The 70,418-nt window shown below is 47.2% G+C and overlaps 3 protein-coding genes across 3 annotated transcripts; all 3 read right to left on the reverse strand.

Moving 5' to 3' along the window:
* Window positions 1–615: 615 nt before the first annotated feature.
* On the reverse strand, window positions 616–8,758 carry KCND1 (potassium voltage-gated channel subfamily D member 1). Its single transcript, XM_032842950.1, is given in 9 exon segments — window positions 616–753; window positions 1,829–2,050; window positions 3,198–3,382; window positions 3,384–3,449; window positions 3,728–3,826; window positions 3,920–4,003; window positions 4,106–4,268; window positions 5,977–7,225; window positions 8,554–8,758. Coding segments are annotated over 8 exon segments (1,965 nt in total). The 5' UTR covers window positions 7,098–7,225; window positions 8,554–8,758; the 3' UTR covers window positions 616–728.
* A 1,945-nt stretch (window positions 8,759–10,703) lies between these two features.
* Window positions 10,704–33,548, reverse strand: GRIPAP1 (GRIP1 associated protein 1). The gene is given in 27 exon segments (XM_032843078.1): window positions 10,704–10,926; window positions 11,849–12,003; window positions 12,726–12,819; window positions 12,938–13,060; window positions 14,404–14,534; window positions 16,256–16,355; window positions 16,443–16,499; window positions 16,628–16,723; window positions 16,826–16,903; window positions 17,731–17,844; window positions 17,975–18,187; window positions 18,438–18,533; window positions 19,332–19,466; window positions 20,455–20,547; window positions 20,764–20,841; window positions 22,168–22,267; window positions 22,414–22,461; window positions 22,565–22,596; window positions 23,283–23,330; window positions 23,527–23,640; window positions 23,642–23,712; window positions 24,539–24,689; window positions 29,056–29,163; window positions 29,949–29,975; window positions 31,140–31,201; window positions 31,320–31,386; window positions 33,443–33,548. Coding segments are annotated over 27 exon segments (2,526 nt in total). The 5' UTR covers window positions 33,485–33,548; the 3' UTR covers window positions 10,704–10,833.
* Window positions 25,883–26,497, reverse strand: LOC116858326 (cytochrome c oxidase subunit 7A2, mitochondrial-like). Its single transcript, XM_032843079.1, has one exon. The coding sequence runs from the start codon at window positions 26,132–26,134 to the stop codon at window positions 25,883–25,885; it is 252 nt and encodes an 83-aa protein (XP_032698970.1). The 5' UTR covers window positions 26,135–26,497.
* Window positions 33,549–70,418: the final 36,870 nt, after the last annotated feature.

Genomic DNA, 70,418 nt, shown 5'->3' on the forward strand with positions numbered 1-70,418 from the left:
AAAGCTCAGTCACACACTAGCCAAGTGTATCCAGTAGCCCAGCAGAGACAGTGCAGGGGATGTCCACAAGGAAGGGTGAGCTGCCAAACTTGAGAGATGCTTTCTTTCTTCTTCTTCTTTTAAAATATTGAGTTCTTTTTTTTTTTTTAAGTAAGCTCTAGGTCCGATGTGGGGCTTGAACTTAGGAACCCGAGATCAAGAGCGGCATGTTCTACTGACTGAGCCAGCCAGGTGCCCCTGAGAGATGCTTTTAATTAGGAATCAGTTCAGAGCCATTGGCTGCCAGGAAGCCTGGGGTTTAAGTCTCCTCTGACCAAGTGTGTGCTGCTTTGGGTCTCAGTTTCCCCACCTGTGAGTAAGAAAGCTGGAGCAGATGAGTCCTAGGGGCATAGCTCAGGGCTTCCTGGCCTGCCTCACTGGCTGTAGATTCAGCTCTTCAAACCACCCTCTTTAATTCCTCCTAGATCCCCATCTTCCAGAACATGTCACCAACCACTGACCTCCCAGAACCTGGACCGCAACCTGCCCTTCTCCGGTTGAAAGGAATTGAAACCAGTGTACATTCCACACCCCCCAGCCTGACCCAGCCTCCAAATTCACAGAGCCAGGAGGTACTCATCCTCATCTCTCCTCTCAGGTTTTATTGACTGATGGAAACTACATCTTTGTCAGCCACCAGCTCCACGGGGACAGTGCTGGGGACAGGGAACCTGAGATGATGCCAGATTTCAGCCTGAGAGCAGACACAGAGTTCTGGAAGGTGACCCAAGAGGGAAAAGAGAGAGGAATATGTGAAAAGGCCTTGCGGGGGAGGAGGAGGAAGAGATCAACAAGTTCCTCCTGCCCCCTACAACTCTCAGAGTTTAGGAACAACCCAGGCCCCAGCCCCAACGCTTCTGGACTCCGGCCCAAGAACTTGGAATCATCTATGATCTCCAAACACAGCCCAGCTCTCACTGACTGATAGGCTCTTATCTCAGCCAGTCCAGACTCCAGCCCAACCCAAGAGGGAAGCAAACCAGGGGAGAAGGGGGCGGAGGGGTTGGAGGTGGCCCCCCTGGTTAGGGCAGATCTAAATACTGCAGCAGCCTGGGCAGAGCCTTTGCATAACATCACAGCAGCAGCTGCTATTGCTAGAGTTTGCTGGGGGCCCAGCACAGGACGGGGTTGCAGGGACCCATTTCCAGCAGCCAGGAAAGGGGAGTGGTGTTTGTGCTATCTGTGTGTATTGGGAGAGGCAGTCTGACCCCTGAGCCAAGGTGGGGGGTGGCAGGTCACTGCTGAGGCCACAGCCCAGGAAGCCTGTGGTTGCATTCCAAGCTTCAGAATCAGGGAGCTGTTGGGCTCAGTGGAGGGTGGGGAAAACTCCTAGAGGCCAGCTCCAAGGTGAAGGTTCTCTTCTCTGAACCCCCAAACCTCCACAGCCCAGCCAGAGAGAAGAGGGAACCTCATCTCTCCTTCTCAGGCCAGAGCTGAGATGTCAGGTGGGAGCCCCAGGGGCCCAACAGGAGGAGCATGCAGGAGGCCAGCTAGGGGAGAGAGGCCAGCCCCAGTGTGCTGGGGCAAGGAGGCTGGGGGGTCTGAGGAAGCCCAGCACTTCAGCAGCCCCCAGGACAAACTGTCGGGGGTGGGGAAAGTTTCCCCTTCCCTGGCTGCTTCCCCATCAGGTGAGCCGTTCCATCAAACTCCATTGCATAGTTCTCAGTGGGGGGAGGAGGGGCAGAAGGGGTCCCCAGGCCTGTCCCTCCCTGCCTCCCCAAAATATGGCTTTGGAAAGGAGTCCCCAAGAATCGAGAGGGCCCTCTGGATGGGCGGACCCACCGCTCACAGGGAAGAGATCTTGACAGTCTCCGGGAGGAGGCAAGGGGTGCCCAGGCTGGAGTTCCTGAGGGTGCTGCTGGCCCCACCGCCACCACCAGGGGAGGAAGGTTGGCTCTCATCTGGGGTGTTGGCAGGAGGGGTAGGGATACTGATGATGGCAGCCACGAAGTCCCGGCTGTCGCAGTTCAGGTCGAGGCTGTCGTGGGGCTTGGCATTGAGGCTTGAGCGGCTGTGCATAAGGGTGGGAGGTGGAAGCGTCTTAAAAGGTGCTCTTAATACTTGCTACAGCAATCGTGACATGTATTGAGTGCCTGTTGGGTCTCTGGCTCTGTTCTAAATGCTTCGCCTCCATCCCCTCATTATGGCGGTGCCCAGTGAGTGAGTGCCCTGGGGTCAGGTGGTCCTGGGTTGAAATCCCAGTCTTACCTTGGCCCCTCTAAATACCTCTTCTCTCTTTCATCTGTAGCATGGGAATAACAGAGTTGCCTACCTCGTAGGGTCCTTGCAGAGATTAAATGAGATAAGAAGTGCTATAAAGTGCTCAGCCCAGAACATAATGAGCACGCATGGAAATACCAGTATTTCTTACCTCATAGGGTCACCGTGGAGATTAAATGAGATAAAAAGTGCTACAGAGTGTTCCACATAGTGCCCAGAGCATACATACATAAGGAGCATACATACCAGAATGTTCTCCATCATGGTTGCTCCTTACGATGCCAGACCCTCATAACAATCAGTGTAAGAGTTACATGACCTGGTCCTGTTCCTTTCTGATTTGGCTTCCCACAACTCTCCCCCTCACTCACTCCACTCTACTCACAGGAGCTTCTTGGCTGTGTCTCTAACACGCAGATCCATTCTTGCCTCAGGGCCTTTGCACAGGCTGTTTGCTCCCTCCCTCATCTTCTTCTGGTGTCACCTCAGCAAAGCTTCTCCATACCCCATTCTACACCCTGTCCCCCATCCCCAGTTTATTTTTCTTCTTGGTACTTAACACACCTCATTGTGTACGTGCTTGTTTATTAACGGTCTCATCCCACTAGAATATAAATTCCAGAATGTCAAGGAGCTCTGTCTGTTTACTTTGCTGTCTGAAATGAACTCAACTTGTAAACTCCTACAGTGAACTCCAAAGTGCCTGAAAGTGTGCCTGGCATATAGTAGGTGCTCAATAAATGTTGGCTGAAAGAACCAACAAAGAACAAGTTCCAGGCAAGAGAAGCCCAAGTTCCCCACATAGAGGAGTCCGAGCTTGAGCTTGGCTTGCTGGGCCAGAAGTCAGGACATCTCAGACCGCCATCCCCTGCGCACCCCACCACCCGGTCTCAGCTCTGAGCTTCCCCCAGGGGTAGCCAGCAGGTGGGGGTGCTTACCTCTGAGGGGCAGGGCTTCTCCGCAGCCCTGCCAATGTGTCCAGCTCCTGCATGCTGCCACGACTGACTGAGGCCGTGGAGTTGGCAAGGCGAATGGCACGGCGCTTGGCCCTGCGGGGACAGCAGGAGGACAGCAGGCTGCCAGGCCCCACTGCCTGGGAGGACACGGAGGTGCTGCGGCTGGTGCGGCCCCCCCAGTGAGACAGCACCCAGAGCCTCACTGAAGGTTAGCTCATCTGTGAACTCATGGCACTGTGGGCAGAAGGGAGACACGGTCACGAGGCAGCACACGGGAACTGACCCCAGCCCTCGGCCTTTGCTGAGGCCGCTCCCTCCTTTCTGGAAGTATCTCTTGCTTCCCTTCCTCTGCCCACCCTTCAAGGCTCAGCTGTACTGGGGCCTCTTCCAGGAAGCCCTGTGGGATTTCCACAATCAGTAGTGAGCCTCCCATCCCAGGGAGAGAACTGGCTGGGCTGCGGAGGAAGGCCCCTCCTTCTGTCGCACCCCCCCACCCCGCCTTTAGGCCTCACCGTTGTCTTCTCTAGACAGTGAAGGAGGTGGTGATGTTGTTGCTCGAAAGCAGAACGGTTCCGGACACACAACGCCTGTTCCTCCCCACTGCTGCTGTCCTGGGGTGGACGGAGCAGAGGGACGAGGTCAGAACCTTCCTCCTCCCGCCACTTCTCCCCCGCCACCCAACCCCAAGGCAGGCCCCTCCCCACCTCAAGGCCTCCGTTCTGCTTGTACTGTAGGAAGGCATTGGTGGTACCACTCTTTGCCAACCGGATCCTTGCCAAGCGCACCTTCTACAGAGAAGGGAGGAGACAAAGGGTCAGGTGGGTAGACACAAGAGCAGACTGGCTTGGGGCACGGGGAGCAGGAGGTACTCTGAGGGAAGAGGCTGTTACCTGCTGTGCTCGGCGCTTGTCAGCACGCTGGTTCTGGTGGTAGATGCGGCTGAAGTTGGACACAATGACCGGCACAGGGAGCGCAATGACCAGGACACCGCTGAGGGAGCAGATGGATCCGAAAATCTTGCCAGCAATGGTGCTGGGCACCATGTCTCCATAGCTGGGGGCAGGGGAGGGAAGCCGAGGTTAAGAAGAGTGCCCACACACCCCTCAGTCTCCCACACCATCCCATCCAGCCCAACACACTCTGCGACCCTGGCCGGGCACTGAAACTCTCTGAGCCTCAGTTTCCCGCTCTGCAAAATGTGGGGAAAGACCTCTCTGGCCACCAGTGGGGGTCAAGGGAGAAACTGGCCCTCGGCCCCTACCATCTGCTGCCCCCATCTGAGTTGCACACAGAGCATCTGAGTCAGCTGGAAATCTATTAATACCAAACAGAGGAGAGAAGGAGGAAGTCAGAGGCAGTAAATATAGTCTCCTGGGGAGAAAGTCCAAGCACCACAAGCCAGCTGAGGGGCTCTGAGTCCTGGGAGCAGTGCTCTGTTGGTTTTGCTTCCATCTGTCTTACCTTCTCTAGGTAGGACCCCTTCTTATTACCCCAGAAGAAGCCTTGAAACTCTCCTCCCATGAAAAAATAGGGAGAGCCTTGAAACTCCCTCCTCCCTTTTCTTCATGCCATCTCCTCTTCCCTGGGGATGGAGCAATGCCAATCTTACCCACTTGTGTCACGGGGTCGGGGTGGGGGGAACCCAAGCTTAGGGAGGTTCCACAGCTGACTTGCTCGAGATCGCCCAGCATACTTTTGTTCTGAACACGGGACCAGTGAGATCCCCTCCCCTCTGCAGTCCCAGCCTCTAGGCCTTCTCTCAGTCCTTGTCGCCCTCCCCCCCAAGGATGGCCGTTCCTTATTTCTTTGACTCATTTAAAAGTCTCTCCAACTTGGCCATTTCTGGTCTGTGATGTGTCATCTCAGACTGTGTCCTCAACTATGAGACACAGGCAGCTGTCCACCCTCTCAGGGTTGCTGTGAGGACTCATTAGGGTAAAAGGCACTCAAGAACCCGGTTCCAACCCACTCTCAGGGCTCAGTATTTGTATGTCAATCCAATTCTGAGCCTCTAACCAGAATTAATTTCTACTCCTTAGAAACCCGAAAGCCATTTCTCTGTAGCTCTGCTAAAACCCCAGCGAGCCCCCTTCACCCATTCAACAGATCCCAAGCAACTGTACACCTAATTCCAGCAATGGAAATTTAGAGAAGGAGCATGGTATGTGCCCTAAACAATGTCTTTAAGAACAACATGAATTTGGTGATTCTGTCTGATGCCTTTATCCCAACTTGTTCCCTCTCAAGGATTGACAGTAAAAAAATAATGCTGAAAATACCTCGACCTGGAGAACATCAAGGAATCACAATGTCACAGAGGTAGGACCCTATACGGCAGATGATTCTGGAGGTTTGAGAGACATGGGTCCTCAAGGTGGGAAAAAGGAGGTGGTGGAACGCCAGTACCTAGGTATCCTACACCAGAAACTTTCAGAGAACTTTCACAACCGTGAGGTCACAGAATCCCCTCTAGATGACGAAGGGATCAACATTTCTCATTTGCCACAGGGGGGAAACAGGCCTAAAGAGAACAAGGTCAACAGAAAGAGTGCAGCTAAGACAATCCTTGGAACCCAAGTCTCCTGACCTGGACAGTGAAGGCATTGTCAGACCTGCAAGGGATTTGGAGATTAGTCCAACTCCCTTTGTTTTCAGAGAAGAGCAGGCAGAAGAGCAAATCGAGAAAAAAAGAGATATTACTCTTACAGAGAAAGGTGAGTGTAACTGATCGGGCAGCTCCCAACACCGGGTCTGCACTCACCCGAGGGTGGTCATGGTGACAATGGTATACCAGAAGGCCGCAGGGATGCTAGTGAAGTTGGTCTTGTTTGTGCCCTTCTCAGCATAAAACATGACCGTGGCGAAGATGATGATAGCCATGGTAAGGGAAAAGAGGAGAAAGCCCAGCTCAGAGGCACAGCTCTTGAGTGTGTAGCCCAGAATCCGCAAGCCCTGCGAGTGCCTGGAGAACTTGAAGATGCGGAACACCCGGAATACACGCAGGGTGACAAAGGCGCCCGAGACATCCTCGTTCTTGGGCACGAAAAGCCCGATGTAGTAGGGCAGGATGGCCACCACGTCGATAAGGCTCATCACACTCCGCAGGAAGCGGCACCGGCTGGGGGCGGCGAAGAGCCGCAGGAGGTACTCGCCCGTGAATATGAGCACGCAAGCCGTGTCCATGCAGAAAAAGGCTAGGGGGAAGCGGTCGCCGCAGGGCTGCTCCCTCGGGGGCCGCCGCGTGGGGCCGCGGCACGGGATGGTCTCCACCACGTTGGCAATGACCGACACAGCGATGAAGAAGCCTGTCACGTAGTAGAAGACGAGGGCCGCCGTGCTCGTGTGCGGGTTCTCGAAGGCCCGCCAGAGCCGCTGCCGCAAGGAGCTGCCGGCAGGCAGGGCAGGGCCATCGCCCGCCTGCTCCGCCTCCTCGTCCTCCGCCAGGCGCTCGGCGTTCTCCTTCTTGCGGTCCCGGTACTCTTCGAGGCAGCAGTCGCCCACGAGCTCCGGCACCAGACCGTAGAAAGCCAGCTCTTCGTCGAAGGCCTGGATGCACTCCTGCCGCGGGCAGTGCAGGCGGCCCGTGCGGTAGAAGTTCAGCACGTGCCGGAACATGTCGGGGTCGCGATCGAAGAAGTACTCGCCCGAGTCCGCGTCATAGAAGAATTCCTTCTCCGAACTGCCTAGCAGGGTGTCTGGGTAGCGGTCCAGAGTGTTCTTCCAGGTCTCGAAGCGCCGGCCACTCACGTTCACCACCAGAACCTCATCCCCTCGAGACGCCTTCACCCCGGGCGCAGGAGGCAGGGGCTGCTGGGCCAGGGGCAACCAGCCCACCGCAGCGGCCCTCGCGAAGGGCAGCCACGTGGCCACGCCGGCCGCCATCCTGCCGCGCCCCAGGCCCACGGAGACTCGGGGCGGGGGAGGGTGGCCTTTAGGAGAGTGTGGCTGTCTCCAGGATGCTGGGGGCTTGGAGAGGCCCTGGGCCACTCGCACAAGCAAACTGGGGGTGTCTACAGAGGCCGAGAGGAACCAGGAGGAACTAGAGAGACGGGTAGGGCCTTGGGGGGCATTTAGAGGATCCAGGGGGGACTTGGGGGATGTCTTGAGGGACCAACCAAGGAGGAGCCAGGGGACATGGAAAGGAGCAGAAAAATGGCACCTGGAGGGGCCAAGAAGGAGCCTAGGGAGTGTTTAGAGCAACTGAGAGGGCTCTGGAGGGGTCAGCATGTGCCTGGGAGATGTATGGGGTGTCTAGGGGGCAAGAAACACGGGAGAGTTGCCCACACTCTCAAGAGTTCTGAGGGAAGATGGGGCTGGGACCCCTTAGTGGGTGTGGAGAAGGGGCTGGGGCATCCAGAGAGGTGGAAATGGGACCAGAGGTGTTTAAAAGAGGCTAAGAGTGTCCGGGTGCGGGGGGGGGGGGTTCTAGAGGGGCCGAGAAAACTGAGATGGGTCGTCTGCACCCTCAAGACTTCTGGGGAAAAGATTAGGGGACTGGAGCTCCCTCATGGATCCAGGAAAGGGGTTCGTGCAAGGAAGAGGTGGCTATAGAACCAGAAGGTTGTAAAGAGGCTGCGAGGTGTCTTGGGAGTGCCTAGAGCAGCCAAGAATAGCCTGAGGGGGGGTGTCTACACTCTACAGGAGTTCTGGGGAAGGCAGGCCAGGTGAGGCCCCCTAGAGGGACTGGAGAAGGGAGTAGGGCATCTGAAGGGTTAGATATGGGGCTAGGTTATTTTTCAGAGCCTGAGAGGTGTCTGGGAGGGAGGGGTATGTAGTGCTGCTGAGAAAGTCTGGTCCACCCTCTCAGGAGTGCCTGGGGGAGGAAAGGGGCCCGAGGAAGCCCCTTGGGACTCAACTGGAAGTTGGGCACAGCCCCAGAGCACCCAGAGGCTGGATAAAGACTAAGATAAGAGGAGGGGGTCCCTCCAAAATGGGCCGGAGGGCGGGGTGGGATGTTAAAGGGAGCTGGGTGTGTCTCAGGGGAGGGGGAGGTTGGCGGGCCTTGCGGAGGGGCGGGTGTGCGGATGGGGGAGGCCGGGGCGAAGCTGTGTCCCACCGTTAGGGGCTGGTCTGGGGAAACCACACCCCGAGGGGCTGGCGGTGTGTGCTGGGCAGTGGAAGCAGCGGCGGCAGAAGAGGAGAAGCAGCCACAGCCAGGCCCGGGAGAGAAGGCAGCGCAGACAGGCAGGGGGAGGGGGCTGGGTCCCTGGAAGGACGAGGTCCAGCAGAAGCCCTGGGGACTATCCCAGGATGGGCTTGGGAGTGGGGGCTGGACCAGGGAAGGACAAGGACAGCGCTGTGGGTGGCCCCCTCCCCCTCCCCAAATGGCCGTCCTCACCTGTGTCCCCGCTGCAGCAGCGGCCACAGCGTTGGGGCTGGGGGTACCAAACACCGGAGCTCCTGCCCCCCTCTGCAGAGCTGCCTGAGTTCTCCTCCTCCTCTGGCTCTCTCTCCCCGCCCCTCTGAGCTTGCCGGGAGCTACAGAGAGAGGTAGGGAGGGGCCTCGTAGCTCCCAGAGCCCCCTCCCCTAGGACAGCCTGAGAGGGACCCTGGGGAGACTCCGCCTCCTACAAAGCTGGTTGGGCCTCAGTCGCGTCATCTGGAAAATGGGGGTGGCAGGGAGCTCTGCCAGTTCTCCCCACCTCCTTCCTGGACTCCCCCCTCTTCCTGCCCAGCTCCTACCCCCTCTGCCCCCAGGGGCCCCCACCCCCACCCGTCTGAATCAGCAGCACTTAGCAGATCCGATCGATGGGGAGTCGTCCGTTAATGGCCCCAGAGCCCAGTGCCATGTGGAATGATGCAGCGCTGTGTCCCCTCCCTGCCCCCATGCTGGAGAAGGGCTGAAGAGGGTGGATGGAGGGACGGGTTGGGGGGGACATTTCTCTAGATGGCCAGGCCCCCAAAGATGTTCTGGGGGGTGGGTGCATGGTTTAGAGCCCAGCTCCGATCAAGACTGTTGTTGTGGGACTGGAGCACCATCCTGGTTTCAGACGTGAAATAGGGGGTAAGGGGGGTGTGGATGGGGGCAACCCAGGTTGGGGACAGGCATACCACGTTGTCTCCCTGGGGGTCCCCACTCTGAGGGGCAGCCTGCCTCATCCTTCCGCATTCAGCAGCCTTAGTTCACACCTCCTCCTCTAGAGGACTCTGCTCCCTGGTGGCACAGAGCACTGGGTACCGAGTGACTCGGCCCACAGATGAGTTCAAACCCCAGCTTTGCTACTGACTTGCTGTGTCCTTTAGCAAGTGCCTTGGGTTGTATCCTCGGTTGTCTGATGGAGTTACCCCAACTTGATAGTGTCATGGGGAGCATTAAATGGAGTGATGTGAGAAGGGACAGCACTGGGCACTGTGTACAGGGAAGCCTCATTTTTAATAAAGGTGTGGTGCGAGCACTAAGGGGGGACCAACTTTCCCCTTTCAACCAATCTACCCATCCGTGTAAGCCTCAGTTTGCTCACTAATCACGCTCCTGATTTGTCCGTTTCTCCATCCCTCCACCCATCCACCATGCAGCTCCCCATCCGTTCTCCCACCCACACAACCCAGTGCTCTACCCATCCCTCCATCCACTTGCTCGCTCACCCATTTGCATATTCACCCCATCCACCTATTTGCCACCCTATCCTTAAGTACCTCTGGCACCCATCCACCTGTCCATCCATAGCCCTGCCCATCACTTACCTAACTCTTCACCCTTCCTCACCCATCCATCCATTCCCCTGGCCATCCATCTGTCCACTTTCATCCCCGATCTATCCATCTACCCATTTATTCATCTGATCACCTATTTGTCCCTCTGCCCGTGTATTTCCCAACCTCCCCTGTCATTGATCCATGCAACCTTCCACTTACTTATCCACCGGTCCATCTAACCACTTACCTATCCTCTCATCAGCCCACTCTCACCCGCACCCACACCCATGCCCCCCTCACACCCACCCACATACATATCTGGTAGATATTTCTGGGTCACTCTGGTGGAGGAGCAGGCCCACGGTAACTGGGCAACAGTTGGGGGAGGGTGGGGAAGGAGAGTAGTACTGAAGCCACAGACTTCCCTCCCCATTCCAATGGTGTGACCTCCCCATCCCCGGCACATCCCTCCCGGTTGGAAAGAATGAGAGTAGACAGTCAGTGGGTGGGCCCGTCTGGCCAGATGGTATTTTGGCTGCAGCCTTTACATACACACACACACACACACACACACACACACACACACACACGTTGCTAGAACGCTAACAAGGACCGCGCCCCACCCAAACATCCCCGATCCCAAATGCAGAGTAGCCAGGCTTCCAGACATAAATTAAAAAATAAAATAAAATAAAAAAGAGTTGGTCTCTGGGGAGGGAGAGCTCATGCAGAGGTGAAGGCAAAGGCCTCTGGGAGCCAGGGCCAAGAAAGATGAGAAATCCCTGCCCCTCCCCTCAGGATCCCCACTCCCCGAGGGCTTTTGCCCTAAAACAGGGTCACTAACACCAACCATCAGGCCTCCAGCCCCTTTAATGTGCAGTCTCCCAACCTATTTGATTTTGGCCCCATTTTCCCACCAGAGCCCAAGGGCAAGTTGTCCTGGGAGGGGGGAGGGGAGGGAGCAGCTGCAGCCTGCAGGTCTTTAGCTGGCTTCTCCTGGTTCTAGGTCTGGGTCAGGCGACCCCACGCACTCCTTGCTGAGCCGCACAATCTCCTGGGAGAGAACTTCAATGTCCTAAGAAAGAAATGAGCCGTCAGGGGCCCGGGCAAAGAGCCGGGGAAGCTCCCTCAGCAAACCTGGGATGTCCTCCTTCCCACCTCATTAATCAAAGCCTATGTCTAGCCTGGCATGGGAAGGTATTTGGAGAGGCTCAGAACCCCAGCGGTGGGCTGGGCTTGGAAAAGATGTGTGTGTCAGGGGTGGTGGTGGTTGGGGGTAGGGAGCCTCCCCGGGGAGGGGGACCCAGGGATACGGATATGGGAGCAAATCACAGATCGCCCACTGGTGTGGTACAGCCGGAGGAAACCACCTTTCCCTTGCCACTGGCTTCTCTACTAAACGGTGAGCTCCTTTCTCAGAGGCAGGGGCTGGGTCTGCATCCTTTCTGACTCCCTCAGAAATGGGGGAAATATTTGGGGAGGGCAGGATGGGCAAGAAGATGTATGGGGTGATCCATGGTAGGCAAATGGGTGGGCTAAGGGACGGTTCAGAGGATGGATGGAGGACAACAGGTAGGCGTGCGGGTCACTAGGCAGGTGGGTAAAAGGTAAGACAAGGGGTGACTGATGAGTAAATGCGAGAGAGAGGGAGGTATGTCAGGAAATAGGAGGAAAGACACGGGGCAGGTGAGTAGATGGGCAAGAAGGGCGGGTTGAGGGGCGAGCTGGGTGAAGTGTGCAGGAAGAGATGAGCAGGTGGGTGCAAGGACAGAGGGGAGAGTAAAAGGCCCAAGGGAGAGTAGGTGAGCTGACCGACTAGAGGGTGGGGAGGTGAGGATGATCAGTGAATGGCGTGGGGGTGGGGTGGGGTGGGGTCTGGGCACCTGCAGATGACGGGGTGGGGGTGCGGGGTGGGGACAGGGGGATGGGACAGGGGGGCCAGCTGTGTGGCATGGGAGGCAGGCAGCTACGCGGACAGATGGGGAGGCCACACTCGCCTTGTGCAAGTGCATGTTCTTGGTGAGCTGCTCCTCCAGCATGTTCTGGAGCTTCTTGTTCATTTCCCGAAGGTTCTCGTCACCTGGCTTCACGAGGTCTCTCAGGACGCTGCCCAGCCCACTGCGGTCCGTGTGGCCTGCCGCCACAGACACATCTGCAAGGGCCCAGGCTGAGAACCCCCCCTCGGCAGAGCCAGAGGAGAGACGAAAGAGGGCAGAGAAGCAGGAAACAGAGAAGGGGGCAAAAAGTAGTGGGGAGAAGCTAAGTGAGGTAGGGGGCGGAGGCTCGGCTGTGTGAAACCTGGCCATCACTTCCTGGCTGTGCGGCCCTGAGAAATGGGGATAATAACCACCTTGGGGAGCTGGCAAGAGGCCCCTGACTGCATGTGTAGCACAGACACACAGTGCTCAGCCTGCGTCAGTCCATGTTCTGACTAAAAAGGGAAAAATGGGGCTAGGAGAAGGTGGGACAGAAAGGAGCAGAAGAAACAAAGATGGAGGGAAGGGGGGAAAAGAGGATAGAAAGTGAGAGAGGAAGAGCTAAGAATCCCTGAAGGGGTACATATGTAGATGAGAAACTTCCAGAACAGACACAGTCCAGACAGGCAGTAGGAGCAGTGAGAGAAGATGAAGGGAGATGAGAAAGAGATGGGGAGAGGAGAGAAGGGAGGGAGAGGGGACAGAAAACCACACTGGAGAAAGGAGAGTGAAGCGATGACAAAGACTCAGAAGGGAAGAGCAGTGGGTCCTGCTCTCCCCTCCAGCAGCTGTGATCTTGTCAGTACCTTTGCTGAGTTGTGAGAGGAGAGGAGACAGTGGGGAAGGAGGCGGCAGGTCAGAGACCGGATGGGGGTAAGGCTGGGGAGGAGGCACTGACCGATCCGGCTATCCATGACATAGGTCTCGATGATGGCACTCTTCCGACAAAGGTCCTCCGCCATGGAGGCACTGCTCACCTCCAGGTGCTTCACCTGCGGGCCAGCCCAGAATGTTCGCACATCATAAGGGGCCCAGCCACACATACCCCCCCGCCCACCCCAGCCTCCCCACCAAGGGTGTGCCAAGTGAGGACAGGGAGGCGGAAGGCACCTTCTCCTCCAGCATCCATTTCTCCTGCTGTGTCTCTGCCAGGCGCTGAAAGAGCTCAGCCACTTCCTCATCAGACAGCTCGGCTGGCCGCGGAGGCTGGGCCTGAGGGCTGCTGGATAAGGACTGCAGGGAAGAGGAGGGGAGAGGCCAGCCCAGGCTCAGCACTGTCGCCTGTCCCAGAGAGGATCATGGGCTGATGGGGGATTCGGGGGGGGGGGCAGTGGGAGTGGAGCACCCATGGGGACTCTGGATCTCCCTTGGTCGAAAGGGGGATAAAGGAACCACCACATCATCTCCTTATTGAGAGGATGAAGGGAGAGCCCGTAGCAAATGTGGGCTCATTTCCAGTTGACCGGAAAACTAGAGGGCAGAGGAATAAGCTCAATGATACCACTAGGAAGCCAGCAAGAGAACCCAAAAGGTGGGACACTTTCTGCGGGTCAACTGGCTGGTTTCTTCTACAGGTTGGTGTCATGAAAACAAACAAACAAACAAACAAACAAAAGAACCCAAATAACAACGGACCACACTAGACTCAAGAGACGTAAAGGACATAAAGCAACCAGATGCAACATGTGATCTGAAACTGAGCGCTGGTTTTCATAAAACCAGCAATCGCTATTTTGGGGCCAACCAGGGAAATCTGATTAAGGTCAAACTACTAGATGAGATGAACATTTACAAGATCAGGAAAATAAAAAGCAGCTGGACAAAAACAGGTTCTTTATAATCTCATTTAGGTTTAAGAAAGAGAGGGACGCCTGGGTGGCTCAGTCGGTTAAGCATCTGATTCTTGGTTTCAGCTCAGGACATGATCTCAGGGTCACGAGACTGAGCCCCGCATCGGGCTCAGAGCTCAGCATGGAGTCTCCTTGAGATTCTCTCTCTCTCCCTCTCCCTCTGCTCCTACCCCCATTTATTCGGTCTCTCTCAAAATAAATTTTTTTTTTAAAAGAGCAAGATCTAGAAGGGTGTGAACCGAGGGTTTATAGTGGTGATCTCTCGATGGTTAAGATGTAGTTGCTTTGCATTTAAAATAAAATTTTTGCTTCTGTGTGTTTTTAAAAATTTTCTACACAGCACACATACAACTTATGGAATAATAAATGATTTCCAAATAGAAGCAGCCAGCCAGGAAGCTGACACAACAGACGACAGTAACGAGTGATGATCATGAGTTGGGAAAAAGGACCTCCTACTTGGGTGAGGTACTTGCTAGGAGTGACATATTTTATGACACTGGGAAAGGTAGAATTAGCTCACAGTTGAGAGAACAGAGAGAATAAGAATAATTTGCCCATCCCACATTTGGCAATCTGAATTCGAGTTGGTGAGCTTACAGAAAAGTTGGTAAGAAAATGTGTGTGCTGGGCCCACAAAGGTAGATGGCTGCAGCGGAGGGCAAAAAGAGGGCCCCAGAATTGCGGTGGGAGAAGCTGGGCTGTCGGCTCTTCTTTGCCTCTTACCCTGGCTGGAACAGTTGAGCTTTCCTTCTCCCGCAAAATCTCCCGGTAGCTAAAGGAGGAGACGCTACTGCTGTCCCCAGTCTGGGTCCGGCTGGGCGAGTTCATCTCTGAGAGAACCAGCTCCTCGAGGCCTTGGGCAGAGAGGGAAGAGAAACCTGAGTCCCAATACCCCAGGGTCCCAGGGCAGCGACTGGCAGGAAGAGGCAGAAATAGATTTGACAGAGATGGAAAAGAGGCGAAGTAACACTCGGGCATGGGAAAGGTGGAGGCAGATAGTATGACAGGGAGAGGCAGAAATGGAAAGAGGAGCTGCCTCTCTGGGCAAACACACATGCCAGAAGAGAAAAAAAGGTGATGAGGCTAGGAGAGAGTGGGCAGTGTGGACACGTCCAGGCATAAAGGGACATCCGCACTTGGACTTGGCGTGTGCACAAAGGGGACCCACAGCTGGGGAGAGCACGGGGCAACGCCCAAACGCAGAGAGAAAACCCAACAGGCAGCGAGCCACAGCAGAGAGGCCAACAGAGATGGGGCATAAGGATACAAGTCAGCAGAGAAGAGGTGGGGGAAAGATGGAGACAGACATGTAACCATGACCCTAAATCTTCATTTCATCTAACGGACAAGGACAATGTATGGCACCACCATTGGAATCTGCTTGATTCATATATTAATCTGTAGCAAAACAGAAACTAAACCCCTCTACAAAGAGAGGTCATGGGTGCCTGAGTGGCTTAGTCAGTTACACATCTGTCTTTGGGTCAGGTCGTGATCCCAGGGTCCTGGGATCGAGCCCTGCACCGGCCTCCCTGCTAAGCTGACAGTCTGCTTCTTCCTCTACCCCTCCCCCTGCTCATGTTCTCTCTCTCAAATAAATAAATAAAATCTTAAAAAAAATAAAAAGAGGTTACTTCAGGAGACAGAATGCCTCAGGGACAGAGATTGGGTGAGAGATAGATCCATTTTTGCCATGTCACTTAAAGCAGGCCCACTGAGCTTCGGCCTCTGCTCCTGCAGCTGCTTCTACATATAAGGGATGGGGGCTGACATCCCTCCCCCCAAGGGTCTCCAGCAAGAGCCAGTGGCTGCAGGGGGGAAAGGGAGCAAGTTTTCTCTGAGCCTGTGATATGGGAGATGCACCAGAGCCCTAACCAGTGCATCCTATCTATTTATTTAAACATATTTATAGGCCATCTCCTTCTTAAAAAAAAAAAAAAGTCCAAAGCAACTCAAGGTTTCCGGTTGCATCTTCTGCCTGAAGTGGCAGAAAGAACATGGATTTAAGCCACATAGTGAGAAAGCCGCAGTGTTGCTGTCTGAATGCAAGTCTGTCTCCCTCGCTCAACCCTGGGCTCCCGGAGGACAGAGTTTTGGGGGGTTTCCTATCAAGGACCCTGGACATGAGCATGGGGGCTCAGTCCACATTTACAGAATGAGAGAATGGATACAGGAGATTTAGAGATACCAAGTGAGGTATGGGGATGTGTATGAGAGGGTTTTGGGGATCCAGACAGAGACAGAAGAGAGAGAGAGAGAGAGAGTTAAAGGGACAGAGAAGAAAAAAGCAGCAGGAGAAAAAGGAGAGAGAAAGAAAGCAGGGAGAGAAAGACAGAGACAGAGAGAAATTGCACAAAGTGGTACAGAGAGACCAAGAGGAGAGACAGAAAGAGGTAATGCAGAGAGCAAGAGAAACAGAGGAGAGACAGATAGACTGAATGACCAAGTTCAAGGTGGACAGCAAGCGCGGAAGAGCCCAGTGGAGCGAAGTGCAGCAAGTAGCCCTGGCCCTGGAGACCTCCCCTGCACCCTGCCCCCCAAGCACCCCGGCGCCCCCTGCCCTCCCGGTCCACACCAGAGCGGCTCTTGCTGTTGGTAAGGATGTCCTGCAGCCGCTCCTGCAGCTTATCGGCCCTTTTCCGCTCCAGGTGCAGCTGCCGCTTGAGGTCCTTGAGCTGTGGGGAAGAGAGAGGGGAAGAGGCAGGCTGAGGCCCAGTGGTCCCATGAGCAGGGGCCTGTGCCTGGCCATCTCCCCATCATACCGCAGCACTGCCCTTCTTCTCCAGGATCCGCTGCCCGTCCACTGTGTCCTTCACCTCCTGTGGGACGGAGAAAGCATGGCTGGTGACAGCCAGAAAGGCTGGGTGTGGTGCCTTTCCTCCCTGCCCCAGGTCTCTGTGCTGAGGCCCAGGGTGTGTCAGGGACAGTGAGGGGGGGGACCAGGGACCTGTTTCAGGTTGCTGATGGTCTTCAGGTGGCAGTCCCTCTCCTCTTGGGCCTGCTGGAGCTGATCCCGCACCCCCTGCAGCTCCTCCTCCTTGCTCTGCAAACCAGGGGGCAGCTCAGGCCTCTGCCTGGGCAGCCTCCATCCTCCCTCCAGGGCCCGCCCCCCCGAGAGAGAGGGACACTGGCGGGCCACGGGCACCTTCAGCTCGCCAGCGTGCTGCTCCCGGCACTGCTTGAGGGTTTCTTCTTGCTCCTGCTGCTGCTGCTGCAGGGATTCCTATGAGACAAGGGTCGGGTCCAGCCATGCCTCCCCCCACACCCCCGGGACGCTGGGGCCGGAGAGGGGCGTGATGGCAGGTGTCTGCAGGCAGGCAGGAGCCACTCCTTCGGGGACACCGCACGCCCTCAGGCGGGTCACACATGGGGCACGTCTAGGGCTATGCTGTCTGCGCCACGGACTGACACGCATGCCTCATTTGATTTGATTTCACAAAACACATGACACTTGCTGTGCACCAAGAATGTTGTAGGGGTTTCACGTCCATTGACTCGGTTTATATAATCTCCCCGTAACACCCACGTGGCTGGTATTATGATTGTTCCTTTTTTTTTTTTTTTTTTTTTTTTTTTTTTTTTTACTACTGATGAAGCACACAGGCCCCAGACCAGGTGAGCTGCCCATAAGGAGCAAGCGGCCCAGCCAGAATTTGAGCCCACACAAGCGGCCGCCTCCAGCCCCCGCGCTCCTCACTACTGCACGCCACTTCCCCTTGGGTATTATGAAGAGTTCTTCCCCACGACGGCAATAAAAGTCCTTGTTCACATAAAATCAGGATATTACAGTAATTTCCTAACAGAAGCAGGTTTGGAAGGAAGGGATGCCTTTTCAAATCTGCACATATGGCCTTCTGCCTCCCTGGTGGCCGTCCCCTGATCCCCTCTGGAAGGCTGCCATGGAGCCGGTGGGGCTGTGGGGTTAGCCAAGTCCAGAGCACTTCAGAAAGTTCCAGGGCCTGACCAATCCCGCTCCCCTGGTGTGGCATGGGTGTCCCCCACCCTGCACCACCCCACAAGCCCTCTGTGCCTCATCAGCCACCAACTCACCTCGGCCTCCTTCAAGCGTCGTTCAAACCAGCCCTTGGCTCCATCCATAGAATGTACCTGAGCTTGAAGTTCTTCCACAGTCTGCTGGAGATTCTCCAGTTCTCGAGTTCGGGCCTGGGAGAGGGTAGACTGTCAAGACAAGGTGGGCAGACGAGGGGGGCCCTGTGCCACCCCCGAACCCATCAGCGATGCTGTGCTCCCTGAGTTTTGAGACACAGAAGGACCTCGCCATCCACCCACCCACCTTCTCCTCACGGATCTGCCCGCGGAGCTCCTCCTCCTGCCGCTTCTTGTCTTCATGCAGCTCTCGGAGCTCCCGTTCGTAGCGCGCACGCACCCCCAGCACCTCCTTCTCATGCCTCAGTCGGACCGCGCCCAGCTCTTCCTTATGCTGGGACTTCTCCTGCAGCGTCTCCATCGCCAGCTCGTCCAGCATGGCCTTCCGCTTTTCGGCACTCTGGAGGCAGGGTGATGCCTGTCAGCCTCCTCCCTCCACGTTAGCTGGAGCCCCCCCACCCTCTCCCCAGACCCAGCAAAAGAGCCCAATTCAGCCTCCTCCCCATTCCCACAGACCAAGCTAAGTCACTCACCTATCCTCATGGCACTGGTCACTTTCTATCCCTTGTTGTTCCCAGGCGTTGGCCCGCACCACCTGCTCCCTCCCCACAGACCAGGGCCAAGCCTTTCCACCTTGCAGAGCTGCCCACCTTCCGAGCCTCCTGCAGCTCATGGGTCAATTGCTCCTTCTCCTGCCCAATTTCTTGAAGTTGCTCCAGGAGCCGACTATTGGCCCGCAGTGACTCCTAATGATGGGACCAAAGAGAGGAGTCTGACAAAGAGCCCCCAGCAGATGATCGTTGCCCAGGACACCTCTGGTGGACGGGTCTCCCTTAACCCCAGTAAAGTTGGTATTGTTCTCTCCATTTCTAGATGAGAAACATGGCAGACGCTGCTCATGGCATCTGTGTTTCGTGTGTTCTACCCCCTGCCCCGCCCTGGTCCCTGGCGATAGATTCCATAGTCGGACTGTCGAGCTGACTTTGCCCTGCCTCCCCACAGTGAAGCATGGCCTCACCGATTAATTTCCGTATGCGGAAGTGGTAAGCATGAGGTAGGTTATACTCATAAAGGAAAGGGGCATGCTGGGCCCTTTCGCTCTTCCCTCCTTCCTCCCACATGGAAAACAAACATGATGAAGTGGGGGCCTGGGCAAGTGTCTTAGCTACCAAGATAGAAGTCTTTCATTGAAGGTGGCGACGTAGAAGGAACCTGAGTCACTGGTCGTGGCGCAGCCATCGTTCCCTCCCTAGACAGCCCACCTGGACTCTTCCATGAGAGAGAACTAGCCTTCTATCTGATTTAAGCCACTATGATTCCAGTTGCTACCATGGGCTCAGAATGGCTATCCTGTCTAACTGAAGACGCTCAGTGTCAGCGAAGGAGAGCAACACAGTCTAGGACACAAGGTGCTAGTGAGTTAGGAGACCAGACCGGAACCCAGATCCTCCCGCCTCGTCTTCCCCCACCTGTGCCTCATGGAGGGCTCCCCCGAGCCCACACGAGGGAACTGGGAGAAGCCAGGTCAAGGTCAGAGATGTCACCTGCAGTTGGGAGTTGAGGTCATCCTTCTGTCCCATGAGGTCCTCGTACTCAGTCTGCCGCTGCTGCAAATCAGCTGCCAGACCGGCATTCTCATCCCGGAGTGTATTGAGTTCTTGGGTCTTTGCTGTTTGGATCTGGGATGAATGGGGGTGAGGGGAAGCAGAATGAAAAGGGCCCCCCCGGGGGCCAGCCACAGGGTTTGAGCCTCCTGGTTCCAGGGAGACAAGGAGGGAGGCAGGAAGAGAGCCAGGAGGAAAGAGAAAGAATTTCAAAGGGAAAAAGAGATCAACGGGGGAATAGATAAAGTAGTCTAGTCACACAGCAGAATAGTAAACAGAAATGAAAGAACAGACCAGTGCTACATATGGATGAGCCTCACAGGAAAGAAGCCAGGCACGAAAATGGGCATCTGATTCCACTACATGAAGTTAAAGAACAAGTAAAACTAATCTATGTCACTAGAGGTCGGTGGAGTGATTATTTCTGGGGAAGTATCGATTGGGAAGGAGTAAAAGGGGCCTTCTGGGGACTGCTGAAAACGCTCTACATCTTGATCTGGGTGGTAGTCACATGGAGACAGACAGACAGACTGCCAGACAGATAGGATTCATCAAATGTACACGTAAGGTTAGTACACTTCTTATACTTTACAGGAGAGAAACTAGAAAATGCAAGAGAAGCAGGGGTGAGTGGCCAGAGAGGAGGGGTGGAAGCCATCGGAAAGAGAAGCTGAGAGGGGTGCCTGGGTGGCTCAGTGGATTAAGCGTCTGACTCTTGATTTTGGCTCAGGTCATGATCTCAGGGTTGTGAGATAGAGCCCCACATCAGGCTCCGGGCTGGGCATGGAACCTGCTTAAGATTCTCTGTCTCTCTCTTTCCCTCTGCCCCCTGACCCACTCCCTGCTGCTCCTCCAGTTCTCACTCTCAATCTCTCTCCCTGAAAGGAAGGAAGGAAGGAAGGAAGGAAAGAAGGAAGGAAGGAAGGAAGGAGCAAAGGATTAAGCAGAAACAGAGGCAGGAGAATGGCATGAGATCCAGACGGCCCTGCCCTAACGTGGATCAGAAGCAGGAGGAGACAGGAAGCTGGAGAGGGTCCAGCAAGGGCTCCCAGGTATCCTGTACCTGCTCCAGGGCAGCCAGGCTGGTCCTCAAGGCGTTGTTCTCAGCCAAAAGTCCTTCCACTTGTTCCTGTGCATCTGCACTCTGGATGGACACCTGGCCCCACCCCCATCATACCAGGTGAGAGTGGGTCCAGAATGGTGTGGGGGGGGGGGGCAGGACCCACCCACGGCCAAGAAAGAAAACACCCACAGGCACACGTACCACGAACCAGGGGTAAACAGAACCTCTGGGGCCTTCCCTGCTTGTGTAAAACATGCTGTGGTGCCCCCCACCCCCGCCACCTCCCAGAAGCTGCCCCGTAGCACGTACCTGATCCTGTAGGGCTCGCAGAGCTGCTGCATGCTCCAGGCGCTCCCCCTGCCGCTGATCTCTCAGTTCCGCCAAGCTCTGTAGGGACCAGGTCAGGGGAGCCCGTTCCAGACCTCAGCCTCCCCTGATGTGCTTATAACCGCACAGACACCCCTCTCTGGCCACCTGACAGCATATCCCCAGCACGTGAGGGTCCCAGACTACCCAGCCATCAGACTTAGGCTCACCTGAATTCGTAGTAATTACCCCCAGGGGCCTCAGATCCCATATCCCAGGACTAAGAATCTTAGAAGAACACCTAGGCTTTGGGGGAGTTCAATCTCATCCCACCCCCTTCCATAAGAGGTCTCACTCTCACCCAGATTCTAGCTCAGATGCCCTAGGATTCTTGGACAAACTTAGCCCACAGGAACTACAGCTTCACCCAGATCACTCCTGACCCCAACACCCAGGGGTTTCAGACACACTCCAGCCCTGTGTCTCTAGCTTGCGAGAGTCTCAGGGTCTGCCCAAACTCATAGCTCCAAACCCTAGAGGTCTAAAACCCATACAGTCTCCTAGTTTCCACCTCCTGGTGAGGTCTGACTGACCACCCCTGCCCCCGACCAGCTACTTTTGTCCCTAGTTTCTAGGGATCTTCAGACCCAGGTAACTGAAGACCCAGCCTTACCCAGACTTCCGTCCCCAGCTCTTAGGGACCTTAGACCCACAAACCACGGTGTCCCTTAATCTGTGGGATCTCAGACTCACCTGCTCTAGGGGGAAGCCTGGAGGCTTAGAAGTCCTCTAGCCCCTAACCCTTGGGACCCTGAGACCCACCCAAAATTTTGTTTCAGTCTCTGGATGTCTTAGACTCATCAACTTTTTTTTATCCACAGCCTCCAGAGGTCTCAGGACCACTCAGCCCAAGTGATCCCACTTACCTGTTGTCTCAGCCCTCCAAACCAGCCCCCAGCCCCTGAGGGCCTCAAATACAGTCAGCCTCTAGGCCCACCTGTCCACCCTTGAAAGTCTTGTATCTATCCAGCTCCCACAGGTCTCAAAGGCCCCAACCTCCAGGGAGTTTCGGCTCATTCCAGCTCCTGGCCCCAGTCCCTGGTGACCACAGATTTCTCCAGACTCCTGCCTCCAATCCTGCAGAGTTTCTGATTCATCTGAACTTTGGCACCCCCCCCCCAGTCCTTAGCCCCCCTGAGATCTCTGATTCAGGCAGACTCATAGGCCAACTCCTAAGGCTCTCGGGGCTCCCTAGTTCCCATTTTCCTAGCTCCTGGGACCCATCTAGTACCTGTATTTCCAACACAGGAACTACTGGATTCCCCAACTAGTCTCCACAGACCTCAGGGATCCCTGGACCCCCAGCCCTGGCTTTTACCCCCGCAACCCCCGAATCCAGCCGCTCACCTGATTGGCAGCCTCGAGCTCCTGCTGCAGCTTCTGTGTGCGAGCCAATTGGGCTTTGAGATCTGCTTCCTTCCTTTGCTGTAACTCCTCAATCTTATTCCTGGAGGGTGATGGTGGGGGGCACTGACCTGACTGTTGACCATGGCCTGAGGACCCATCTCCCACCTCTGCCCCTGTGGCCTTCAGGCAATCCTGCTGGGGGCACTGTCCCCACTGTCTGCCCATACGCCCATCCCTGCTAGTTACCGGCTGTCGTTGAATAGTGTCTCCTTTTCTGTCTGCAGACGGCAGAAACTGGACCCAGAGAGACATACATGGGTCAGTTCCACATATTGGTCCCCCCGCACCCGCTGGTCCCCCCAAACCCGTCCCCTCACCTCAGGAAAAAAAAATTTACCTTTCTTGTTTCTTTTTCAGTTTCTCAGATAGCTGGTTGGGGGGGGACGGGGGTGCAGACAATTGATAACATATTAGTAAAGACAAAAATAAATTTAGTAGTTATAGACACTTCTCACTAGTCCTTTTCGGAAGCTGGAAGTTACTTATGTTATCTTGTGGAATCCTTGAAATAGTCCTGAGAAGTGAGGATTACCGGTTTTATAAATGGGGAAACGGAGTCTCGGTAGGGTTCAGTAATTGGGTTGCCCGGGTGGTCAGTAGCAACAACATGATCTCCACCCAGTTCCCTTAGGCTCCAAAGGCCAGCATTTACACCCCCAACATATGGACTGACAGCCATGTCATAGAATGGCTACAGCAGGAGGGCCTGGAAAGCAGGATCATGACTGCCAGCTTCATCACTTGATCTTCAGTATCCAAGTTAAGAGCCAGCAGTCTATAAATGCTTGAATGCATGGACGGATGAACAAGGAGAGCTGCGAGGACTCAGAAGGGAGGGATGGGGCTGGCCATCCATGAGACAGAGGAACCCCATTAGCCCTATTCTATACTGAAAGCAACTGTGAAACATAAATGTGCATCTCTCCATTTCAGATAAGGAAACTCAGGCTTTGTGGGGGCTGGGGGGTACTCTGGTCCTTCTTCCCAGCCAGGAGAAGCATGGCAGGTGGGGAGTTGTAGGGGGACAAAGTCCAGGGAAAGCTCAGCAGCCCCACCTTAGCAAGTTCCTCCTGCAGCCTGGATGTTTCTGCCTGCTTCGAGCTCTGCAGGGGAAGGATGAGGGAGGGAGTTAATATGAGCAAAGGGGGAGGTAAGACCTGTGCCTTCCCCTGCCCTCCTGCCTCCCTAATCTGCCCGCCCACGAGTTGGTGAGATCACAGATATCTCCGTGGGACTGCAGGCAGACCTAGGGCATCTGCCTGCGTCCTGACACCCCAGCCCCAACAAACACAGAATCACCTCCAAGCCTTGTAGTTGCTCCCAGAGCAATCTCTTTTCTTCCTTCTCCATTTCCCATTTCAACTCCACTTCTGCCAGTGGCATGGGGGCTGGGACAGTGGGGGTGGGGCCCCCCCGGGGGGTCCCCTTGGCCCTCACTGGCAGCTTGGGCTCTCCCAGCCTCTTTCCCATAGCGTTCCTGCAGGGCTGGGGGGTAGAACAGAAACAGATGATGGAGGAAGTGTTCTCTGAAGACCCCTGCCATGCCAAAAGCAGATGGAAGAGTTGGCCTTGGATCCCTCAGGCAGAAGAGACCCTGCCCCAAATGACCAAGTGCCTACAAAACAAAGGCTCAGGTCCATCCACACTCCTCACAAATCTTTTAAGCTCTCCCATCCACTGAAATCCCGTCCACAGTTTCCCCAAGCTCCACCCCCTAACCCCCAGGACCCACCCACAGCCCTCCAAGGTGATGACCACCACCCTCCACCCCTGCTGCTTATAGCTGAATCCTGTAACCAACTAATCCTCAACCAAATCTACAAAACCTCCCTCCTGATCACCAAATCAGCACCTACCACACCACAGGCCTCAGCTGTTCTCCAAACACCCCCACACTGGGACCCTCCCACACTCTACCAAGCCTCCTTTGAGCCTTGCTCCCAGACCCCACGGACAATCTGGGCTCAGAGTCTTCCGAAAGCTCCTTCACTCACTCTCTCCATATAGCAAAGAGCTCCTTTCTGGTGTCCGATCTGCTAATCTGTAATATTCGCTAGGTACCAGGCACTGAACTCAACCCAGAAAGATACCACCTCATCTTAGCTCTACTTCAGTCTCCCATGTGGTGGACATCCCCACAAGCACCCTGGAGACGAGGAAGTTTTGACTCAGAGGTGAAATGGCTTGTCCAAAGTTATACGCTGGTTCACAGCCAGGCCCAGCCTGATTCTGAAGTCTTCTCCCTTCCCAGCAGGAAAACACCCTACTCAATCCCAAGGTCCCCACATCCCCAAGGAGGGTCTGCTTGCACCTGCCACATTTTTCTGCAAGGCCGTGTTCTCCGCCTGCAGTCTCAGCAGCTCGCCATCCACAAGACCCCCAGCCTGGGCAGTGCCTGTCCTGGCAGCCCCATCCTTCAGTTGCTGGTTCTCCCGCTCCAGCTGCTCCATCTGGCTGCAGAGCTGAACAGGGGAGGAATGAGGGAGCAGACAAGCAGAGAATCAGAACAATATTGGCTGCAATATACCTAGCGCTTGGCAGATGCACTTTACAGTTGGCGTAATTCCCATAATGCCCCTGCATTAGGTAGGGTGCCGTCGTAACTCAGTATCCCCACTTCACAGATAAGGACATGGAGGCACAAATGTCAAATGACTTTGAATTCACCCATCTGTTAAGAGGCCAAGTCAGAGAGGGCAGAGGCCACTGAGGGCAATTTTCTGCTTGCCCAGTCACAACCTTGCAGTCATAATCCAAGACCTCTGGCAGGCTCCATCTGGAAGCTGCTGGTCCAGGTTGTCAGCATCACAAATAGCCCCACTGCCAGATCCCTTCTGTGAGGGTGGGTCTGTGTCTAGGAGCCTAGGCACAGACAGCTTTCCGGGCATTTCCAAGGCCAGCACTACCCACAGCTCCTCATCGTTAGCCCTCAGCCTTGGAGAAACATGCAAAGCGAATAAAACTAGGCCAGCCCCTTGCTCAACTCCTGGCTAAAAGAGTTCTCACAGGGGTCCAGACAAGATCCTTTGTCTCCAGGGCACCTGGGTGGCTCAGTCAGTCAAGCATCTGCCTTTGGCTCAGGTCATGATCTCAGGGTCCTGGGATAGAGCCTGAAATCGGACTCCCTGCTCAGAGGGAGCCTGCTTCTCCCTCTCCCCCTGCCTGCCGCTTCCCCTACTTGTGCTTTCCCTCTCTGTCAAATAAATAAATAAAATCTTAAAAAAAAAAACAAGATCCTTTGTCCCCATTTTCAGATGAGAATACTGAGGCTCACAGAGAATTTTTATTCTCTTGCCTGGGATATTTTCTACCCAGAACACTATTCCTTTCATCTAGTTCTTCACGTGACTGGCTCCTTTGCAACCTTCGGTGCTCTGTTCAAACGTCACCCTTTAAGTGGTATCCCCCAACACAAATTCCGAAACTCTCCAGCACAGCGCTCTGTTCATTTCTTTCTTACCTAGTACTAATTGTGATTAAATTGACCTAGTATGTTCGTTTTTTTTTTTCATGGTAAAGACTGCTTTATTGGTGGCAGTTAGTATAAGTCATTAAGTATTGATCCCCAAAGAAGAACTCATTTATCAGTTACTGGTCCATAGAGAGCTGAATGAAACTGATCCAACTGCCTACTGAGATGATAAACTGAAGTCAATCAATCCTGCTTCTTGGGAAATGAAGACATAGCTAGCTGATATATGGCATATGCTGTTCCACCAACTCTAAGCGTCATAGTAGCTCTAAACAGGAGGGCCTCAGCTACTCCACCCTTTAGATGCAGTGGAATTCCATTATCCTCCTGAAATAGCTTTTGTTTCTCTGGAACTTTATTTTCAATCTGCCTGCGTGAAGCAGTACTTATGGTCCTCTGGGCAGTCTGATGAAGAGCCAGCAGATTCCGCAGCATCTTGGCTCAGTTAATACCCACTCACCTCAACAACCAACCACCAAGAACAAAACTCCCCACCTGACCTAGGATGTTCTTAATTTCTTAAAACTGGGCAGATGTTTGGATTCTAAATTGTGATTGATGATTACACTTTATTTTGTAACATAAGGTCACAAGCACAGATCCTGAAACTAGCCTGCTTGGATGTGAACTTCTACTCTGCCATTTTTTAGCCATGTGACCTTGAGACAAATGGCTTTACCTCTCTGGGGCTTGGTTTTCCTCATTTGCTTAGTAGGGATCTTAATAATATCTCGTTGGCCCATTTTAAGAGAAAATGAGTGAGGGGTGCCTCGGTGGCTCAGTTGTTAAGTGTCTGCCTTCGGCTCAGGTCATGATCCCAGGATCCTGGGATGGAGCCCCACATCAGGCTCCCTGCTCAGCGGGGAGCCTGCTTCTCCCTCTCCCTCTGCTGCTCCCCTGCTTGTGTTCCCTCTCTTGCTGTGTCTCTGTCAAATAAATAAAATCTTTAAAAAAAAAGAATAAATGATTGAATAACATAAAGCACATCGAACAGGACTGGGCATGCAGTAAGCACTACCTAACTGTCTAAAACCTATACTAGTATTATTTTTAATTTTTATTTTATTTAAGATTTTATTTTTAAGTAATCTCTATCCCCAACACGGGGCTTGAATTCACAACCCTGAGATCAAGAGTCACACGCTCTTTCAACTGAGCCAGCCAAGCGCCACTATTAATATTTTTATAAACATTCTCTTTCTGGGGCGCCTGGGTGGCTCAGTGGGTTAAAGCCTCTGCCTTTGGCTCAGCAGGGAGCCTGCTTCCCCCCTTCTCTCTCTGCCTGCCTCTCTGCCTACTTGTGATCTCTGTCAAATAAATAAATAAAATCTTAAAAAAAAGAGAAAACATTCTCTTTCTCCCCATCCCACATCCAGAAGGTAGGCTACCCAAGAGTGGGGCCCAGGTTGTGCTGCTTCCAACTATCTCCAGAATGCAGAGCATGCTGGGGGTGCTCAATAACTATTTGTTGGAGGAAAAATGGAGCTGAAGTATCTTGGCAAGTAAGTGGTAGAGGCAGGCCTTGAACCCAGCTGTCTGTGAGCACTACCAGTTCCCGGGGGATGGAGAGGGGAGTGGGAAGGAGATTCTATACCTGGTCCAGGGCAGGTGCTGAGAAACACAAGTTGGATTGATGGAAGAATGCCTGCCCCTGCCTCACCCTAAAGGGATCACGATACCACTGAGGCTGGAGGCAGGAAGCAGTGAGAAGTGAGGAAATGAGGTCGGCTATTATTTGAGCACCAGGGGTTCTGAACAGTCAGGGTCAAGGACCCACTCGGAGCTGCTACTTAAAGGAGTGATGTGATAAGGTCTGCAAGTCAGGAGAACCTCTAGGGCATGGGCTGGTAGGAGAAACTAGAAGTGAAAAGACCAGCAAGAAGGCTATGGGAATAGGGCAGGTAAGTGGTAGTAAGGGCTGAGGCAGAGCAGGGCCACAGGATGGCTCTAAGACTTCTAAATAGTCAAAAAATATTTTAGCGGGAAAATCAATCAGTAATAATAATACGATATTATCACTAGCTAACACCTTGGGCACCTGGGTAGCTCAGTTGGTTAAGTGTCTGCTTTTGGCTTAGTCATGATCCTGGGGTCCTGGGATCAAGTCCTGCATTGGGCTCCCTGCTCTCCGGGGAGTCTGCTTCTCCCTCTGCCCCTCCCACTCATTCTACCTCTTTCTCTCTCAAATAAATAAATAAATTTTTTTAAAGTAGCTAACACCTACATAAACAATACTATGTACAAGGCTGTTATAAGTCATTTACTGACACAAGTCCATTCAATCCTCACAAAAATCCCTACAAGGCAGGTGCTGTCATGATCACTTCTGATTTAAACATCTGGGAACCAAGAAGCAAACAGGTCAAGTGACTTGCTCAAGGTTACAGTTAGCAAAAGGTAGAGCTAAGAGTTTAATCTAGGCCTTACAGCTCTTAACTATTAGTTGGCAAATCATCTCTCCTGACATTGTACCTGTTTAAAGGTTGTTTTCATATTTGTTTTTTTTAGGTCTTAAGAACTAGATTCTCACATGGAGTCCTGGAAATACCATTTTTGTTGCCATGAGAATTTGTTCCTTAAAACACACTAAAACCTTAGACACCTCTCCTTTTTTTTTTTTTTAAAGATTATTTATTTGTCAGAGAAAGAGAGCATAAGCAGGGGGAGTGGCAGGCAGGGGGAGGAGCAAGCTCCCTGCTGAGCTAGGAGGCAGATGTGGGACTCGATCCCAGGACCCTGGGATCATGACCTGAGCTGAAAGCAGATGCTTAACCAAGTAAGCTACCCAGGTGTCCCCCTTAGAGCCTTCCTGACCATGGACACAGAAGATAGATAAGGAAACAAAAGCTAATATCTCTAACTCTCTAGTAGGTTTAGGAACAGCCAGAACACTAAAATCTGTGAGGAGATAGAATTATCCAACCTGGGATGAATTATCTAGAAGAAGTAGAACTCCAGGATCAGATCAGATGAAGAGGAAGGAAGAGAAAAGGGAAGCAGCTAGAACATTTTTCTATTTCATGCTAAGCATAAGAACTTTAACTAAGACCCTCTAGTAACCTGGAACTCCCTAGCATCAGCTACCAAATATATACAAAGGGACTGGAAGCTTGAAGAAAAGGAGTGATTTGGTCTGGAACCAGCTGTCCTCAGGGCTTGCAGACTTCTAATCCCAGCACAGGGAGTGGCCCCATTTGTCAAATCACTGCCCCCCAGCTCAGATCCAGGATCTGTTTCAGCACCATGGACAGTGATCCAGGGCCAGCCTCTGTCCAACCACCTTCAGCAGCCCTCCAGCTTCAGTCCAGGAGGCCCCTACCCCTCAGATCCCGCTCAGCTGTCCCGGGCACCAGTACCTTGCTGAACTCCGCCATAAGCGTGCTGTTCTGCAAACGAAAGTCCTCCTCCTGGCTGTGCAGCTTTGCCTGCAGCATCTCATTTTCATTCAGTAGCCCTTCGACTTCCTGCAGTGGCAGATATGGGCCAGGTCTCCAACAAGGGTAGAAAAGGACAAGGAGGTACGGCAAAGAAACACAGAGGAAGAAAATGACGGGGGTGGGTGGGGGGGAAATAATAGGATAAAGAGAATGACGGGTGAAATCAGATACAGGGAAGGAGACAGACAGACATGGGAGGGGAGAGAGGGACAGGGGAGGGGAGAGAGGGACATGAGAGGAGAGAGTGGGAGGAAAAGAATGGTAGATAGAATAGGTGAGGGAACAGGTAGAGAGATGGGGAAAAGAAGACAGGGAAGGAGAGCGGGATGGAGAGGAAGAGAGAAAAAAAGAAAAGGCAGGAAGAAAGAGATAGGCACAGAGAGATCAGTGGGAGGGAGAACAGAAGCAAGAGAGGGGGTCAGGGAAAGAAATGAGGAAGCGACAAAGGAAAGGAGGGGGAGAAAGAAACAAGGAGTCAGAGAGAGAAAGGGAAAGAAGAAAAGAGAAATGATGGCACAGGTAAGGGAGAGAAAAATGGAAAGTTGGGGAGAGAAGCAACAGTCAGAGAGAACAGGAAGATGGGCAGAGAGAGACTCAGAGAGAAGGCCAGCCAGAGAGGGAGAAGGATGGAGAGGTCCAGAGTGAGACAAACACAGGAAAATAAAGACAGACATACAAACATAGGACAATGAGGCAGTCACAGATTCAAGTGCACACACAGAGAAAGAAAGGCCAGTACCAGGAGATCTCAGCATACAGAAATATCACCCCTCGGTTTCCCAGACACACTCACTCACCATGGGTCCCCTTACCTGAGCTTTCTTGCTCTTGCTCAGTGCCTAAAGGTAAGGGGGGTAGGAAGAGAGAGAAGGTGAATGGAGATGGACTCCCTCACTAGTTTATGGAGACATTGTGGCAAGCGTCAAGGGGGGATAATGACGACGGGTTGGGGGATGGGAGCATCTTCAATCACAGAACTTGCATGAAATTTGTAGTCCACGGGAATGATGGAGTGAGTGAGTGAAGGGCACCCCGCTCAAAAGCCTTCCTCTTAGCTCTTGAGACTGTTCATGAGTCTTAGTATTTAACCCTTCAAGGGCTGGGTTTCCAGGCTCAAAAATTGTGGCTGCATTGCTACGTGGGTCCAAACATATCTACGTGGATCCCTCCCATGCACCATGAAAATTGCTGCTCCCTTGTTGGGCAGCTGAGGGCACTGCCACGTTCTGCAATGAGCACCATACCAAAGAGAAGCCCAGCTTCCTGACTGCCAGATGTTCTGTATTATGTATGCTTTCGTCTAACAAATATTTATGGAGTGCATAACATTGAGCTACGCGTGGGGAAAGAGCAGTGAAGAAAAAGACTAAAGAGAATGCCTTGAGGGGCCATAACAGGTTATACACTATTTCATCTTCAGATGATCTGAGAGGTAGGTCTAGTCTCATGTTACCAACAGGACCAGGACACAAATGGAAAGTGGGAGCACAAGGCAGGAGTGTGAATGGAAGACAGAAGGCAGATTCAAGGCAGATTCACCTATGCATGTGACTATTTTGTTAGAAGTTAGTGAATGAGACTGAGTAATTGAAACTGTAAATTCATTAAGAGTAAATTAAGGGGCGCCTGGGTGGCTCAGTCGGTTAAGCGTCTGCCTTTGGCTCAGGGTCCTGGGATCGAGCCCCACATCAGGCTCCCTGCTCAGCAGGAAGCCTGTTTCTCCCTCTCCTATCCCTCTGCTTGTGTTCCTGCTCTCACTGTCTCAGTCAAATAAATATATAAATAAATAAAATCTTTACAAAAAAGAGCAAATTAATATTAATCAATAACTAAGCAGGATTAGACAAAATTAGCAAACTAAAGAGACTTCCATTAGAGTTTTTTGAATGACTGATGACAGCATGTAATGTTCGGCCTGGTTCCCTGTAGGTGCTCCCTGGATAGATGAATGAGTCAGATGGTTATGGGGAAGCAAGGGTGGGTGAGTGGGTGGAGGGAGGTACCTTCTGAGCTTTGTTGAACTCCTTATCCAGGTAGGCGACCTTCTGTCGAAGACTGGTGAGCTCTGGTGTGGGGAAAGCAGGGAGTCTCAGCCTCAGTCAGTGGCAGGAAGTTGAAAGGTCTTCCTGTCAGGCCTCTGTCCCTCAAAGCCACCCCCACCTAATGAGACCCTCTTAGCTCACCAACGCCATTCTTGCGTAATTCATCTGAAAGCTGGTAATTATTTGTCCGGAGTTCCAGGAGCTGAGCCTTGGGGGAAGCAGAGAAGGGAAACAACTAGGTTAGGAATGTGCCCCTAATTTCACCATGAGGGAACTAATCCCCTGAGCCCCACAGACCCTACTGCCCTCTCTATGCCTCTCTAGTCACTCCTTAAGACCTATGCACGCTACATCCTAAATGAGCCTCCAGCTCCTCAGCCCCTGTCCCACCTTCTCCAGCTCTACTTAGAAACAGAGCCAGCATCACTCTTCCATCCCTCTGCATTCAAGGCCATAGACAGAGCACTGATGCAGTCAAGTTCTTGCGCACACGTATCCCAGGGCTCCCCATGCCCACAGGATAAAGTTCTCCCCCCTAATCCTGGCTGACTTCATCAGACACTAAATACTGGTCTTTCTGTCATCGAGAGTATTGTCTATCCGCCTGGCCAGACTTGGAGGGCCCTGAGCATAGGGGGCGGGGGCCTGTACTCCTCCCTCTTTTCAAGGGAAGAGGGCCTGGTATTCTCCTGTCCAACTTACACTAAGTTGGAAGCTGCCTGGGTTCCTCACCCCCAAGGCTCTTTAGCATTAACCCCTTTAAAGAATTAAGGGAAAGTGAAGTATGGGCCACTCCAAACAGCATACCCCTTCCTAACAGCCCTGTAGGGCAGTGAGGCCAGTTCTTCCCAGACTTACTATCCCTTATCCCACCAGGATCTTTCCCTCCTCCCATGGCACCAGGCTTCACCCCCTGGTGGTCTGCTTAAGGTCAAAGGGCTTGACCCCTACAGAATCTTTCCTGCCCCTGTTACTCTACCAGATCCAATGATCTGTATTCCCCTGTCTTGATCCAGTTTGTACACCCTTGGCACCAACATAGAAGCTCCGTCAGAGCCAAATGGTTTTTCCCTCACTCATGGCCCAATTAAATCAATCTTCCTCACTCAAGGGTCCCCCACACCCCTCAAGAACTCCCCAGTCACAATCCAACGGGATGGCCCTACATCCTTCAGGGTCTCTCCTCCACAAAACCTTGGGTGGGCCAACTGGATTACTCTTACTCACTTAGAATCTCCCCTCACAAGTTACAGGTTGTAACTTCCCCTTTCACCCTCCCGGATCTCACCCTTTCACCCTAAGCATTCTTCACACAGGAACAACTGGTTTATCTCATTCAAGTATCAATGGATCACCTACCCTCAGAGTTCCCCTCTCCTCCCACAGGATCCTACTCAGGGCTTCCCCCCTTTCAGAGTCTCCCCAAACACAAAATCCAATGGTCTTCCCCAGTAAGGAACTCTCTCAGCAAGGGCCTATTCTCGCCTTGCATCCCAACTCAGAGTTGTCCACAAAAGAATTCGCGTGGTCAGGGTACCCAACTGGGGTACCTCTCCAAAATCCAATGATTTCCACTCTGTGTGGTCCAAGCTATCACTTTTTGGTCCTCTCTCCAACAGGAATTAATGGTATTATCCATTCGGGGTCCTCTTCACCCCAGGCTTAATGGGATCACCCCTAACCTAGATCCAAAAGTTGCGCCCCCTCTTAGGATCCACTACCAGCACCCACACAGGATCTCCACCTCCAGAACAATGACAACATGTGGGGTCTTTGCCCAATTCCCTGGCATAGTGGTATCTCCCACAAACATTTCCACCTTCCACCGGATAATGAATGGTATTGCCCTCTCAAGGGCTCCCCCCACCATGACGCAAATGGCCCAATGCCTGTTTCCTTCCTCTCCAGACAAAATGGTTTCGCCCTCTCAGGATCTCTTCTCAAAACCCAATGTTATCATCACCGACCCATGGTGTCCCCCGCACGGGCCAAAGGTCTCGTCCCCTCCAGGTGTGAGTGAGGTATCGCCCACTCTAGGACTCTCTCCTCCGCCCACAAAGCTAACAGACGCCAACCCCTCAGAACCCAACAGTATCTCCGAACCCAAGAGTCTCACCCCTCAGAGCCTCAGTTTCCCTTCCCCAGACCAACCCCCTAGACCCAAGGTCCACCATAACCAAACCCTTCTCAGAGCCGGTGGCACGACCTCTCTCTACCCCGCCCCCCGTCGCCTAGCGCGGTGGTCTTTTCGTGGCGAGCGGCACCTGCATCCGCTGAAACTCCTCCTCAGACAGAGCTTGCGCCATGTTCCTCCCCCCCACCCCCCCCTTACAGCCTTCTGCGCAGATGCAGTTCGTCCCTCCTGTCAGTATTATGATCGGATCAAACCACTGGCCAGGAATGGAGGGGGAGGAGTCTACCCGGGAAGTTCAGTATTTTGGAGACGGAGAGAAGAGAGTGAAACTGACAGATCAGGTGAACTGCAATTTAATGTTTTACTGCAAACTAGGTCGTCTGATCTGGCTTTTGAGGTCTCATAGACCACCCATTGTGATGCGACACTGTGGCATCCCTATGTCATCGGTGGACTCGTCGCTAGGGAAGGGTTTGCCGACAGAAAATAACCCTTCCGCCGTACTCCTTTAATGAGAATGGTTGGTTTATAACCCTAGAAATGAAAGCGGAAGCTTTGCGCGCTGGTATTGTTCCCGCCCTCCTCCGAGTGACCCCAGAGGGAAATCCCGCTTCTGGTGAAGCCCTTGGCTTTTTTTTTTTTCTTTTGGTAAGATTTGATGCTGATTTTCTTAACAAACGCCGTACATCCTGTTAGGTAAAGGGCCTAGCCAGAAATAAATGTAAAATACCCAAAAGGAAAGAACGGCAGTGAATCAAAAGAAAAAGCTTCGTATAAAAAAAAACAAAAACAAAAACAGGATGGCGAAACCCCAGGAACATCCAAATAAGTAGTAAAATGCATTATAAGCCTCTCTTGTGCTTTCTGGCTCCCTATACAAACCCTACTACCCAAGCAGTAGTTTTTATCTGGGAAAAAGAAACATTAGAAAGCATGTTTAGAGACATTATCAATACTAGCATACTCTCTATTTTATCTTTCTTTGGTGGGAGACGGTAACTTAATTTTTATATCATTTTAAATGTACCCCAAAGCAAGAATGGTACAAGGAAATTCCAGGTACCCTTACCCAGATTCGTCCATTGTTTACGTTTCACCACCTTTGCCTTATCGTTCTTTCTATGCAAAATTTCTGAACCATTGGCTTCAGTATTCAGTGATGATTTTCTAACACCAACATTCCTTTGGTATTTATTAGTTGCTATTCTACAGTAAGGAAGAGCTTTCTCTTCTCCCCCATTTATGTATATCTGTACAGACTTATTTTGTTCAATGAATTATAATCACTATCATTATTTCCTTTGGTGCTCAAACTGTCCCAGATTTGGCCAGCAGGAGCTCCTTCAAGTTGACTTCCCTGTCCCCTTGGCATGCCCCCATCGTTTTGTTTTTGTTTTTGTTTTGCACTTTCTTGTTGGCAATATAAGATGCTCCAGACTCACCTTATTTTTTTAAATTTAAATTCAATTAATTAACATGTTGTGTATTATTAGTTTCAGAGGTAGAGTTTAGTGATTCAACAGTTCATATCACACCAAGTGCCCTCCTTAATGTCCATCCCCCAGTTACCCCAGCCCCCGACCCACCTCCCCTCCTGCAACCCTCAGCTTGTTTCCTAGAGTTAAGAGTCTCTTATGGTTTGTCTACCTCTCTGATTTTGCCTTATTTTACTTTTCCCTCCCTTCCCCTGTGATCCTCTGGTTTGTTTCTTAAATTCCACGTATGGGTGAAATCAAATAATAATTGTCTTTCTTTGACTTATTTCACTTAACATAATACCCTCCAGTTCCATCCAGGTCATGGCAAATGGTAAGATTTCATTTTTTTTGATGGCTGAGTGCAGTCTGACCTTATTTTCAGTGCCGGTTGACAAAGTGTGTATTGCTATTGAGGTGTAATTGTTTCTAGGCCCTCCCAGTGTACAAAGCTAGGAAATACATGTATGCGTTCTCCATCTAGCCATACATATCTATTTACATATTTTGCTATAGGTATCTATATTTTGAAAACATAAATTCATTACTAATACCTTACATGTCAACCCACCAATGCAAGGTTCATTCTGGTTGTCTCACTTTCTATATTTGTATTTCTTCAGTGAAAAGAAACCTGGACTCTCATTATCCACAACAAATTTGCTTATTTGTGCAATCATATAATACCCATTAGGTAACCAGAATTGCTAAATCATAAGACTGCAGAAAACAAACCTACCAACTAGAGGTCAATATAGTTGTTTTACAGTCTCTCGTCTTTAGGCTCATGGCAGTGTAAAGTAAAATAATCTAATAGTCTAACAGTCTAATAGTCAAAATACGGGGTTTAACAAGCTTCACTATTTGATGCATTTCCTTTTGTCTTTAATCTGATTATAGTCAAAATACTGTGTTCAAGAACTACTTGGGTTGGTTCTCCTCCTCCTCGCCCCCTTCCATTAGGCTGTGTGATTCATTTGAAATACTGTCAGATTCCTTTGTTTCTATTAGAATTCCATTTTGCCCCTCCCCACCGTTGTGGAGGTAACCAGTCTACTTACTTTCTGATTTAAACTTTCCGTGTTTCTTTTTGCTCAAACGAACAGATATATGTATATTATCTTATTTTTCGTGCATGAAGGGTAGCGTGCTTTGCATTTGTCGTTTGACACTATATTTTGTCTCTCTTGCAGCTACATGGTACCCCATTTTGTAGATGTATCATAATTTAATCACTCGCCTATGTTCGCCCATGTAGGTTGTTTCCGATACTTTGCAATTATAAACAATGCCAAAAAGAATGCCCTTGTATGTATATGTAATTTTGTGTTATCTGAGGCATATATTTAGGGTCAATACATAGAAATAGGATTGCTGCATCAAAAAGTGCAGATGTAGTTTTGTTGGGTATCTCCAAATTTCTTCCCCAAAGGGCTGTTCCCATTTCATTCCCACTAGTGATGTATTTGACAACCTGTTTCCCACAGCCTTTCCAAGAGACTGTGCTGTCATTTTTTAAAATTTTCTCTGATCCAGGGGCACCTGGCTGGTTCAGTTGGCTAAGCGTCTGCCTTCAGCTCAGGTCATGGTCCCAAGGTCCTGGGATTGAGCCCTACATCAGGCTCCCTGCTCAGTAGAGAGCCTGCTTCTCCCTCTCCTACTCCCCCTGCTTGTGTGCTCCTTCTCTCTCTCTCTCTGTCTCCATCAAATAAATACGTAAAACCTTTAAAATTTTTTTTCTCCAATCTGAGAGGTAATAAATGATATCTTATTGAAGGTTTTTTGCCCTCATTTTCTTAGGAGTAAATAATTTGCCTGCTTTGGGAAAGTGTTTTCAGCCAGAGCTTTTTACCTTTTGTAATTTCATGAATTTATTGAGATGCTCTCCCTCTCCCCCCATATATATAGTTAAAAGATAAACTGTAGGAATATTAAAAATTTTAGGAATTTATTTGAGCAAAATATATCTGAATTAGGCAGTATCTAATCTAGCAGATGGAAAAGAGCCCTGAGAAGCTGTACAAAATGACATTTATGGCCAGAAGGGAGCAGGAATAAGGAAATTTTCCAAGCAGAAAGCCCAAGTTGGTTATTGCAAGGTTACTTTCCTTTAGGGGATGGCAGAAGTTTGTCAGAAAGACCACCAAACTAGTGCCAAGTGGGTGCTTCCTTTTTTTTTTTTAAGGATTTTATTTATTTATTTGACAGAGAGAGAGAGATCCTAAGTAGGCAGAGAGGCAGGCAGAGGGAGAGGAGGAAGCTGGCTCTCTGCTGAGCAGAGAGCCCGATGCGGCCTCGATCCTAGGACCCTGAGATCATGACCTGAGCTGAAGGCAGAGGTTTAACCCACTGAGCCACCCAGGAGCCCCATGAGCAGATGATTCTTGATTGACTGGTGTAAGAGTTCATATCTGGGAGAGCCAAAACTGTAATTAAGTCTTCCCTTGGTGATGTGCATAAGCAACTCCATTTTGGAGCTGTTGTTTGTTTGTTTAACAATATATATACTTAAGGGTACAGTTCAGTGAGTTTTGACAAATGTATATAACCTTGTAATGACTACCACAATCAGTATATAGACCATTATAGACCATTTTCACCACCCGCAACAGGTTCTGTTGCACCCCTTCCCAACACCCCCCCCAAACCTCAGGCAACCACTAATTTGCTTTTTGTCACTATAGATTATATTTGTCTTTTTCAGAGTTTTATACAAATGGAATGAGACAGTATGTACTCATGTACCTGGTGCCTTTCACTCAGCATAATGCCTTTAAGATTCATCCAACTTGGGGTGCCTGGGTGACTCAGTGGGTTGAGCCTCTGCCTTCGGCTCAGGTCATGATCCCAGGGTCCTGGGATCGAGCCCTGCATCGGGCTCTCTGCTCAGCGGGGACCCTGCTTCCTTCTCTCTCTCTCTGCCTGCCTCTCTGCCTACTTGTGATCTCTGTCTGTCAAATAAATAAATAAAATCTTTAAAAAAAAGATTCATCCAACTTGCTGTGTATATCAGTACTTTTCCCCTTTTTACTGATGAATAGAATCCCATAGGACAGATATTTCACAATCTGTCAATCTATCCTCCTGGGGTCGTTTTAATTTGCATTTCTCCAACTATGAGTGAGATTACACCTTTTACATATTGAAGGGCCATGTCAATATGTTTTTTAAATGTGTGAATTGTCTGTTCACATCCTTTGCCTTTTTTTTATTGGCTTTTTTGACCTTTCTCCCTCAAGTTTCAAGAGTTCTTTGTATATGGAGGATACAAACGCTTTACTGTTTATAGATACTGCATGCATTTTCTCCCAGACTGTCACTTGTCTTTTGACCTATAAATAGAGGTATGTATACTAACTCATGCACGTACACATATCTACAATGTTTTCTGTATCTATCCATCTGTATGTATTTTAAGACAAACATGAATTCATACCGATATTCCAGTACCTCATAGTTCATTCTATCTCTTCTTGCTTATTTAGGTCTTCCCGCTCCAAACATGAGAAACCTGGCTCCAACCATCCACCACCCGTTTATGTAATTATATAATTGCTATAAACATGTCTAGCAATATCAGAATTGTTAACTTGGACCTCTGTGGGAAATAACTTTAACAAAATTGAGTTAAATGTTTTTCTGTGGTTCCTTTTGTCTTTAACATTGGGGTTTCCAGTCAAAGGACCCTTTTCCAAGGTTACTTAGGTTAGCATGCCTTCTCCTGCCCTCTTCAGTGAGGTCATGTCCTTCATTTGTAATAGAGTTAAATTATGTTGTCACAGTCTGCATTCCTAACCAACTGAGCCACCCAGGTGTCCCACAGTCTGCATTCCACCCTGGGATTCCCTGACCTCCTGGTTGATTTTTTTTAAATTTTCACAGATTAAGATTCATTTTTGTGTGTGCTATAAAGATCTATGGGTTTTGACAAACACAGTTTAAAGTTTTCTTCCTATAGATTTTTTTTTTTGCATTTCTTGTTAGATTCCCTCTTAAGGTATATTATCCTCATTGCTGCTATTGTAAGTGGGGTTTTCTCTATCATTATATCCTCTAACTGGTTATTATTTGTATATATGAAGGCCATTGATGTCTTTTTAAAAAGATTTTATTTTATTCATTTATTTTTGAAAGTTCATGTATTTTTAGAAAGCTCTACACCCAACATGGGGCTCGAACTCACAACCCTGAGATCAAGAGTCGTATGTTCCACCAATGGAGCCCTCCAGGTGCCCCATGAAGGCCATTGACTTCTTTATTTTAATTTTACTTCCCTCCACTTTGCTGAATACTTTGCTATAGTTTTATCATTAATTCTGTAGGTTTTGCCAGGTACAAAATCATATCATCTGAAAATAAAGGTATCTTTATTTCTTCTCCTTCAGTTAGTGTACCTCTAATTGATTTCTCTCGTCTAATTATCATTTTCCACTAACAGGAACCAGAGATCCTTTTTGAAATGGTTGATTGCAGGGCCGAGGCAAGGAAAGTACAAGGTGAATCTGGAGCATCTTGTTTGACCATCCATTGAATGAATTTGAATTTAAAAAGAATCCATGAGGGGCACCTGGATGGCTCAGTTAAGTGTCTGTCTTTGGCTGAGGTCATGATCCCAGGGTCCTGGGATCGAGTCCCACATCAGGCTCCCTGCTCAGCGGGGAGCCTGCTTCTCCCTCTGCCCCTTGCCTTGCTCATCTCTCTCTCAATAAATAAACAAATGAATAAATAAATAAATAATCTTTAAAAAATTAAGAAGAATCTATGAGTCAGGTTAAGCATCTGCCTTCGGCTCAGATCATGATTCCAGGGTCCTGGGATAGGATTGAGCTCTGCTTCGGGCTACCTGCTCAGTGGAGAGCCTGCTTCTCTCTCCTCCCCACTTGTGCTCTCTCTCCTTATCTCCATCACCATCTCTGCCTCTCTCTCTCTCTCTCTCTCAAGTAAATAAATAAAATCTTAAAAAAGAAAAAGAATCCACAAGTCCCAGCTAATTTAAGTAAATGAATGGAGGACAAGGGAAAACTCCCTTACAGTGGGTTGTCAACTACTAAATGTAGAAGAAATGATGAAATTAGAAAATTACTATATGGTAAACACCACTGTAGTAATTGTTTCGGGCAAGAATCATCAATGGGTGCTAAAACCAGGGGAGAAAGTATGATGAGGAATGCTATATTTACATAGTAGTAAAGGATCTCCCCACAGATTATTTCTTTTTTTAAAAATTTTGAAAGATTTTGTTTATTTATTTGTCAGAGAGAGAGAGAGAGAGAGAGAGAGAGAGAGCACAAGCACGGGGAGCCACAGGCAGAGGGAAAAGCAGGCTCTACATTGAGCAGGGAACCCGATGCTAGGCTTGATCCCAGGACCCCAGGATCATGACATGAGCTGAAGGCAGACCCTTAACCAATTGAGCCACCCAGGTGCCAACAAATTACTTCTTAATTATAATTAGAAAAATGGTAACTTTACTGTGGAGAAACCTAGTGGACACTACCTTCACCAAGAGGACAACATTAACATCATGAATATGGGGACAGACTAGTATTTCCTGCCTCCTGATGTGAGGCACTGAGAAAGATGTGTCACTTCTGTGGTGCTTCTGCCAAAAATTCAAATCTGAATCTAATCATGAAAAAATATCAAGCAAACTCCAATTGAGGGCATTCTACAAAATAACAGTTTGTACTCCTCAGAAATACTAAGGTCATAAAAAGAAAAACAAAGGAAAACTGAGGAAGTGATCCAGATTTAAAGAGATTAAAGGAACATGACAACTGAATGCTACATGTGATTTCTGCACTGAATCCTGTACCAGAAAAAAAAGGAGTTTATTTTACTGTAAAGGATGTCAGGGGCACGTGAGTGGTTCAGTGGGTTAAGCGTCTGCCTTTGGCTCAGGTCATGATCCCAGTATCCTGGGATCAAGTTGCATTGGGCTCCCTGCTCATCAGGGAGCCTGCTTCTCCCTCTCCTCCCCGCTCTCGCTCTCTCTTGCTGTCTCTCTTGCTCTCCCACTCTCAAATAAATAAATAAATAAAATCTGTAAAAAAAAAAAGGTGTCAGGGGGACAATTGGCAAACTTTGAATAGTGTTTCCAAAATAGATCACAGGAATCTATCAAAATTAATTTCCTGATTTTGATAATGATACTGTGGTTATATAGGGGACTGTTTTTCTCTTATATATCTTTGTACAGGAAAGAGTTGACACTGAGACTGGCTATCCTTACAAAGATTTGATTGCAAGGTTAGCCCTTCACTGGCATCTGGTAACTTGAGTGACAAAGAGTTTTCTACCCTGATACAGAAGTTTTTCCAAATGGTAAGAATGGTTCACTGTGCCAAACCATTTCTACAATGTGATTTAGGCTGAGCACCTGCATTCCTTTAGGGAGCCTGGAATTTTGGTAAATGGTAGGTAGAGGAGGGCTTGTAACCATCCCCCAGTGAAAACCTTAGGCACTGAGTCTCTAACAAGCTTCCCTGGTACACAAAGCATTACACGTGTTGTCACGGCTCAGTGCTAGAGAAATTAAATGCATCCTGTGTGACTGCTCTGGGAGAGGACTCTTACAAGCTTGTGCCTGGTTTCCTCTAGACCTCAGCCCATGTCGCTTTTCCCTTTGCTCAAGGCAGGTGGGGAGCCTAAGGAAGTCCATGCAAGGATTTCTCCAGATTCCATAGGTGCCCTTTTATCTTGTTGATCTTGTCATATATCTGTCCTTTCATGGCAATACACTTTAGCTAGGAGTACAACTATATGCTGAATCTTCTAAGTCATCCTGCTGAATCACCATACTGGGGGATGGTCTTGGGGACTCCTGACACAAAAATACACACATACACAGAAAGAAGGAATGATAAAGGACAGTGGCAGAAAGTTAACAGAGGAGGATCCCAATAAAGGGTATACAGGAATTGTTTTGCAACTTTGCTGTAAATCTGAAATTATTTCTTTTTTTTAAAGATTTTATTTATTTGGGGGCACCTGGGTGGCTCGGTGGGTTAAGCCTCTGCCTTCAGCTCAGGTGGTAATCTCAGGATCCTGGGATGGAGCCCCACATCCAGCTCTCTGCTTAGCAGGGAGTCTGCTTCCCCCCCCCCTTCTGCCTGCCTCTCTGCCTGCCTCTCTCTGCCTACTTGTGATCTCTGTCAAATAAATAAATAAAATCTTTTTAAAAAATTTTAAAAAGATTTTATTTATTTGGGGCACCTGGATGGCTCAGTGGGTTAAAGCCTCTGCCTTCAGCTCAGGTTGTGATCTCGGGGTCCTGGAATTGAGCCCCACATCGGGCTCTCTGCTCTCTGCTCAGCAGGGAGTCTGCTCCCGCCCCCCCCTTCTGCCTGCCTCTCTGCCTACTTGTGATCTCTCTCTGTCAAGAGAGAGGGAGAGAACGAGCACAAGCAGGGGGAGAGGGAGAAGCAGGCTCCCCGCTGAGCAGGGAGCTTGATGCAGGGGCTCCATCCCAGGACACTGCGATCACCACCCAAGCCAAAGGCAGACGCTTAACCGACTGAGCCACCCAGGCGCCCCTGTAAATCTGAAATTATTTCAAAATAAAAACTTTAAAATGGAAAATGAAACCAAATCTGTATCTTAAGTGGGTATATTGCTTATTGCTAGAGGTATATCTGCTTTCAGATCCTCTCCGTGAACAGACATGGGAAATACACACACACACATAGACACACACAGTTTTCTTTCTCCATCTTATCTAAAATCTGGAGATCATCTTGTTACCTTCAATTCTAATTCAATACTTCAGGGTACATTCTTCTCTTCCTCCATCCATATTTATAACTTCCTTCTTATATTTGTAACTCCGTTAGTAAGTACCTAGTTCCCATTATTTCTAATATATTTAAATATTCCTGAAGCCTAGATTATACAAAAGGGAATTTTGGAATTGTTAACTCATACTTCCACAAAAGCATACCTATTTATTAGAGAACAATATTTATTTGTAGGCATTTTAATTTTTATTTATATATTTTTAAGTGAAAAATATTCTTTAGTCTTTCTTTCTTTCTTTCTTTCTTTCTTTCTTTCTTTCTTTCTTTCTTTCTTTCTTAGACTTCATTATTTGATAGAGAAGGGGACAGCAAGAGAGGCAACACAAGCAGGGAGAGTGTGAGAGGGACAAGCAGGCTTCCTGCTGAGCAGGGTGCCCAATGCGGACCTTGATCCCAGGACTCTGGGATCATGACCTGGTTGACCAGAGCCAAAGACAGATGCTTAACAGCTGAGCCACCCAGGCAGCCCTGATTTTTATTTATTTATTTTTACTGATTTATTTTTAAAAAATATTTTATTCCTTTATTTGAGAGAATAAGAGAGCATGCGCACAAGCAAGGGGAGTGACAGGCAGAGGGAGAGGGAGAACTAGGTTCCCCCCAGAGTGGGGAGCCCAATGTGGGGCTAGATCCCAGGATCCAGAGATCACGACCTGAGCTGAAGGCAGATGCTTAACTAAGTGAGCCACTCAGGTACCCCTACTATTTTTTTAAAGAAAGAGAGAGGGACACCTGGGTGTCTCAGTTGGTTAAGTATCTGCCTTTGTCTTAGGTCATGATCCCAGGGTCCTGGAACTGAGCTCCACTTTGGGCTCTCTGCTCAGGGGGGAATCTGTTTCTTCCTTTCCCTCTGCCCCCTTCATCTCCCTTGTATTCCCCCACCCCAGCTTGTACTCTCTTTCCAATAAATCAATAAAATCTTAAAAACATATATATATATATAGAGAGAGAGAGAGAACCAATGGGCACAAAGGGGGAGAGGGAGAGAGAGCATCTTAAGCAGGTTCCATGTCCAGTGTGAAGCCCAGTGCTGGGCTTGATCTCAAGACCCTGAGATCATGACCTGAACCAAAATCAAGAGTTTTGGGGTTGGGGGGTGCCTGGGTGGCTCAGTGGGTTAAGCCTCTGCCTTCGGCTCAGGTCATGATCTCAGGGTCCTGGGATTGAGGCCTCATTGGACTCTCTGCTCAGCAGGGAGCCTGCTTTCCCCCTCTCTCTGCCTGCCTCTCTGCCTACTTGTGATCTCTCTCTATCAAATAAATAAATAAAATATTTAATTAAAAAAAGAGTCTTGGGGTGTACTTGGGGTGCCTGGGTGACTCAGTCAGTTAGGCGTCTGCCTTCGCCTCAGGTCATGATCCCAGAGTCCTGGGATCGAGCCCCATGTCTGGCTCTCTGCTCGGCAGAGAACCTGCTTCTCCCTCTCCCTCTGCCTGCCACTCCGCTTGCTTGTGCATGCACTCTCTCTCTCTCTCTTATTGTGAAATTAATTAATTAAGTAATATTTTTTAAAAGTCCCACACTTAACTGACAGAGCCACCCAGGTGCCCCTACAGGCATTTTAAAGGTAAAATTTCCATACAGTAAGATTCACAAATCAAACTTTATAGCATCCTGACAAATGATGACTATATTCAAATAGCCCATTCCCTTATCCAGATGTAGATTATTTCATCTCCCCCAGAATTTTCCCTCCTACGCTTTGCCAACCAATCTCTTCCCCAATGGAGCAATTACTCTTCTAAGTTGTTTTTGGAGGGAACGTGGATATTCAATTGTTCCCTCATTTGTTGAAAATATTACCCATTCCAGGGGCACCTGGGTGGCTCAGTTGGTTGAGCATCCAACTCTTGATTTCAGCTCTGGTCGTGATCTTGAGGTCATGGGGTCATGGGGTCATGGGATTGAGCCCCTTGTCGGCTCTGTGCTGGGTCTGGAGCTGCCTTGAGCTCTCTCTCTCCTGTCTCTGCCGCCCTCTCTGGCTTGTGCTTTCTCTCTCTCTTTGTCTTTCCCTCTCAAAAAAAAAAAAAAGAAAGAAAGAAAGAAAGAAAGAAAGAAAGAAAGAAAGAAAGAAAGGAAGGAAGGAAGAGAAAGAGAAAGAAAAAAAGAAAGAAAACGTTATCCATTCTGCACTGCCTTTGCACCTTTTTCAAGTCAGTTGACTAGGGTGCCTGGATGGCTCAAATGATTGAGTGGTAGGCTCTTGATTTCAACTCAGGTCATGATCTCAGGGGTCTGGGGTAGAGCCCGGTGCCCACGTCAGCGCCAGGCTCTACACTCAGCATGGAGTCTGTGGGAGATTCTCCCTCTCCCTCTGCCTCTGTCCCTCCTCTCGCTTTCTCTCACTCTCTCTCGCAAATAAATAAATAAATCTTTTTTAAAAAAGCCAATTGACCGTACATGTGTGGGTCTATTTCAGGAGTTTCTATTTTCTTTCATTGATATATGTTGCTGTCTGGACATGCATACCGCAATGTCTTGATTGATAGAGCTTTACAATGAATCTTGAAGTCAGGAAGTCCACCAAATTTCTTCTTGCTTTTCTAAGTTGTTTCTTTTTTTAAGTTTTTTTTTTTTTTAAACTAACCTCTACACCCATCATGGCTCTTGAATTTATGACTCCAAGATCAAGAGTTGCATGTTCTTAAAAAAAAATGAATAAAGAGGGGCACCTGGGTGGCTCAGTGGGTTAAGCCTCTGCCTTCGGCTCAGGTCATGATCTCAGGGTCCTGGGATCAAGCCCTGCATCGGGCTCTCTGCTCAGCAGGCAGTCTGCTTCCCCCTCCCTCTGCCTGCCTCTCTGCCTATTTGTGATCTCACGCTCTCTGTCAAATAAATAAATAAAATATTTTTTAAAAAGAGTTGCATGCTCTTGCAACTGAGCCAGCCAGGCTCCCCTCTAAGTTGTTTTGGCCCTTTTCATTTCCCTATGAATTTTAGAATCTGCTTGTCAGTTCTTTAAAACAAATCATGCAAGGATTTTGACTGAGATTGCACTGAAACTATAGATGAATCTTGAGAGAATTTACATCTTACTATACTAAGTCTTCTGATCCATGAACTTGGTTATCTCTCCACTTATTTAATCTTTAATTTCTCTCAGCCAATACTCAATGTACTGGTCTTGTACTTCCATATTTTTGATTCTACAATGAATGTTATTTTAAAATTTCAGTTCCTGGGTCCCCTGGGTGGCTCAGTTGGTAAAGTGTCTGCCTTCTGCTTAGGTCATAATCCTGAAGTCCTGGCATCTGGCCCCACACTGGGCTCCCTGCTCATCAGGGAGTCTGCTTCTCCCTCTCCCCCTGCTCCCCCTTCCCTGCTCCTGTTGTCTCATTTACTCTATCTCAAAGAAATAAATAAAATCTTTAAAAATTTTTTTCAATTCCCTATGGATCATTGCTGGTATATAGAAATATATTTAAATGTAGTGTATTGATCCTGTATCCTGCAATCTTGCTAAAGTCACTTATTAGTTCTAGTGGGTTTTTTTTTTGTAGATTCCACATGATTTTCTATATAGATGAATACATACATACATGTCACTTCCTAATAAAGACAGCTTTGTTTCTTCCTTTCCAATCCGTATATATCTTTTGTTTCTTTCTTGCCTTAATGCACTGACCAACCCTCCAAAACAATGTTGAATTGAAGTGATGAGAGTGGACGTCCTTGCTTTGTTCCTGATCTAGGGAAAAAGACATTCAGCCTTACGGCATTAAGTTTGATGTTACTACCATTTGCAACGACATGGATGGAGCAAGAGAGTGTGATGCTGGGCAAAAGAAGTCAGTCAGAGAAAGATACATACCATATGATTTCACTCTTATGTGGAGTTTTTTTAAGATTTTATTTATTTATTTGACAGACAGAGATCACAAGTAAGCAGAGAGGCAGATGGGGGGGGGTAGCAGGCTCCATGCTGAGCAGAGAGCCTGATGCATGGCTCAATGTGGGGCTCGATGTGGGGCTCCATGCAGGGCTTGATGCGGGCTCGATCCCAGGACCCTGAGATCATGACCTGAGCTGAAGGCAGAGCCTTTAACCCACTGAGCCACCCAGGCACCCCTTAGGTGGAGTTTAAGAAACAAAACAAAAGGAGAGCCTGGGTGACTCAGTTGGTTAAGCTGCCTTCAGCTCAAGTCATGATCCTGGGATTGAGCCCTGTGTCGGGCTCCCTGCTCCCCTGGGAGTCTGCTTCTCCCTCTCCCTCTGCCCATCCACCTGCTCGTGCTCTCTCTCTCTCACTCACTCACTCTTTCTCTCTCTTAAATAAAAAAAAGTCTTAAAAAAAGAAACAAAAAAAATGAGCAAAGGGGAGAAAGAGAGAGAGAGAGACGCAAGCCAAGAAACAGACTCTCTCTCTCTCTCTTTTTTGTCAAACAGACTCTTAACTATAGAGAACAAACTGATGGTTACCAGAGGGGAGGCGGGTGGAGGGCATGGGTGAAATAGACAATGAAGATTAAGGAGTGCACTTGTAATGAGCACCAGGTGTTGTATGGAAATGTTGACTCACTCTGTTGTACACCTGAAACTGCTATTACACTGTATGTTGACTAACTGGAATCAAAATTAAAACATAAAAAGGTTTGATCTTAATATATGCTTTTGTAAATGCTCTTTGTCATCATGAGGAGATACTACCTTTTACTAGTTTTCTAAGAGTTTTTTTTAATCAGGAATGGATGGTGGATTTTGTCAAATGCTTTTTCTGCATTTGTTGAGATGATCATATGGTTTTGCTTGCATTCCCGGAGTAGATTCAATTTTCTCTTGATGTATTCTCTTTTGTATATATTGTTGGATTTGATTTACTAAAATGTTGCTAAAAACATTTGCACCTCTGGGACGTTTGAGTGCCTCAGTGGGTTGAACATCTACCTTGAGCTCAGGTCATGATCTTAGGGTCCTGGGACTGAGTCCCATATCAGGCTCCTTACTCAGCAAGGAGCCTGCTTCTCCCCCACCCTTGGACTCTTTATCTCACTCTCTGACAAATAAATAAATAAAATTAAAACTTTTGCATCTCTGTGAAGGATACTTGTGTATACAGTTGACTCTTTTTAAAAAAACTTTTCATTTATTTTTTAAAAAATATTTTATTTATTTATTTGACACAGAGAGAGAGATCACAAGTAGGCAGAGCAGCAGACAGAAAGGGGGAAGCAGGCTCCCTGCTGAGCAGAGAGCCCGATGCGGGGCTTGATCCCAGGACCCTGAGATCATGACCCGAGCTGAAGGCAGAGGCTTAACCCACTGAGCAACCCAGGCGCCCCATTTATTTTTTTAAAGCAAGCTCTATGCCTAACATGGGACTTGAACTCACAAACCCAGAGATCAAGTGTCACATTCTCCACTGACTGAGCCAGCAGGCTCCCCTACAATGGGCTCTTCTTGAACAATGCGGAGGTTGGGGCACTGATCCCCTGCACAGTTGAAAATCCACATAGAAATTTTGATCCCCCAAAATCTTAACTACTAACAGCCTACTGTTGCCTTACTGATAATATGAACAGTTAATTAACACATATTACGTGTTATATATCATATTCTTACAACAAAGTAAGCTACAGAAAACAAAATGTTATTAGTAAATTCAAAAGGGAGGTGCATGTGTGGCTCAGTTGGTTAAGCCTCTGCTTTCAGCTCAGGTCATGGTCCTGGGGTCCTGTGATCGAGCCCCCGCATAAGGCTCCTTGCCCAGTGGGGAGTCTGCTTCTCCCTCTCCATCTGCCTGCCACTCTCCCTGCTTGTACTCTCTCTCTGTCAAATAAATAAAAATAAAATCTTTTTTAAAAAAGGAAATTCAGGGGCGCCTGGGTGGCTCAGTGGGTTAAAGCCTGTGCCTTCAGCTCAGGTCATGCTCAGGGTCGTGGGATCGAGCCCCGCACAGGGCTCTCTGCTCAGCAGGGAGCCTGCTTCCCTCTCTCTGCCTGCCTCTCTGCCTACTTGTGATCTCTCTCTCTCTGTCAAATAAATAATAAAATCTTTAACAACAACAAAAAAGGAAATTCAGGGGCTTCTGGGTGGCTCAGTGAGTTAAAGCCTCTGCCTTCAGGTCAGGTCGTGATCCAGGTTCCTGGGATGGAGCCCCACATGGGACTGTCTGCTCAGCAGGGAGCCCGCTTCCCACCCCCACCCCACCCCCCGCCTGCCTCTCTGCTTACTTGTGATCTCTGTCTGTCAAATAAATAAATAAAATCTTTTAAAAAAAGGAAATTCATAAGGATAAAAAAATACATATACAGTACTGTACTGTGTTTATTTAAAAAATCCTCATATAAGTGAACCTGTGCAGTTCAAACACATATTGTTCAAGGGTCAACTGTACTTTTCTTATTTTTTTGAAAGATGTATTTATTTATTTGAGAGAGACAGACAGCACAGTGGGAAGGGGCAGAGAGAGGGAGAGGGAGAGAGGATCTTCAGCAGACTCTGGGTTGAGGGCTGAGCACATTGTGGACCTCCATGTCACAACCCTGAATCATGACCCTGAGATCACAACCTCAACCCGAAACCAAGAGTCAGATGCTCAGAGGACTGTGCTACCCGGACGCCCCAACAGTACTTTTCTTATAATGACATTCTCTGGTTTAGATGAGAAATGCTAGTCTCATAGAATGAAGTAGGGAGTATTCCCTCCTCTTAAATCTTCTGGATGAGTTTGTGTAGAATTGATATTATTTCTTCCTTAACTTATTTGGTAGAATTTCCCAAAAAAGCCATCTGGGCCTGGAATTTCCTTGGTGGGCAGATGTCTTCTTACAAATTCAATTTCTTTAATAGAGACAGTGTTATCCAAGTTATTTATTTCTTCCTGAGCAAGCCTTGGTATTTTGTGTCTTTCAAGGAATTTGTTGCCAGAATTATTGTCATAAAGATGTTCATACTATTCCCCTATTTATTATTCTTTTTTTAAATTGTGGTAAAATATGCATAACATAAAAATTAACCATTTTAAATATATTTAAGCATATAATTCAGTAGCACTAAATAAATTCAGTGTTGTATAACCATCACCACTGTGTATTTGCAGAACTTTTTCATCATCCCAGACAGAAACTATGTACCCATTAAGCAATAACTCCCCATTCTCCCACAACTGCCAACCACCAACCCTCTACTCTACTTTCTGTCCCTGGGAATTTGCCTACCCTAGACATCTCATAAAAGTGGAATTACATAATACCTACAATCCTTTTGAGTCTGGCTTATTTTACTTAGCATAGTGTCCTCAAGGCTCATCCATTTTATAGCATGTGTCATAATTTTTTTAAAAATATTTTATTTATTTATTTGATAGAGATCACAAGTAGGCAGAGAGGCAGGCAGGGGGTCGGAAGCGGGCTCCCTGCTGAGCAGAGAGCCTGATGTGGGGCTCCATCCCAGGACCCTGAGATCATGACCTGAGCCGAAGGCAGAGGCTTTAACCCACTGAGCCACCCAGGCACCCCAATTTTATTCCTTTTTATGGCCAAATCCACTATATACATCTACCACATTTTGTTTATCTATGCATCTGTTGATGGACACTTGGATTGTTGCCACCTTTTGGCTGTTATGAATAATGCTAGGAACATTGATGAAAGAGCACCTGGGTGGCTCAGCTGGTTAAGCATCTGCCTTCAGCTCAGGTCATGATCCCAGGGTCCTAGGGTCAAGCCCTGTGTTGGGCTCCCTGCTCAGTGGGAGCCTGCTTTACTCTCTCCTTCTGCCTCTCTCCCCCGTTGATGCTCTCACTCGCTCTTGCTCTCTCTATCTTAAATAACTAAAGATCTTTTTTTAAAAAAAGAATGTTGGTTTACAAGTATCTCCTATTATCCATTTAATATCTGTAGAAACTGTGGTGATGTTCCTTTCTCATTCTTGATATTGGTCATTTATATGTCTTCTCTTTTTTCTGACTTACCTGGCTAGAAGTTTATCAGCTTTTCTGATTTTCTCAGTAATACTGGTTTCATTGATGTCTTTTAATTGTTTTTCTATCTTCCATGTAACTGATTTCCACTCTGACCTTTATTATTTGTTTCTTTTGCTTATTTTTCTAGTTTTTTTAAAAGATTTTATTTTATTTTATTAAAGATTTTTTTTAAAGATTTTATTTATTTATTTGACAGAGAGAGATCACATACAGGCAGAGAGAGAGGAGGAAGCAGGCCCCCTGCTGAGCAGAGAGCCCGATGCGGGGCTCTATCCCAGGACTTTGAGATCATGACCTGAGCCGAAGGCATCGGCTTAACCCACTGAGCCACCCAGGCGCCCCTATTTTATTAAAGATTTTATTTATTTATTTGACAGAGAGAGATCACAAGTAGGCAGAGGCAGGCAGAGAGAGAGAGGAGGAAGCAGGCTCCCCGCTGAGCAGAAAGCCAGATGCGGGGCTCGATCCCAGGACCCTGGGAACATGACCTGAGCCGAAGGCAGAGGCCTCAACCCACTGAGCCACCCAGGCGCCCCAAGTTTTTTTAAAAGATTTTATTTGTTTATTTAAGAGAGAGAGCATACAAGCGTGGGTATGGTTGGGGAAGAGGCAGATGGAGAAGCAGGCTCCCTGCCAAGCAAGGAGCCCAATGTGGGGCTCAATCCCAGGACCCCGGGATCATGACCTGAGCCGAAGGCAGACGCTTAACCAACTGAGTCACCCAGGAGCCTTAAACCTTCCTTTAATATAGGCATTTTTGTACTATAAATTTCTAAGTATTGCTTAGAAATACTTGTACCCCATACATTCTGTGATATATTGTTTTCATTTATTCAGTTCATTTTAAAATTTCCCTTTATAATTCACATTATGATTTGCTCTTTGATTTCCTCTTTGACCCAGAGGTTATTTAAAGATGTATTATTTCGTTTCCAAGTATTTGGGGACTTCCCAGATCTACTTCTGTTACTGGCTTCCAATTTAAATCAGTTTTGGTTAAAGAACGTGGTAAGACCTGAATCCTTTTAAATGTCTTCAAACATGTTTTGTGGTTCAGAACATGGTCTGTCTTCATAAATCTTTTATGTGCACCTGAGGAAATGTGTATTCTGCATTTGCTGGGTGAAATGTTCCATAACCGTCAGTCAGGTCGAGCTGGTTGATAGTTCTAGTCCGTTCTCCTACATCCTTACTGATATTCTGTTTACTTGATTTTCCATCTGATTGTTCTACCAACTATTGAGAGAGAAATGCTGAAATCTCTCATTTTATTCATGGATCTGTCTTTCTCATTGCAATCCACTCAACTTTTGCTTCATTTATTTTGAAGCTCTGTTACTTTTATTTTTATTTTGTTTTTTAATTTTTTTAAAGATTTTATTTATTTATTTGACAGACGGAGATCACAGAGAAGCAGGCAGAGAGAGAGGAGGAAGCAGGCTCCCTGCTGAGCAGAGAGCTCGATGCAGGGCTCAATCCCAGGACCCTGAGATCATGACCTGAGCTGAAGGCAGAGGCTTAACCCACTGAACCACGAAGGCGCCCCGAAGCTCTGTTACTTTTGACATAGTTGTGTTTAAATCTACTCTTTGTTTTCTATTTGTCCTATTTGTTCTTTGTTCCCTCTCTCTCTCGCCTTTTGAATTTACTGGGTATTTTTATGATAGTTTCTTATTTCCTTTGTTGATTTATTAGCTATAACTCTGTCATATTAGTAGCTGCCTTAGCATTTATCTTTAACTTATTATTAATCTTTACCTTATTATAGTTTACCATCAAATGTTAGTGTACTATTTCATGTATAGTATGATAAACTTAACATATACTCTTTTTTTAAAAGATTTTATTTATTTATTTGACTGAGAGAAAAAGTCAGAGAACCCAAGCAGGGAAACAGCAGAGGGAGCCAGAGAAGCAGGCTTCCCAATGAGCAGGGAGCTCTCCGCAGGGCTCTATCCCAGGACCCTGGGATCATAACCTGAGCCAAAGGCAGACGCTTAAACGACTGAGCCACCCAGGCACTCCTATAGTATAAGAAGCTTAAAACAGTACATTTCCATTTCTCTCCTCCCAACATTTGTGCCGTTGATGGCCATATATTTTTTTTGATGGCCATACATTTTATTTCTACATGTTTATTTCTACAAGTGTTTCTCACAATATGATGTTCTTCCTCTGCCTCGCTCTCTTGCTTTAAAGCTATGTTGCCTTTTAAAGATATATAAATAGTAAGAAAGAGTCTTTATGGGGTGCCTGGCCGGCTCAGTTGGTTAAGCGTCTGCCAGGTCGTGAATCTGGGGTCCTAGGATCCATCCCCCCCATCAGGCTCTGTGCTCAGCAGGAAGCCTGCTTCTCCCTCTCCCACTCCCTCTGCTTGTGCTTCCTCTCTCACTGTCTCTCTCTATCAAATAAATAAATAAATAAAATCTTAAAAAAAGAGAAAAAGTCTTTCTGTTTACCAATGTAATTATCAATTCTGGTGCTCATAATTCCTTTGTGTAGATCTAGGCTTCCGTATGGTACCATTTTCTTTCTGTCTGAAGGACTTCCTTTAATTTAATATTTTTTTTGCAATTTTTTAATAATGTTTTTATTGAAATGTAATTGAAATTTAACATTATATTAGTGACAGGTGTACAACATAATGATTCAATTGTTGTACACACCATGAAATGATCACCACAATAACTTTAGTTAATATCTGTCACCATACAGAATTCTACAAAAAAAATTTCTTGTGATGAAAGCTTTTTAAATAACTTTTATTTTTATTTTTATTTTATTATTTTATTAACATATGATGAATTATTTGTTTCAGGGGTCCTTTGACATTTCTTATACTGCAGGTCTTCTGGTGATGAATTCCTTAGGTTTTTTTTCTTCCATATTTGGGTAACTTTTATTTTGAACTCTTTACCATCAGAATTATATGTTAACATCTTTTCCTGTTTTGTTCTAATACATTTTTTTGTTCTAATATATTTTTAAAGATTTTATTTATTTATTTGAGGGAGAGAGAGACAGAGAGAGACAGAGAGAGCACAAGCAGGGAGAGGAGCAGAGGGAGAGAGAGACATGGACTTTACCGCTGAGCAGAGAGACTGACACGGGTCTCTATCCCAGGACCTGGAGATCATGACCAGAGCGGAAGGCAGGCGTGGGTGGGGCCCTTCTGAGCCACCCAGGTGCCCTTCTTTTAATATTTTTCTGTTTGTTTGTTTATTTATTTATTTATTTTTAAGTAATCCCTGCACCCAACTGAGGCTCAAACTTGCAACCGAGAAATGAAGATTTGTATGCTCTTCCAACTGAAACTCCCAGGCACCCCTTTTTGTTTTTAATTTTTAAATGTTATTCCTTTTCTTTTCTGTCAACTTTCAATACTTTTATTGAATTGTTGTGCAGTATTTTCTTCTATGTCCTAGCCCCCTGCCAAAAAAAGTCTGATATCATGGTTTTATATTATCATTCCTTGGGTACCTCTACAGATATATTTACCATTATCATATTGTTCACTGATCGTATTTGCACATCAGTTTTCCATCTGGAATCATTTTTCATGTGCCCAAAGGAGACAGTTTAAGATTTTTCCTTTACGAGGAGCCTGGGTCGCTCAGTGGGTTAAGCCTCTGCCTTCGGCTCAGGTCATGATCTCAGGGTCCTGGGATCAAGCCCCGCATCGGGCTCTCTGCTCAGCAGGGAGCCTGCTTCCCACCCCTCTCTCTGCCTCTCCGCCTGCTTGTGATCTCTGTCTGTCAAATAAATAAATAAAATCTAAAAAAAAAAAGATTTTCCCTTTACTCCATTAACTGTTTTTGTTTTCTGAAATTATTTATTCTTGCTTGTATAGAGGAAACATAGTTTTGGGCTCCTAGGTGGCTCAGTCGGTAAAGCGGCTGCCTTTGACTCAGGTCATGACCCCAGGGTCCTGGGATTGAGTCCCAGATTAGGGTCCTTTCTCAGCAGGGAGCCTGCTTCTTCCACACCCCCTCCCTCTGCCCCTCTTCCCTGCTCCGGCTCACTCTGTCTCTCTCTCAAATAAATAAAACCTTAAAAAAAAGAAACATAGTTTTTGCTGTTTATGGAAATCTAGGTTGCAAAGTGTTTTTCCCTCAGCATGACAAAGATATTATTCCTCTGTATTCTGGTCTCCATTATTGCCATTGAGACATTATTCATTAAGTTGTCATTCTTTTGTAAATCTAATAATCTACCTTTTCTTCCTTTTTTGTGTGTGTTTTTTATTTTAAATATTTTTAAATTTAAATTCAATTAATTAACATATAATGTATCATTGGTTTCAGAGGTACAGGTCTGTGACTCATCAGTCTTACATAACACCCAGTGCTCATTACATCACATGCCCTCCTTAATGTCCATCACCCAGTTACCCCCTCCCTAAATGGTATTCTTTTTTAATAGCTTTATTGAAATGTAATTCACATCCCATACAATTCATTTATTTAAAGCGTATGATTTGGGGTGCCTGGGTGGTTCAGTGTTTAAGCGTCTGCCTTTGGCTCAGGTCATGATCTCAGGATTCTGGGATTGAGCCCCATCTTGGGGGGGGGGTCCCTGCTCAGCGGGGAGCCTGCTTCCAACTCCAACTCCCTCATGGCTTGTGTTCCCTCTCTCACTATCTCTGTCTGTTATAAATAAATTAAAAGATCTTAAAAAATAAGTAAAGTGTATGAGTCAATGATTTTTAGTATATTCACAGAGTTGTGTAATAATCAGCACAATTTTAGAACATTTTCATCATCTCAAAAAAATTCTTTACCCATTATCAGCCATTCCCCATTCCCCTCCAACTCTAGGCAATCACACATCTACCTTCTGTTTCTATAGATTTGCTCTTCTGGATACATCATATAAATAGAATCACACAATATGTGGTCTTTTGTGACTGGCTCCAATCACTAGGCAGAATGTTTCACGGTTTATCTATGTTGTAGTATTATCAGTATTTCGTACCTTCTTTTTTTAAAAGATTTTATTTATTTATTTGACGGAGAGAGAGATCACAAGTAGGCAGAGAGGCAGGCAGAGAGAGAGAGGGAAGCAGACTCCCCGCTGAGCAGAGAGCCTGATGTGGGCCTCCATCCCAGGACCCTGAGATCATGACCTGAGCCAAAGGCAGAGGCTTAACCTACTGAGCCACCCAGGCACCCCTACTTCATACCTTCTTATTGCTGAATAATGTCCATTATATGGGTATACCATAATTTATTGATCCATTCATCAGTTGATGGATATTTGGGTTTTTACTTTTGGCTATTTTTTAAAAAAAGATTTTATTTATTTATTTGTCAGAGAGAGAGAGAGGATGTGCAAAAGCACAAACAGGGAGAGTGGCTGGGAGAGGGAGAAGCAGACTCCCCGCTGAGCAAGGAGCCCAATGTGGGTGGGGCTTGACCCAGGACCCTGGGATTGTGACCTGATTTCAAGGCAGATGCTCAACAGACTGAGTCACCCAGGCATCCCTTGGCTGTTATCAACAATCATTTTTTAAGTCTCTTTTTCCCTTTGTGTATTTCATTTCAGATAATTTCTGTCATTCATTTTTACTAACCTCTTCTTTCAGAATGTCTAATCTGCCATTAATCCCATCTAGTGTACTTTTATTTTTTTAAGATTTTATTTATTTATTCATGAGAGACAGAGAGAGAGAGAGGCAGACGCAGAGGGAGAAGCAGACTCCCCGTGGAGCAGGGAGCCTGATGTGTGACTCGATCCCAGGACCCTGGCATCATGACCTGAGCCGAAGGCAGATGCTCAACCGAGCCACCCAGGCACCCCTCTAGTGTACTTCTATTTTTTATTATTTATTTTTTTAAGATTTTATTTATTTATTTGACAGAGAGAGATCACAAGTAAGCAGAGAGGCAGGAAGAGAGAGAGAGGGGGAAGCAGGCTCCCTGCCGAGTAGAGAGCCCGATGCGGAGCTCAATTCCAGGACCCTGAGATCATGACCTGAGCTGAAGGCAGAGGCTTAACCCACTGAGCCACCCAGGCACCCCTCTAGTGTACTTTTATTTTTTAAGATTTTATATATTAATTTGACAGAGAGATCACAAGTAGGCAGAGCAGCAGGCAGAGAGAGAGGGAGGAAGCAGGCTCCCCGCTGAGCAGAGAGCCCAATGCGGGGCTTGATCCCAGGACCCTGAGATCATGACCCGAGCCGAAGGCAGAGGCTTAACCCACTGAGCCACCCAGGCGCCCCTCTAGTGTACTTTTAAAACCAGATATTGTGGGGCACCTGGGTGGCTCACTCAGTTAAGCATCTGCCTTTGGGTGAGGTCATGATCCCAGGGTCCTTGGGTAGAGCCCCACATCAAGCTCCCTGCTCTCAGGAAGCCTGCTTCTTCCTCTCCTCCCTGCTTGCATGCTCGCTTTCTTTCAAATGAGTAAATAAAATCTTTAAAAAGTTCTAGAAGTTCAATTTGGGTATTTTATATATGTTCCACATTTCTATTTAACATGTTCCATCTTCCCTCTAGCTTCTTGAACATATGCAATACAGTCACAATAACTCTTTTAATGTCCTTGCCTACTAATTCCCTCATCTGTGTCATTTCTGGATCTGTTTCTATTGAATTTTCTCTTCATTATGGGTTGTATTTTCCTGTTTCTTTGCATACCTAATAATTTTGTATTGAATGCCAGACATTGTGACTCTTACCTTCTTGGGTACTGGCTATTTTTGTATTCCTCTAACCATTCTTGAGTTTTGTTTGGGGATGTGATAAAGTTACTTGGGAACATTTTGTTACTTTCAGGTTACAGCTTTTAAGCTTTGTTAGGTAGGATCACAGCAGTGTTGAGACTTGGGTTAAGTGTCCCCACTACTAAGGCAAGACCCTTCTCAGTACTCTACCCAATAATCCATGAATTATGAAGTTTTCCTCTTAGGCTTTTGGGAAAAGGTATTATTTCCTGCTCAGCATGAATTCCAGTTATTGTTCTTTTTAATCTTTTCGTGTATTTTTCCCTGGCCTTGGGTAGTTTCCTCACAAGCCTGTGCTGATTAACACTCAACTGAATACCAGTGGAAATCCCCTGGAGGTCTCTGGAATTGCCTCTCTGTGAATCCCTCTGTACTCTGATATCCTGCCCTGCTAACTTTAATCGCCCTGGCTTCCACCAGACTCTTAAGATTTGTCTCCTCAACACGGGCAGACTTATAGATATTTTAAAGAAATGTTTTTTTATTAAGTAAACTCTACCCCCTTTGTGGGGTTCAAACTCACCACCCTGAGATCAAGAGTCGCATAACTGAACCAGCCAGTGCCCCTAGGCTTATGCGTTTTTCCTGAGTTGGCCCTCTCTGTCTCAGGCTGTAAGCTGGGCGATCATAAGGCTCACTTGGTTTGTTCCCTATCTCTCAGGGATCACTTTGCTTCATTGCCTGATGTCCGATATCTTGAGATTTGTTGGGGCATATATTTTGTCTAGATTTTTATTTGTTTCAGGCAGGAAGGTAAATTTGGTCCCCGTTACTGTATCTTGGTTAGAAGTGGAAATCTCCTTATTGTTTTGCTAATCTTATCATTCTGTCTACTTGTAAACCAGGAGTATTAACATCTCCAATCATGATTGTAGATTTCTGTATTTCTCTCTTTATGTTTGTGTTGTGTCATATATTTTGAAATTCTGTTATTAGGTGTCTTACATACTTATGTTATGTCTTTCTGATGCATTCACCCTTTTATCATTATGAAAGGTCTCTATCTCTGGTAATACTCATAGTCTTAAAGTGTATTTTGTCTGTTATTAATACAGCCATTCCAGCTTTCTTAAGTTTAATGTTTGTGTAATATATGTTTTTCTATGCATTAAATTTCTTTTTTTTTCTTTTTTTTTAAATAAATCATTGGGTTTTTAAAGATTTTATTTATTTGAAAGACAGAGAGACTTGGGGCACCTGGGTGGCTCAGTGGGTTAAAGCCTCTGCCTTTGGCTCAGGTCATGAGCTCAGGGTCCTGGGATCGAGTCCCGCATCGGACTCTCTGCTCAGCAGGGAGCCTGCTTCCCTCTCTCTCTCTGCCTGACTCTCTGCCTACTTGTGATCTCTGTCTGTCAAATAAATAAATAAAATCTTTAAAAAAATAAATCCATGGTGCACCTCGGCAGCTCAGTGGGTTAAGATTCTGCCTTCGGTTCAGGTCATGGTCTCAGGGTCCTGGGATGGAGCCCTCCATTGGGCTCCTTGCTCAGCAGGGAGCCTGCTTCTCCCTCTCCCTCTGTCTGCTTACTTGTAGTCTCTATCTCTGTCAAATAAATAAAATATTTAAAAAAAATAAATCTAAATAAATGAATAAATAAATAAATAAATGGTGGGAGCACCAGGGTGGCTCAGTCGGTTAAGCATCTGCCTTCAGCTCAGGTCATGATCCTGGGGTCCTGGGATTGAGTCCCATGATAGGCTCCAGGCTAAGCGGGGCATCTGGTTCTCCCTCTCCCTCTGCCCCTGGCTCTGCTCCTTCTCTCTACCTCTCACTCACTGTCTCTCTCTCAAATAGATAAATAAAATCTTTTAAAAAATGGTGCTGGGAACACTGGACAGCTACATGCAAAGAATGAAACTGGACCACTTTCTTATATCATACAGAAAAATAAACTCAAAATGGACAAAAGACCTAAACATGAGACCTAAAACCATGAAAATTCTAGAAGAAAACATAAGCCGTGATTTCTCTGACAATAGCCATAGATACATTTTTCTAGGTATATGTCCTTTGGCAAAGAAAACAAAAGCAAAATTAAACTATTGGGACCATACCAAAATAAAAAGCTTTTGAACAGTGAAGGAAACCATCAACAAAACAAAAAGGCAACCTGCTGCATAGGAGAAGATGTTTGCAAATTATATACACAATAAAGGGTTAATATTCAAAATATATAAAGAACTTATACAACTTAAACTCAAAAAACAAATAATCCAATTAAAAACAGGCGGAAGACCTGAATTGACATTTTTCCAAAGAAGATACACAGATGGCCAACAGACACACGAAAAGATCTTCCACATCACTCATCATCAGGGAAATGCAAATCAAAACCACAATGAGATATCACCTCACACCAGACAGAATGGCTATTATTGAAAAGACAAGAAATAACAAGTGTTGACAAGAATATGGGGAAAAAGGAACCCTTGTACACTGTTGGTGGGAATGCAAAGTGGTGCAGCCACTGTGGAAATAGTATGGAAGTTCCTCAAAAAGTAATTCCACTGGGGCGCCTGGGTGTCTCAGTCAGTTAAGTGTCTGCCTTAGGCTCAGGTCATGATCCCAGGGTCCTGGGATCAAGCCCCACATCGGCCTTGAGTCTGCTTTTCTCTCTCCCTCTGTTGCTCCCCCTGCTTGTACTCTCTTTCTCCGTCAGATAAATAAAAATCTTTAAAAAAATTTCACTACTATGTATTTACTCAAAGAAAATGAAAACACTAATTCAAAAAGATATATGCACCCATATGCTTATTGTAGCATTACTTACAATAGCCAAGATACGGAAGCAACCCAAGTGTTCACTGATCAATGAATGGTTAAAGAAGTTGTATATGGGGCATCTGGCTGGCTTAGTTGGTGTAGCATATGACTCTTGATCTCAGGGTTGTGAGTTCAAGCCCCACTTTGGGCATAGAGATTACTTAGTATTTTTAAAATAAAAATAGAAATTAAAAAAGAAGAGGTGCGGGGCGCCTGGGTGGCTCAGTGGGTTAAAGCCTCTGCCTTCGGCTCAGGTCAAGATCCCAGGGTCCTGGGATCGAGCCCAGCTCTGCTCAGCAGAGAGCCTGCTTCCCCCTCTCTCTCTGCTTGCCTCTTTGCCTACTTGTGATTTCTGTCTGTCAAATAAATAAATAAATAAAATCTTTAAAAAAAAAAAGACCATTACCATATGATTTCACTCCTATGTGGAATTTAAGAAACAAAACAAAGAGACAAACAACATCAACAATAACAACCCAAACCCAGATTCTTAAATATAAAGAATGAACTGGTGGTTGCCAGAGCGGAGGTGGGTGGGAGCATGGGTGAAATAGATAAAGGGGATTAAGAGTACGAGTATCATCAGGAGTGCTGAATAATGTATAGAATTGCTATATCATTATACTGTACACCTGAAACTAATATGAGATACCTGGGGGGCTCAGTTGGTTAAGCATCTGCCTCTGGCTCAAGTTATGATCCTAGGGTCCTGGGATCAAGCCCCACATTGGGCTCCCTGCTCAGCAGGGAGCCTGCTTCTCCCTCTGCTTGCTGCTTCCCCTGTGTTCTCTCTCTGACAAATAAATAAATAAGATCTTTTTAAAAAAAGAAACTAATATAACACTATATGTTAATTATACTTCAACAACAACAACAACAAATAAAAGACCATTAGATGTATAAAAAAAATTCTCAACCCATTTCTAAATTTGGATAAGATTGCACTAAGCAGGGGCACCTGAGTGGCTCAGTAAGTTAAGCATCTGCCTTCAGCTCAGGTCAAGATCCCCAGGTAATGGAATTGAGCCTCACGTCAGGCTCGTGCTGAGAGCATGGAGTTTGCTTGTCCCTTTCCCTCTACCCTTCCCTCTGCTCACGCTCACTCTATCTCTCAAATAAATAAATTTTTTTTAGATTTTATTTATTTATTTGACACAGAGAGAGATCACAAGTAGGTAGAGAGGCAAGCAGAGAGAGGGTGGGAAGCAGGCTCCCTGCTGAGCAGAGATCCCGATGCGGGGCTCGATCCCAGGACCCTGGGATCATGACCCGAGCTGAAGGCAGAAGTTTTAACCCACTGAGCCACCCAGGCACCCCTCAAATAAATAGAATCTTAAAAAAAAAAGATTGCACTAAACAAAATTCGTGAATCAGTTTTAGAAGATCTAAACATAAGGTTGAATTTATATTACAGATTGTTGATTTTACATGCTGCTTCAAACTATTTTGGATAAATTTCTGCAGGAATTAGATCAAAATATTAAGAGCTAAGTCAATGGCTGCCTTTTGAAAATCAGATGTGTTTGTAGAAAATAACTTACCTCTGGATAGAATCCAAAATCTGAAGCCACTAATTTTTCTTATTACCATTTGAAATGTGAAATGAGTATCTATGATTTCATTAATTTCTGTTTGATATGTACTTTCTCCATAATATGTGGTATTCTCAGTGATTCATACATTTGCAATTTCTTTTTTTTTTACATTTTCAAATTCTGTACTATCCTTTTTAGTTTATTTTAAAAATTTGATAGTTATAGGATACCTGGTTGGCTTGGTTGATGGAGTGTATGACTCTGGATCTTGGGGTTGTAAGCTTGAGCCCCACATTGGGTATAGAGTTTACTTTCAAAAAATTAAAAGAAATTTGATAAGTACATTCATATCTTGTGCTCCCATTGTACATTCAGTAAAATTTCTTTCAAAGTTACATTCTCTTATTTGTTCTAAGCAGAAGAATGGGCCATCTACTAAGCATGCAGCTTTTTATATAGTCATTTTTTAAAAAGACTTTATTTATTTATTTGAGTGAGGCAGAGAGTGAGAGCCTGAGCAGAGTGAGGGAGAAGCTGACTCCTTGCTGAGCATGGAGCCCAACATGGGGCTTGATCCCAGACCCTGGAATCATGACCGGAGCCAAAGGCAGATGCTTAATGGACTGAAATACCCAGGCATCCAGTCATGTTTTTTTATTTTATTTATTTTTTTTATTACAGAACTTTACTAACTTTTCCCACTTGGCTCAAAATATCACTCCACACAGATAAGTCCCATACAAATTTGTAATTGATTTTCACCAAGATGCTTTTGTTTTCAGAATAATATATTTCATCATTTCATAGTATATATCTTAATATATGATAAACGTTTTTTATTTGTGAGCAAAATGCCTTGATTATATTTGATCTTGGTGCCCATTAAATACCTGTACCTGTTTTTGATGTTGTTTTTAGGCCAGACATAAGGATATCCCATCTACTATTTGGATTCACAAATCATTTCACAATATATACATATAGGACATAATCATGTTGTATATCTTAAACACACACCCAGCCATCCAGGCATCTCAATTTTGATTCATTTTTTAACACATTTTCCCCCCGAACATTGTACCACTTGATTTTTTTTTAAAGAGATGAGCTTTTTTTTTTTTTTAAGATTTTGTTTATTTATCTGACAGACAGAGATCACAAGTAGGCAGAGAGGCAGGCAAAGAGAGAGGGGGAAGCAGGCTCCCTGCTGAGCAGAGAGCCCCATGCGGGGCTTGATTCCAGGACCCTGGGATCATGACCTGAGCTGAAGGCAGAGGCTTTAACCCACTGAGCCACCCAGGCGCCCCTGTACCACTTGATTTTTTTAGATGCCATATTTGTCTAGAATATTTTTAGTATAAATTTAAGATATTTTTATTTTTACTAACAATGTTTTGAGTAAATATATGTAATATATGCTTAATATATATTAAGATCCTATAAATTATAATATTTAATAAAACAGGTATGCATAAACACTTATATCATAAATACAACAATCAGCCATTACAAATAGCAGAAAACTATGTACCCTATTTCCAGACAATGTTGGTGAGAAACAAATATTGAAAAATAATTTTGTGGGGTGCCTGGGTGGCTCAGTTGGTTAAGCATCTGCCTTCGGCTCAGGTCATGATCCCAGGGCTCTGGGATAGAGCCATGCGTCAGGCTCCCTGCTCAGTGGAGAGTCTGCTTCTCCCTCTGTCCCTCCCCCTGCTCGTGGTCTCTCTCTCAAATAAATAAATAAAATCTTTTTAAAAAAAGAATAATAAGGGGCGCCTGGGTGGCTCAGTGGGTTAAAGCCTCTGCCTTCGTCTCGGGTCATGATCCCAGGGTCCTGGGATCGAGGCCCGCATCGGGCTCTCTGCTCAGCAGGGAGCCTGCTTCCTCTCCCTCTGTCTGCCTCTCTGCCTACTTGTGATCTCTGTCTGTCAAATAAATAAATAAAATCTTAAAAAAAAGAATAATAAATTTTTATGAAAGAATTTAATAATAGCAAACTTTCACTATTTTAAGTGAATAATGTATAAATGTTTCCTGGTCAATTATTTTTCCTGGTAAAAAATATTGTTTGTTCAGCAAATGTTTGATATTTGATCAGATTTAATTGGTGAAAAGTCAAATATATCAATAGATCAAATTTGTATTACTTTCCTAAGTGCTCTTAATATTTAAAAAATCACACAAGCATGTGTTTGTAATAAAACAGAACTTTCCCTTTTACCTTGAAATACTGTAGATGGCAGGTATAAACAATGAAAAAAACTTGTCAACTTTCCTCAGGATGAACACTGATCTTCAAAAGAAATTACAAGCGAGAGACTTTTTTTTAATCAAAGTATAGTTAACATACAGTATTATATTTATTTTGTGTATAACAGTGAATTCAATAAGCCTATACATTATGCAAGGCTCACCATAAAGATAGTTACCACCTGTCATTATGTTACTGTAATATTATTGTTTATATTTCCTATGTTATACTTTTCATCTCTGTGATTTCTTTCTTTTTTTTTTTAAGATTTTATTTATCTATTTGACAGAGATCACAAGCAAGAAGAGAGGCAGGCAGAGAGAGAGGCGGAAGCAGGCTCCCTGCTGAGCAGAGAGCCTGATGTGGGGCTCAATCCCAGGACCCTGAGATCATGACCTGAGCCGAAGGCAGAGGCCCAACCCACTGAGCCATCCAGGCGCCCCTGTGATTTATTTCATAACTAGAAGTTTCTACTTCTTAAGAATCCCTTTCACCAGGGCGCCTGGGTGGCTCAGTGGGTTAAGCCTCTGCCTTCGGCTCAGGTTATGATCTCAGAGTCCTAGGATTGAGCCCCGCATTGGGCTCATTGCTAAGCAGGAGCCTGCTCCCCCGCCTCTCTCTGCCTACTTGTGATCTCTCTCTGTCAAATAAACAAAATCTTTAAACAAAAAAGAAAAAGAAAAGAATCCCCTTCACCTATTTTGTCCATTCTCCGCAACCTGTCCACTCCGGCAACTGCCAGTTTGTGAGATTTTTTTTCCTTCTATGTCATTAAGCCTGCCCACCTCCCACAGGTTGCATGATTCCTTGGGGGTAGTGCAAGTTCAGGGTGGAATTCTGTCTTGATGCCAAGTTTTGATATTGTGTGCACCACGGATTGCTTTGCATTAATTTTTTTTTTCAAAACTGCAGTGCAGGGATGCCTGGGTGGCTCAGTCTTTTAAGCATCTGCCTTTGGCTCAGGTCATGATCCCAGGGTCCTTGGATCGAGTCCCACATCAGGCTCTCTGCTCGGCGAGGAGCCTGCTTCTCCTTCTGTCTGCTGCTCCCCCTGTTTGTGCTCTCTCTCTCTAACAAATTAAATGAATAAAATCTTTTTTTAAAAATTGCAGTGCAATGTTAGTTATCCCTATGTTAACTATACTGGAATTCAAAAAAAAATTTTATTCATCTTGGTTACTGACATTTTTTAGTAGTTTCTTTCTTTTTTTTTTAAAGTAGGCTCCTTACCCAGCATGGAGCCCCACACAAGGCTTAAACTTATGACCCTGAGATCAAGACTTGAACTGAGATCGAGTCAGACACTTAATAGACTGAGCCACCAGGTGCCCCTACTGACCTTTTGGACATCCATTTAAATTTTGCACCCAGATCCAGTTGGGTCTTATTTTTCATTTTTCTGGTCTTAAAATCCTTGCCTTTAAAGAGGGTTTCTAGTCCACTTACACTTTTTGGAGTTACTGACATGGTCAGATTAAGTTCTATCATATTGGTATATGTTTTCTATTTGTTCCTTCTGTGTTTTCATTCTCTGTTCCTCCTTTCCCACCTTCTTTTGAGTTTACCAAATGTATTTTAATATTCAATTGTTATTCTTCTATTGGCTTTTCACCTGTCCCTGTTTTCATTATTTTCTTTAGAGGTAGCCTTGATAATTACAAAGTACATCCTTAACTTATCACAGTGAACTGAAAGTTCATATTGTACCATTTCACATGAGATGCAAAATACTTGCAATGGTATAGTTTCCCAAATTCTGTCCTTTGTGTCATTGTTATGTATATTACATCTACATACATTGTGAATACCACAATTCTGCTTGAGCCTCTTTTTTTTTTTTTAAGTAAACTCTATGCCCAATGTGTGGCACACACTCAGGAGCCTGAGATCAAGAGTCTCATGCTCTACTAACTGAGCCAGTTAGGCATTTCCCAAGGGCATTTCCCTTGATTGTCTCAAGACATGTTTTAAGGATATGTTAGAGAGGATCTACAGTAACCCTTACTCTAGCTAGGGCTGAACTGGCCTACTCTTGAGGCATGGTCTTTCTGGGGTGTTCGTTTCTCATTAGGGCTATTGGATGAGGACTGTCTACTCAGGCTGTCCAAAAGACTTCTGTCTCCCTGATCTGTGTGAGTATCCATTTAGTTCACAGAATCCCAGGACTGATCTCTGCTAAGCCTCCCAGTATCTTGTTTTACTTTATTTTCAAAGTTTTTTTTTTAATTTATTTGACAGAGAGACAGAGAGCACAAGTAGGCAGAGTGGCAGGCAGAGGGAGAAGGAGAAGCAGGTGCTCCATCAAGCAGGGAGCCTGATGCAGGGCTCGATCCCAGGACCCTGGGATGATGACCTGAGCCAAAGGGAGTTTCTTAACCTACTGAGCCACCCAGGCGCCCCACCTCCCGGTGTTTTATTGTGAGCCTGCACAGCCTAGCGTTTGGCCAAATACCTACAGCAATGCCTATCGTGATTTCTACAAAGCTTCTTTTTCTCCAGTAGATTGAAATCCCAGCTGCCCTGCAATCTGATCAGTACCTCCCAGATCAGCTCCATTGCTTTCCTCTGCTTAAGCTCTACTTCCCTACGGGGAGGTCCTGAAAATGACCCAGGTGGAAAGAAGGTACAGTCCAGGCTCACTGCGTGTTTCTCTTCTCTCAGCCATCATGTTCCAACCAGTGGAGCATAGGACAGCAGATAGCCTTGATAAACTTATCCAAAGAATGACGCCAGCTTCTGGGTCTCAGCACCTCGCCTCAAAAAAAAAAAAAAAAAAAATCCAGAATTGACATATGGAGACAAACATGATTGAGTTTGCTTAAATATACAGCCAATCTTTCTTTGTCTTGTGTGATCTTGACACTTGAAGAATGTGGGTAAAATATTTTGTAGGATGTCCTTGTCCCAATTTGTTTTTTTTCCTGCTATTTTCTCATCATTACACAGGGGTTATGGGGTTTTGAGGAAGAATATTATGAACGTGAAATGCTTTGTCATTGTATCACTTCCAGGGATACCTGACAGCAATGTGTCTTAGAACTGGTGATGTTAACTCATCTCTTGGTTAAGGTGGGGTCTGTCAGATTTTTCTACTGCAAAGTTACTGTTTTTCACTTTCCTTACTCTTGTCTTTTGATGCAAGTGACTGAGCCCAGCTTAGATTCAAGAAGAGGAGAATTAAGCTCCAACTCTTTTGGGTGTGTGTGTGTGGGGATCAAGTATTTAATAAAAATTTGGGGGACACCTTGGTGGCTCAGTCAGTTAAACGGCTGCCTTCAACTCAGGTCATGATCCCAGGGTCCTGGAATCAAGCCCCATATCAGGCTCCTGGCTTGGTGGGGAGCCTGTTTCTCCCCCTCCCTCTGCCTGCCTGCCTGCCTGCCACTACCCCTGCTTGTGCTCAATCACTCATTATCCCTCTCTGTCAAATAAATAAATAAAAATCTTTAAAAAAAATTTTGGAATGATACTTTAAGGCCTTGCAACTATCCTGTTCACCTTAAAGTTTTGCCCACTAATATTTGCATTTAGTGGATCAGGTCCGCAGCAGTTATTACTGTGGTATTTTAACAGTAATTTTCTATTTCCCTCATTCCTTCTATAATTATTATTATTTGGAATTCTTATGCATGGAGTTGTCCAGTAGCCAGCATTTATTTATTCAATCATATCACTGATTTATGTAAGTGTGGCATCACAGATATTTCATTTTGGGGACTATAAACCAATACTATCATTATTTTTTTATTGCTCAAGCTGGGCCAGCTTTGGCCATTGGGAGCTTTCAGGATGGCTCTTCTATCCTTAAGACATGTTCCTTTTTTTTCTTTCTGGTACTTCCTTACTCTGTGGGACTATAGGAGGCTCCTGTCCCATCCTGTACTTCCCTACCCTGGCCTTATGACCAGCCATTTCTCCAGGGATCCCTGGCTCCTTTTACTGGATAGTGTCATGTAGAAACCAAGATCTGGGTACTAAAGATGCTCATTGTTTTTAGAAGAGCAGCTTCTAGCCCTTCTCCACGGACAAAGCATGAAACTGTCAGAGGAAACCAAGATATGGCGGCTAAGTGCAATGCAGTAGGGAGCTGCTAAGATGGTCCCTCAGTGGTCCCGACCTACTGATATTCATGGTCTTTTGTAATCCCCTCCCCTGGAGTAACTTGATTCTAACCAAGAAAATGCTTCGCCTTTGAGGAGGTGTCACTTCCTGTGATTACATTACAAGAGACTGCAACTTCCGTTTTGCTAGTTGACTCTCTTGCTGGTTTGACAAAGCAAACCACCATGCGTGAGCCGCCTCATGGAAGGAAAGGAACACATGTGAAGGACTGGGAGCTCCCCAGCTGATAGCCAGCAAGGAACGGGGGCCCTCAGTTCAGCAGGCTACAGAGCTGAGGCCTGCCCAAAGTCATGGGAGCTCAGACCAGATCCTTCCTTAGTCACGCTTTCCAGAGGAGTCCTGAATCCTGCCCAATACCTTCCTTGATAGGATCCTCGGGAAAGCCACTGGAATAGAAGACCCAGCTAAGCCAGCCTGGATTCGTGACCCACAAAATCTGGGAGAATGTGAACATGTGTTGTTTTTAGCCACCGAGATTGTGGTAATTTGCTACACAGGAAGAGATAACAGTTTCCTTACTTGGATCCTAGAACAGAAAAAAAAAAAAAATTCGTGGAAAAAACAGTCAAATCCAAATAAAGCCTGAAAGTTGAGTTCCTGGTACCGTGCCAATGTTATTTTCTTAGCATTGATAAATATGCCACGGTTCTGTAAGATAGTCACAGTAGAGGATGCTGGTTGATGGGTCCGGGAACGTCAATGCTTTCGCAGCTCTTCCGTAAGCTCAACTTCCTTCAGAATACAAACTTGGAGAAAAACACTTCTGGGCGTTATGTGTTATGTTCACAAAATGAAGAGAACACGGCAGATTCGAGGAGGAGGAAGTCCAGAAAAGGTTATCAGGGAGCCATCAGTCTGGTGCCAGAGGCTCGGCAACCAGGCCTTAGTGGTCAGTGTGACAGGCCAGAAAGGAGTAAGAAGGGTGGCAGTCACAATCTGCTGGGGGAGATGCAAGGCCAGGCCTGATGCCCATCCTGGGAGTCAGAGTCTGGTGGAGGAGTTCCAAAAATAATATTTTTCCCCAACTTTCAAGAAGAGTATTTGTGTTTGTTTACCTCCATTTAAATCCCCCCCCAAATGTCAACATTTGTCCCCAAACGGAACTGCTTGCCTGTCCCTCCACCCTTATGGTTTTTGTTTGTGCCCTTTGGACCATCTGGCAGACCTCTACCGCTTGCCAGGAGTTATCCTCATACGCTTCCTTATCGGTTTCCAAAAGTGAGCCTGCAAGAAAATCTTTGCTCCCTCTGCCCTCAGTGATGACATGCTTCACAGCAGATCTCTCGCTCTCCTAACTTCACCATTTAGCTCTTGGTCCATCTACCAGCTGTGTATCTTCAGAGAGTTAAACTCTAGTTCTCAGCTTCTTCCAACATGGAATGGGACTAAGAAGCGGCACTTTCTTCATAATTAGTCCTTGGATTAAACAATTAGGGGAAACACTCATAACAGGAGGGTGCCTGGCAGGTAGTTAAGGACTGACTGCTTTTGCTCACAGGTTATTTTCCTCCAGCCCCTCTAAGTTTAGTCCATCCCACATAAATCTGTTTCTTCCAAGAACCTTCTTCCTCCTGGCCAGCCCCGACCATGCTCACTGTACAGTCAAAAGCAAGGATAGGAGACCCTCTGCCAAAGTTAAAAGCGCATCAAACACGCCTAGCATTTATTATTTTAATCACAAACCTACAGACCCCTTAGTACACCCTCCTTGGGGCTTGACCCCAAGGATCTGAAGCTGACAACCTTGGATGTATGTGGTAGGAAGGGTGGGCATGGGCAGGGAGTGTCTCACAGCTCTGAAATGGGGAGGAGTCCTCCCAAATGGAGAACGAGGTGGATGGAGGCCAGAGATTGGAGGTGACCTAGCTTCTGAGAAATGGGGGGGGGGTGTCAGTAAAAAAAAATCGATAAAACAAGAGAGGCGTACATATGCTTTTGCAACCCTCCCTCCAAGCCTCTGCTTTGGTGGGATAGGCTTCCACTTTTCCCCGGGCTTGGGAACTCCCCAGAAAGGCCCCTTCCTTCATCCTGCTCCTCTATAGACTGCAAGAGTGCTGGGGTGCTGGTTCTGGGAACCTGGACTCAGTACCCCCTAATTCCTATCACCTCCCTAAACTGCCCTTCAAAGTAGGAGGCGGGACTCTACCCAAGGGTGAGGGTCTAGTTCTCCTGATCGAGGTCTGGAATGTTGCCCCACAAGATTTCAAGATCGGCCCTCTTCTCCAGGGGCAAGGTCGGCTCAGAGCCCTCCTGGGTTAGGTCCCATTGGTCCCAGGTTAAGGCTGGGGAGCTAAAGTACCACTCCCCCCCCTCCCTGCAGCATGGAATGCTCTGATGGGATGTTGCTAAGGGACAAGGTCTGTGATCTCCACATGGCCTGATCTCACGGACTCCTCCATGCCTGAAATGCCTGCGCTCCGTGGTGCCTATGGGGAAGGGGCGGGGCCTGGCTCCCGCATGGCCGGAAGGCCAGGACTGCGCTCCCAGGTGAAGGGTTCTCTTCACGTCT

The sequence above is a fragment of the Lontra canadensis genome, unplaced genomic scaffold (assembly GCF_010015895.1).
Source record: "Lontra canadensis isolate GAN:19392208 unplaced genomic scaffold, GSC_riverotter_1.0 scaffold134, whole genome shotgun sequence".
Classification (NCBI taxonomy): Eukaryota; Metazoa; Chordata; class Mammalia; order Carnivora; family Mustelidae; genus Lontra; species Lontra canadensis.

Coding starts and splice junctions, on each gene's coding strand:
- LOC116858326 (XM_032843079.1), bottom strand. CDS start 26,134: ATGCTGCGGAATCTGCTGGCTCTTCATCAGACTGCCCAGAGGACCATA.